We start from the raw sequence: 60,219 nt of genomic DNA, 5'->3' as shown, positions 1-60,219 counted from the left end.
TTATTGTCATCATGGCTTATGGTTTCAGAAATCCAATGTTTTAGTAAGGTAGCAATGTTAATAAAATAGTCATTCTTTTGAATTTGAAGTATTTTTAGCAGAATATTCCATAGTAGGTACTTGCTTTGAGTTATACCAAGTGCCAATAGCAAAAACTGCATTGCTTGTCAACTATTTCGAGGAGTGCCAGTTTCTCAAAACCTACACAAGAAAACTTTATTGTCTCCTGATCATTATGCCAGGACCTGTGTTATACAGGACCTGGGTTATACATATCAGTGAGAATGACACATCAAAAAAACTACATTGTAGGATTCCTCTGTAGTTTTTCAGCTTCAAGCAATGATGGATTTAAGGCCCATACCTTTTAACTTGACCTTTTAAAAATAGCCTGAACTAACTGCATTGCAAAAGCCACAAAGTAAAGGCATTTCTCAGACATTAAGAGATTAATTTCGAAGCAGAAGTTTAAACTTAACCCACTGTATCAAATATTTTAAATTCAGATTTTAATGAAATCAAGGATATACTTTAGCATTACCTAAGTAAGATAAGTGGTTTTGCCATTTAAACGGCGGCTTTGAGAAACATCTCAGCGCCCTAGGACTACTGCTGTGAATCCCAGCAGGATTAAAGAACATATCATAGGCCAATAAGTGACTCGGTATCAGTGCCCCCTTTATTTCGATCCTGAACAAGTCACCAATCAGGTAAAGCTCACCCAAAACGACATTTATAAAGCAAGACAATAACTTTCATGGTATTATTTTAGTATAAAATGGACCTTAACATATACTCAGTTATCACTCACTGCCCAGGCCTATTCTAAACCTGATTTATATAGACAAGTTTTATAATGTATCATGGATGGCAATAAGATCTGAATTGAATCTATTCTGCATCAGGATCAACCATGTTCCAACTAAACAGTCAAGTCTACCCCTGTGGGAATACAATCTGGAATCTAGCATATTTTAGGCCCCTCCCAAGTTTTCTAAAGGTTAAATCAGATTGCAGCAGAGGAATGAAGTAGCTCAGAACATTACCTTAAAAAGTCAGCTCAGAAAAGTTGGTTCAAATATAGTGATACACAGAGCTGTGGGGACAGAAAAACCCAGAATAGTACCAACACTACTAATCAACAAAGTCAAATACTGTGTCACAACCTCCCTTTCACATGGAAAAACAAAAGTCAAAAAGAAGCTTGAGAAGATCTACAGAATGAAGGGGTGGGAATGATTGTTATGGGCTCCCCCGCCCCGCCCCGTTCTAAATACGTACAACTGTCTCCTTTCACGGCCTGGAGTTACTGTTTCCAAAGCAGGGCATGACCCACAAACAGGTTCTCCTACCAATTTTAAAATTCTGTTACACTGCCGGGGTCGTTCCACAAGTAGCAATGCACTTTGCTGCAACGCTGTTGCTGCTCAGTCACTAAGTCATGTCTGGCTCTGCAACCCAATGGACTGCAGCATGCCGGGATTCCCTGTCCTTCAGGATCTCTAAGAGTTTGTTCAAACTCATGCCCATAGCATTAGTGATGTCATCCATCCATCTCATCCTCTGTCACCTTCTCCTCCTGCCCTCAATCTTCCCCAACACCAGAGCCGATTCCAGTGAATCGGCTTTTTGCATCAGGTGGCCAAAGTATTGGAGCTTCAGCATCAATCCTTCTAATGAATATTCAGGGTTGATTTCCTTTAGGATTGACTGGCTTTATCTCCTTGCTGTCCAAGGGGCTCTCAAGAATCCTCCAGCACCACAATTCGAAAGCATCAATACTTCAGGACTCAGCCTTCTTTATGGTCTAACTCTCACAACCATACATGACTACTGGAAAAAACATAGCTTTGACTACACAAACCTTTGTAGTCACAGTGATGTCTCTGCTTTTTAATATGCTATCTAGGTTTGTCATAGCTTTTCTTCCAAGGAGCAATGTCTTTTAAAATTTCATGGCTGCAGTCACCATCTGCAGTGATTTTGCAGCCCAAGAAAATAAAATCTGTCACTGTTTCCAATTTTTTTCCATCTGTTGGCCATGAAGTGATGGGACCCAATGCCAGAATGTTGAGTTTTAAGCCAGTTTTTCCACTCTCTTCTTTCATCAAGAGGCTCTTTAGTTCTTTGCTTTCTGCCATTAGAGTGGTATCATCTGCATATCTGAGGTTGTTGATATTTCTCGTGGCAATGTGATTCATCCAGCCTGGCATTTCACATGATGTACTCTGCATAGAAGTTAAATAAGCAGGGTGGCAATACACAGCTTTGAAGTACTCCTTTCCCAATTTTGAGCCAGTCCATTGTTCTGTGTCCAGTTCTAACTGTTGCTTCTTGACCTGCATACAGGTTTCTCAGGAGATAAGTAATCTGGTATTCTCATCCCTATAAGAATTTTCCACAATTTTTTTGTGATCCACACAGGCTTAGATGGTAAAGAATCTGCCTGCAAATGCAGGCGACCTGGGTTTGACCCGTGGGTTGAGAAGACCCCCTGGAGAAAGGAATGGTTACCCACTGTAGTATTCTTGCCCGGAGAATTCCATGGATACAGGAGCCTGGCAGGCTATAGTCCGTGCGGTCACAAAGAGTTGGACACAACTGAGTGACTAACACACTAAAGCAGAGTCAAAGGCTTTAGCATAGTCAATGAAGTAGAATTAGATGTTTTTCTGGAATTCTCTTGCTTTCTCTATGATCCGACGGATGTTGGCAATTTGACAACTGGTTCCTGTGTCTTCTAAATCCAGTTTATACATCTGGAAGTTCTTAGTTCATGTACTGTTGAAGCTGAACTTGAAGGATTTTGAGCATTACCTTGCTAGCATGTGAAATGAACGCAATTGTATTATAGTTTGAACATTCTTGGACATTGCCCTTCTTTGGGATTGGCATGAAAACACCTTTTCCAGCCTTGTAGCCTTGTTGCCTTGTTATGGTATTATAATAAACTCATCCTAAGAAGAGAATATTAAGGACTGACATTTGGTAAAGTTTTGGCTAATGGAAAGTCAAGGAAAAGTCAAGGAAACAGGATTTACTTGGTTACCAAACACTTCAGTGTGTAACAGTGAAAAATAATGTTAAGGGGCCTCCCTGGTGGCTCAGTGATAGAGAATCCACCTGCTAATGCAGAAGACATGGAGGATCCCACATGCCACGGAGAAACTAAGCCCGTGAGCCATGACTATTGAGCCTGTGCTCTAGAACTAGGGAACTGCCACTACCTCCTGGGCCCATGCCCAAGAGCCACCGCAGTGAGAACGCTGCACACCACAACTAGAGTAGCCCCCACTTGCTGCAACTGGGGAAAAGCCCACGCAGCAGTGAAGACCCAGCACAGTCAAAATAGTTTTTTAGAAAAGTTACAATCTTCTGAAAAGGCTTTCTTTATTTGGCTGCACTGGGTCTTAGCCGCAGCACATGGGATCTTTTTTTAGTTGAGGCATACAGGATCTTTAGCTGTAGCATGTGATATCTTGTTCCCTGACCAGGGATCAAACCTGAGCCCCCTGCACTGGGAGTGCAGAGTCTTAGCCACTGGACCACCAGGGAAGTCCAATCTGAAAGTCAGCTTGATTGAAAAGGTTTTAAAAAACATCTTTTATATGGAGAAATCAATTCTGAATCGTAAAGAGCTCAGGTTCATCCCTGTGAAGTGATATATACAGTACTGTTGCAAATGTAGTGTGATCTGAATATGTACCAAATGTAGAAATTACTTTTATTCAAATGCCTTAAACTTTGATGTGTCATGGTGATAAAAGTGCATTAGGTAAAATAAACCCACAACCTGTGTACTTCCTTTTCTTTGTTGCTTATATTCCAAATAACTGAGTTTAATGTTGTACAGTATACAACCATCTAATTACTATTCATTCTATAACACTCCAATAATTGAAAATATGCCAACTTCAATTTTTTTCCTACATCATATTTACTGATTTACATTTTTTCTTGTCTAAGCCAGTCCTATTATCACCAAAAGGCATGAAAAACGTCTTTTTGGGTTAGGTCAATCAATATATAAAGTTGGTCACTCAAATAAAGCTTTGCACGGGGTGAGAATAAAAACTAACCAGATGAACAGTGCTTCATGTCTCCATATTTGGGTACTATCAAGCTAAGCCATCAGATCAGATGTAGAGATGAGATAATACTCATTACTGCAGAGGCCTTAAAAATTCCATTTCTTGAATGGGAACTAGATGGAGTAGCAAACTAGCACAAAATGGCAGCCTATAAGCGCTCATGCTGTAAAAAGAAAACTCTAGTCCAAGCTGACTTTCAGATTTTCCTATCTGTAAGAATGAGTAGCACTCAAATTATCATTCATATGACCTATCTAATCTTAATCCAAATTACAGAACTGGAAACCTCAAAACCCTTCAAAAGAGCCCTTCTCAAGGTGACACTGATAATCTTTCCATTGTTTATCCCTTAGTCCTCTCTCCAACCACACAAATTCTGTCTCTGTTTATGTTCTAGTCCAAGTCCAACCCTTACTTAAAAATATACCTTCAAATCTATTTGCCTTACTTCTTCAGCTACTATAGCATTTATCAACTGTACTACCTGTTTAATTTGAAGCCCAGGACAACTTACCTTGTGAATAATCACACCTGGAGTTAGCACAGCATTTATAAATATCAACCACATACAAAAAGCACCACATCAGGTGTCAGGTTATATTCTGGGTCATCCCATCTTATTTCTTATGATTTAGCTGAGCACCAAGGCAAACTGGGCTAAGAAACATATGTTAGATTTTATCTGGACAAGTAAAATAGTTGATTATTTGAAAAATCTTCAAAGCTTCATTAGAGTTTTGTATTATTTGTATTTTCAGGCTTCCTTTAATGTAATACAGGTTACTTTGAAAATCTTTGGGAGAATAAAGATAACAAATTAAAGTCTTTTTTAACAAATTAAATTACTGCTGTGTTCAATCCTGTCAGGTATGCTATAAAGAAAAGTTGGGAATTCCTTGGTGGTCCAGTGGTTAGAACTTGGCGCTTTCACTGCTATGGCCTGGGTTTGATCCCTGGTCAGGAAACTAAGATACCACAAGCTGTATGGCATGGCCAAAAATAAATTTTAAAAAAAGTGAAAACCAAAAACCCCTTAGTAGTTCATGAAATTAAGTTCTTTTCAATTAAAACAATTTGAATCAGAATGGGCTTAGGAAAAGCAGCTTTTCTGGAATCAAGTGCAAGTGGTAAAAAATGAAATCAAAAGAGTATTTCTTGACATGCAAAAATTATATGAAATTCAAATTTCACTGTCCGTAAAGCTTTATTGGAACACAGCCTTATCTGTGTATGTACTGCCCATGGCTGTTTGTATATTACAACAGCATCGTGGCTGCAACAGACTGTATACCTTGGAAGTTAAATACTTACTGTCTTATCTGGCCCTATCAAATTCATCTTAATTTTATTAATTTCATTTCTTGCAGACAATTTAAAATGACAGAAAAAGAGTAGAATATCTAAATATGTAAATTAACATAATCATGAGACACTTTCTTGTCTATATTTACAAGAATATTTTTGAGGGACCACATTCATACAGTACAGTGAGAAAGGTTGTAACAACACTACATTGCTGTTAGGAATGTAAAGTGGTTCACCTGTTAGGCAACAGGAAAATCAAAAATCAATTCCACTGATGTAAAGAATTTGACCATAAGAACATATCACAGTTTACTTAAACATTTCCCCCTATTGATAGCTATGTATTTAATTTTCAACTTTTTACTACTAGAAATATTTTAATAACTATTGTAATATAAATCATCAAACTGATTCTAAATCTCTAGGAGTCAAATGTTACTAGAAACAGAATATTTTTTATACTCTCAGAGAGTTCCTTGGATATAAAGTTGGGCTTGCTGCATCACAGGTTGTGCACATTTCAATTTTATAAATATTGCTAATATGTCCTCTAAGAGCAATTTATCCTATGCCAACACTTTTCAGGCATGTTAACTGTTGCCAATATGATGGAAAAGAATGGGATCTCATTTATTTTCAACTACATTTCCTGAATTTCTAGTAAGACTCACAAAATGACTGACCATCTTCTTTGCCCACATTTCTATGATAACAGTCATCTTTGTTTTATTCAGTAATTTAAAGGTGAATCCTCATTCTATTTTTTTAATGGAAAACCAATATTTTCAGCCTATTACTCTTATATATACATACATACACACACACACACACTCAATGTACCAAATAAAGTAAGACTGTTTGCCACCCCTCTCAGATTTCTAATTCTGCCTTTACAGAATTTTGTTGTTTTCTGTCAAACTTCAACATGAGTCAGTCATAGGTATACACATACCCCTCCCTCTTTTTTTTTTTTTTAAATATAAAACCCCTCCCTCTTGAACTTCCCTCCCAATCCTACCCCTCTAGGTTGATACAGGGCCTCTGTTTGAGGCCTCTGCAAATAAATTCTTCAGTACCATCTTTCTAGATTCCGTATATAAGCGTTGCTAAGCTGCTAAGTCGCTTCAGTTGTGTCCAACTCTGTGCAGCCCCATAGATGGCAGCCCACCAGGCTCCGCCGTCCCTGGGATTTTCCAGGCAAGAATACTGGAGTGGGTTGCCATTTCCTTCTCCAATGCATGAAAGTCAAAGTGAAGTCATGTCCAACTCTTAGCGACCCCATGGACTGCAGTCTACCAGGCTCCTCTGTCCATGGACTTTCTAGGCAAGAGTAGTGGAGTGGGGTGCCATTGCCTTCTCTGATATAAGTGTTAATATATGATATTCATCCTTCTCCTTCTGGCTTACTTCACTCTGTATAATAGGCTCTAGGTTCATCCATCTCATTAGGACTGACTCAAATGCGTTCTTTTTTATGGCTGAGTAATAGTCCATTGTGAATATGAACCACAATTTCTTTACCCATTCATCTGTCACTGGACATCTAGGTTGCTTCCATGTTCTAGCTATTGTAAACTGTGCTGCAGTGAACAATGGGATACACGTGTCTTTTTCAATTTTGGTTTCCTCAGGGTATATGCCTAGGAGTGGGATTGCTGGGTCATATGGTGGTTTTAGTCCTAGTTTTTTAAGGAATCTCCATACTATCTTCCATAGTGGCTGTATCAATTTACATTCCCACCAACATGCAAGAGTGTTCCCTTTTCTCCACACTCTCTCAGCATTTGTTTGTAGACTTTTTGATGATGGCCATTCTGTCTGGTATGACGTGATATTTCATTGTAATTTTGCTTTTCATTTCTCTAATGATGAGCGATGTTGAGCATCTTTTCATGTGTTTGTTAGCCATCTGTATGTGTTCTTTAGAGAAATGTCTGTTCCTCTTTAAGAACAAATTTTTCCATAACCACAACCTTTCCTCCAAGGCTCTTTCCACCTTAACTAGATTCAAAATTCCTCTACTTCCCTCACAGTCCTCTCAGTAGAAATCTATTTTTCTTATCAATACCATTGTCACAATTACCTCAAAGATGTAATAATGTCATTCCCTGCCAATAAATTCATGTATAGTACCAAAGTGAAAGCTGCTCAGTCATGTCTGACTCTTTGCGACCCCTTGGACTGTAGTCCATGAAATACCCCAGGCCAGAACTGGAGTGGTAGCTGTTCCCTTTTCCAGGGGATCTTCCCAACCACGGATTGAACTCAGGTCTCCTGGACTGCAGGTGGATTCTTTACCAGCTGAGCCACCAGGGAAGCCCACATAGTACCAAGTAAGTCCAAATTCCATAACTTGGCTTCCAAAGCCTTCCATAGTCTGTCTTCAACCAATATTTTCAGCCTATTACTCTTATATATACATACATACACGCACACACACACTCAATGTACCAAATAAAGTAAGACTGTTTGCCACCCCTCTCAGATTTCTAATTCTGCCTTGATTTATGCTGTTTTTGGCTGATTTTTGTGTTTACTGGAAATTCTTACCTCAAGGAGAGTTCTTCCTTACAAAGTAATGCCATTAAATAAATACAGTTGACCCTTCAAGACCTCCGTGATCTGGGGTGCCCACCCTCCCTGCAGTTGAAAATCCTCTTATAACTTTACAGTCAGCCCTCCATATCAGTGGTTTCGCATCTTCAGATTCAGTGAACACATGTAGTATTCAATACTCTACTAGGTATTAATTGAAAAAAACAAAAAACAAAAAAAAACTTTGTGTATAACAGGTTCCCTGGTAGCTCAGCTGGTAAAGCAGCGACCTGCAATGCAGGAGACCCCAGTTCGATTCCTGGGTTGGAAAGATCCCCTGGAGGGCATGGCAACCCACTCTAATATTCTTGCCCGGAGAATCCCATGGGGTCCATGGGGCCACAAAGAGATGGACACGACTGAGCGACTAAGCACAGTGTATAACAGAACCCATGCATTTCAAACCCATGTTAAAAAAACACCATTTTGCAACCGTAAGAATACAACTGATTCAGGCAAGAATAATCAGCTGATAAATTCGGAGGGTTAATAATTTATGAGGAATAGGCTATTTCATATAAAGTATTCTTCCCACAAACTACTTTTTAAGAGTAACTAGACTGAAGAAATAAAAAAAACCACCCTATCCAATTAATCAAAATTAGGGAGAAGGCAACGGCACCCCACTCCAGTACTCTTGCCTGGAAACTCCCATGGACGGAGAAGCCTGCTAGGTTGCAGTCCATGGGGTCGCTTCGAGTCGGACATGACTGAGCGGCTTTACTTTCATTTTTCACTTTCATGTATTGGAGAAGGAAATGGCAACCCAATCCAGTGTTCTTGCCTGGAGAATCCCAGGGACGGGGGAGCCTGGTGGGCTGCCGTCTATGGGGTCACACAGAGTCAGACACGACTGAAGCAACTTAGCAGCAGCAGCAGCAGTATCACCAATAAGGGGCAAATATCATATTCCTCCAGATTTGATGCCTTGGCAAAAATACTGCATCACCTATGTAGTATTCCAGTAACAAATGCAAAAGCATGAGGAAACATCGAAATTCAAACTGAGGACATTCTATCGTATAAAATAACTAACCTGTTTTATTAAAAAAAGTCAAAATGTGATTCAAATATGTTAAATGTGAAAGACAAATACATGTAGGAAAGGACATGGAGAAAAGGGAACCCTCTTACAATGCTGGTGGGGATGTAAGCTGGCACAGCCATTATGGAAAACAGCATAGAGGTTCCTCAAAAATTAAAAATAGAACCTAAGACCTAGCAATTCCACTTCTGGGTATTTTCTGAAGAAAACAAAGACACTAATTCTAAAAGATATATGTATCCCTATGTTCACCGCAGCATGGTTTACAACAGCCAAGATATGGAAGCAACCTAAGTATCCATTGATGGATGAATGGATAAGAAGATGTGATACAAATATTTACAATGGAGTATTAGTCATAAAAAAAAAAAGACACCTTGCCATTTGCAGTAACGTGAATGGATCTGGAGGGTATTAAGCTAAATAAGTCAGAGACTGACAAATATTATACGATTTTACTTCTACGGGGAATCTGACAAAATAAAACAAACTAACAAAACAGAAGCAGTCATAGATAAAGGTGGTTAGCAGAGAAGGAGTAGGGGGATGAGTGAAATAGGTGACAGAGATCAAGAGGTTTGTTACCTTCAGGTTTGTTACCTTCACAGATAAAAAATAAATGAGTCTTGGGGATGAAATGTACAGCATGGGGGACAGAGTCAGTAATACTGTAGTATCTGTGTATGGTGGCAGATGGTAACGAGACTCTTTGTAATGATATGATCATTCTGTAACGTACAGAAATATCAGATCACTATGTTACATGCCTGGAAATAACAGGGTTACAGGTTAACTGTACTTCAGTTTATTTTCTCAATTATTTTTTAAACAGTAGTTGACATAATGTTTAAGTTATATATACATACACATAGACGTATTTTTAAATTTCTTTTCTATTATAAGATGTTATTATAAGATGTTGAGTACAGTTATTATAGGTTATTGTAAGGTACTGAATATAGTTCCCTGTGCTATACAGCATGTCCTTATTGTTCATCTCTTTTATATATAGTAGTGTGTATCTGTTAATCCCAAGTTCTCTACACTTCAATTTTTAAAAAGGTTAAATGTGAAAGACAAAGAAAAACAGAAGACACCTTTTCCACATTAAAGAATATTAAATACAATACATGATTCTTGACTGGATCCTGAACTAGGGGAAAATGCTATTAAGGACCTTACTGGAAAAACTGATGAAATTATAGATATAGACTATAGATTTAGAATGTGTGCTTAATAATAATTTACTGGAGTAAAAGAGCTTTCATTCCAAGAATCCACATACACCCCCCACCACATCAAGGGAAATACACTGATACGTATACCTGGGAAGAGAAAATGATAGGGCTAATATGCTGAAACAGTGTCTTGAGCACTGAAGATTCGAAACGACCAATTAACAGTGCTAAAAATGTTCCAAGAAACCATTCCCACTCACCTTACCTCAAAAACAAACATGGATTTGGGTCCTCATGTGATTTTTCAATAAAGGCTTCGTTTCTAATACTCAACAGAAGAATGCCAAAGGAAAGATCTGCAAAAGACTGTTATCTATAAAAATTTTAGATTCTTAAATTTTAGCGAAAAATAACTAAAAACACACATTATGATGTCTTTTGAATCTGAACAACACTAATAGCTTTATTTAACAGACACTGAATGACTACTATGTGCAAAGCACTGTGTTAGGTGCCGTGAAAGATACAAAGATGAAAAAGACACAGTCCCTGCCCACAAGGAGCGTATAATCTAGTGGGGGAGACAGACAAATACACAAATAACTAGAATACAAGGCAGTAAACGACGAGTGGACAAGTGCCGAGCGTGGCCTGAGTGTGATACTAACTAGCCTCAAGGTTCCAATTTGAAACACTGCTGATGTAGAGTTGGCTGCTTTGAAAATCCCATTTCAAGATCAGCATAATAAATGTTTAAATGGTCCTATCCAAGCAGCTGGAGGCAAGACAGTAGGCCAGGTGGAAGGCTGTTTGGAACACTGTCACATTTACATATGTGGTGCTGATACAAGTATGCAGGGACAGCTAAAAAAAGACCATATATGTATCATCTGTCCTTTGGTTAATGGCTATAGCTACTGTTTTAAACAATATATTTTTATATAAAAAGGAATTTGTATAATTCCAGAAAAGTCAACTTAAGGATTAATATTAATTCAACAAAGAATCTTGCCATAGGCAATTTTCTTATTTACTAATTGATTAAGTATTTTCTCTAAATATCTATAAAGCTCTGTAGCAATTAAACAGTTAGACGTATAAGTATTGCTGAGTAAAAACCTCTTATGTTTAGCCTTCTGAAGGAAATGGTCACAAACCTGATAACCTGATAAAATACTACTCTATCAGCAACAAGAAGGCCTTAAAGAGATTTAAGGAAAATAACTTTTAATGCTTCAATGCAAATGGAATACATACTGATTAAATACAATTCAATGTTCTTTGAAAATATCTCACTGACAGCATTTGATACCAGTCAAGGCCAGCAAAACTGAAGTGAGGAAAATGCCACATATATTGTCTTTCATTGGTTTCATGTATCATTGCCTATGACTATGGCAACTCAATTTTTTTCTTTGAAACTTCCATTTATTGGTACCGATGAGCTCTGATTTGCTTTTAACTATTATGCTTAAAAACAGCTGCTGACCACTTCCTCTTGGTAGTGCTGTCTGACATAAACGGCAAAGTAGAAACACATTTTCTGGCTGTTTTTCCTACTTCCTGAATTGGAGGGTTCACTGCTTAGCCGGTTTCCTTCAGTGTGTCGCTGTGATCCTGGGACCTCTGCTGCTTCCGCTCAAGGAAACGAGCACGTGCGTCTGATATGGATTTATCATCATTTCTTCTTTGCATTTTCTTTAGGACTTCTTTGGATATTCCATCTGAAAACATTACAAATTAATCCAGTAAAATTTTAATTTTGAGTTCGGTATTAGAAATGTTAAGAGAAAGAGATGCTCTTGTTTTTTAATGTTTAGGCGGGGGGGGGGGGGGGGAAGGAAATTAAACTTTGCCCTTTAAAAAGAAATGATATAAAGTGTGTGGTTAAAAATAAGAGTATAGAGGCCTGAGAACTCAGAAAAATTGACCCTAATTCAAACAAGTAGTGCAGTTATTACTGTTGCTGTTGTTTAGTCGCTAAGTCATGTCTGACTCTTTTGCAACCCCACCAGGCTCCTCTGTTCACGGGATTTCCCAGGCAAGAATACTGGAGTGAGTTGCCATTTCCTTTTCCAGGAGGATCTTCCTGACCCAGGATCAAACCCCCGTCTCCTGCATCGGCAGGCAGGTTCTTTACCACTGAGCCATGAGAAGCCCATAGTGCAGTTATACGCTGCAACAGAACACCCAGCAGTTAGCACTGCCAATGGCACTCCTATAATCCTGGGCAAAATTCCCACCCATTCTATTTCCCAGTGATGTTAAATAAGGATAATGCAATTTGTTCCATCAATCAGCCTCAAAAAGTTTTGCTGGAAAGCTTTTTTCACATGTGAGCTGAGAATTAAGCTTTCTCTCCTAGTTCACTACCACAACTGTTTATGCCTCCTGAAGGAAATGGTCCAAAAAAGCAAAAACTAATGAGACAACTTAGTCATTTCATAGTTAAGTACAAAACTTTCTGGTTGATAAGTAGTAATATTAACTACTGCAATTAGGGGGCTAACATTTCAAGAAAAAAAAAATCTCTTGGGAAAAAAAATGTTCTGAGGTAATATTTCACAAAATTTTTTAAATGAAATAAAAATAGTAAAGCACTACTGGCAAGCAGTATGGCGTAATGGTTGAGTAGAGGCCACAGAATCAAATTTCCTGGACTCAAAATCCAGATATACCAAATATTAGCTTTGAGATTTTCAGCAAATTATTGTATGCTACTAAGTATTTCCTTATCCATACAGTAGGGATATGTAGTTACTTCATATGGTTATTGTGGAAATTTATAAGTTGTTAGCACATGATAAAAGTTCAATAGATATGATTAATAATGCTGCTGGACAAAGGGGTTAAGAAAAACAGGATTAACTGAAAGGAAAGAAGGAAGTCAAAGTACGTCTGAGGCTCATGACAACTGTTTGCTTTTCTGAGGAGACACCCAGGACCTAAGCTCTGTAACAGCATTTCTGCAACAATATGAGAATGTGGACGCCTACGCTCTAGAACAAGTGATTCACTCACCCTTTCGGTGCTTTACATTTTCCTTATTGGTCCACCTCCTTCGCGCATCTTCTCTCACTTCACGGCGGGCCACACTGCTCAAATCATGTGCATTCAATTCATGCAACTTGGGTAGCAAGTCTCTCACCCATTCATAACGGATTGGACACACAATTCTTGCATAGACTTTGGTGGTAACTAATACCTCATGAAAAATGATCCATTCAAGTTTCGTTTCCTGTTCGTGAAGCTACACAAAAGAATTCGTTTAAGGATGACAACTCAATGACCTGCCTTATTCCAGATTAGACCAACCAAACATTAACAGCCTAAAGTTTTCTGAGTTAATTTTCATATTCTTCAATCAGATAGGAGGCACACATCGACCAATACCTTTATGTAATATAGACATATGCTAAACATATCCTCACATCTCTTTTTTCAGAGAAAAGTACAAGACATCTGTATATCACTTATTCCTACATCTTTACAAAAGGAAGAATTTTCTACAGCTTCCTTTACAAAAGGAAGAAACTTCCTTCTATTAGTAAAACTTAAGGTACTTACTGCTGAGGAAGGATGAATATGAACCGGGCTTCCGCGCCCATCCATTGTGCAAAATGTTCTCCCAACAGACCTAAGAATCGAAAAACCAAAGGATCAAAGACACTTACAGTAAAAACAATTAAATAAGTAGAGCACTAACAATGAAAAATTGTATGTCCTACTACAAGGAGTACTATATTTATTTAACTGTATTTATTTAACTGTCACTAGAACTTCTCAACCAATTCATCCTAAAACTAGTGATTCAGGGAATTCCCTGGTGGTCCAGTGGTAAAGACTCTGTGATCCCACTGCCGAGGGCCTGAATTTGATCCCTGGTCAAGGAACTAAAATCCCTGAAGCAATGCAGTGCAGCCAAAAAAAAAAAAAACTAATGAGACAACTTATACAGTCATTTTCAGTTCAGTTCAGTTCAGTTCAGTTCAGTTCAGTCGTGTCCGACTCTTTGCGACCCCATGAATCGCAGCACGCCAGGCCTCCCTGTCCATCACCAACTCCCAGAGTTCACTCAAACTCATGTCCCTCGAGTCGGTGATGCCATCCAGCCATCTCATCCTCTGTCATCCCCTTTTCTTCCTGCCCCCAATCCCTCCCAGCATCAGAGTCTTTTCCAATGAGTCAACTCTTCGCATGAGGTGGCCAAAGTACTGGAGTTTCAGCTTTAGCGTCGTATAAAACTTTCTGGTTGGTAAGTAGTAATATTAACAATAATATGGTATTTGTGCTTTAGAATTTCCAAAATGCTTTCATAATGAAGCATCAAATAAACCTACTAGTTTTGACAGCCAGGTACTTTATTAAAAGATCAAAACTGAGATTCAAATAAATCAGATAGTTTTCTCAAGGTCAAAGAGCTAATGTATGGTGAAAGCAAGTCCCAAACATAGGTCTTTGAACATAAATACAGTATTCTTTATATTGTATTATACTGGATCTCCTTTCAAAGGTATAAATAATTTTGACCATTCTAAAACAGACAATTAGAACAGTTCATCTATAATTTTTCTCTAATTCTTATTAACTTTATAAATTCTTATCCTCTTCTATACTTCCCTACATAAAGGTTATTCCAAAAACTTATCTTAATCACTTATCTTAATCCAAAACGTTAGCTTAATCACACAACTGATTTCCTATAAAACTTTACATATATTCCTATTATAACCCAGGTTAGACTGCATTATAATTATTTGTATATATATCTATACAGTCCATATTTGGACAGTACAAAAATCTTTTTTACTTGAATCATTTGAAAGTTAGTCACCAATCTTATGCTTTATCATCCCCAAATACCTGAGTGTTCATTTCCTATAATCAAGAATATTCTCCTACATAACCATCATAAAACCATCAAAACCAAGGAATTAACACTGATATATTACTAGCATCTAATTCTCAGAACCCAGTGAAGTTTTATCAAATGTCCTAACAATACCCTTTATAGCAAAAGGACCCAGTTCAGAAATCATGTATTGCCTTTACTTTTTATGGTCCTTTAGTCTCCTTCATTCTGGAAAACACCCCCAGTCTATCTTTGACCTTCACGATCTTGACACCTTTAAGGATTACAGGCTAGTTATTTTGCAGTATGCCCCTCACTTTGATTTCGTCTGTTTTAAGACAATTAGACTCAGGTCTTTGGCAAGAATATCACAGAAGAGATGCTCTGTTTTCATTACATCCTATCAGGTGGAATAAGATTTTGATTACTTCATTTCTGATGATGTTCACTTTGATTGTCTGATTTAGGTAACATCTGCCAGGCTTCTTCACTAAGAAGTTACTTTTTCCCTCTGTAATTAACAAGAATTTTGTGAAGAGGTGCTCAACTCTGTAAATAATTCCATTTGTCATTAACCTTTTAATTTACTCATTCATTAATTTATATGATCATAGACCCAGGATTTCACATTTTATTCAATCCATTACTATCAGTATTATGAATGTCAAAATATCCCATCTTCGATCAGCCTGGGCCTATTCAAGCTGGCTCCTTTGTACTTGGTCACATGGCCTCCACCTTCACTGATGACCATTTTGCTTACAGGTAAAATAAGATGTTTTGGCCTCACTGTGTACTTTCCCAGACCTATTTCTCCAAAGGTCCTTTATGTGGCAGATGGTTGTTCCAAGTCAAAATCAGCGCAGAGGGACTTTTCTGGTGGTCCAGTGGTTAAGAATCAGCCTTGCAATGAAGTGGACATGGATTTGATCCCTGACTGGGGAACTACGATACCACATCTCTCAAGATCAAAGAGCTAATATATGGTCAAAGCAAGGCCCAAACACAGGTCTTTGGACTTAGATACAGCATTCTTTACATTTATTATACTACATCTCCTTTCAAAGGTATAAATAATTTTCACTATTCTAAAATATGATAATTAGAACAGTTCATCTATAATTTTTCTAATTCCTGTTAATGTGAAATTCTTATCCTCTTCCGTACTTCCCTACATAAAGGTTATTGCAAAAACTTATCAGAGTAAAACCTTAACTTAATTGTCACAACTGATTTCCTATAAAACTTTGCACATACTCCTGTGGAGCAACTAAGCACACACGCTGCAAGCACTGAGCCTGAATGCCACAACGGGAGAGTCTGTCCATGGGCCACAAAAAAAGGTCCCGCATGACCCAGCAAAGATCACAAGTGACGAAACGAAGACCTGACACAGCCAAAAATTGAAAAAGGGTCTGGGCACAAAGTACACTCACTGCTATTATAGTTATTGCTCCTAGTCCATCTCATAGTGAGGCTACATAAATATTAGACATATAAATACATACACACACACACAGAGTAACACCTACTTTTTATTATAGTACCTATCTATCCATCCACTAAACTATATGAAAAACTGTAATATCTGAAATTTCAATCAATACCACAGGGCTCATTCATGTTTTTAGTATTTCTAACTCCCTTCACCATTTACTTTAATGTCTTCAATTACGTGATCGACTCCTCTGTATATAACGAATCTCCCATCACCACCACTCTTACCCCTTTCCCCACAAAGATGCCCTCCCTCCACTCAGACTCTGACATTCAAACAACCAAACAACTCCCATGTGAGTACCTTCCTCAATCCTGCTCAAGCCCTGACAGTCCACACCAAACCAGCCTTCATCAGGGATGCCACCCTCAACCTATTTGGCTTTCACACTCCACAAAGAGCCACTCCTCTGGCTTGGGCACTAACACCCCATGCTGGACAGCTGTCCTACAGACTCCCCTCCTCCCCACATGAGTTTCAATATCCCACTCTCAGCCACTGCAGTTCCCCCGGCACGAGGGACAATTATAAGAAGGTTCACTGTAATTGATGTCATCATAAACACAGAGCTTAAATCAAATAGTCTTTATTATTAAATCGTTCAATATGGCCATCAAATCCAGTTACATTTCTCTATCCGTCTCTGCAGCTCTTAGTGCTTACCTTCTCGCTACGTTTTTGAAATAACCCGCACAAAGACATCTTCGCAGGACTTCATGTTTAGGGCCTTCAAAGGTCTCTCTTGGGAAATCACTTTGCTATAGACAGAATACACATATAGTGGTAAGTCTCACAGAACAATTTGTAACAATCTTTTGGTTTGAAAACTCCATATTTCTAAAGACGTCTGTTTCTGGCCAATATGGAATATGAGGGACCAGATTTACCCTTCTGCTTGAAACAACCAAAAAAATGGACAAAACATATGAAATAATGATTTCCAAAGCACTATATGAAGGACAATGAGTCTGAGAATAAATAAAGGGGAAAAAAATGAATTAACTCCAACAACTGTTCCAGCTTACAGTCAACCTTGAGAGAGATTCTGGACCAAGGTGAAGGAAAGGAAAAACCCAAGTGAAACCTAGAGAACTCCCCAAGTTAGAGAGACAGAGCTCAGAATCCAGAGAGACCAAGATGGCTAGAATTCCCAGCCAAAGTTCAGGAGAGAAGCAATCTGCAGAGGACCCCAGAGATCTACTGGAGGGCTTCCAGAGTTCAACTGAGAACTGATAGGCACATCACTGTGAGGAAATTACCCAAGGCCAGGAAAAGAGCCTCCCAAAAGGATAAGGGACAACAGAGTTGTGTGCACAGGGTCAGGAACGGCGTTTGTTCCTACAAGTCATTCTTCAACACCTTATAATACACACGGTTTTGGGGAGAGAACTCAGAAGGTCTTGCCAAAACGCCACTCAAGGGGAAAAAAAGTCACAGCAATCACCTGTTTAAGCTTCCTGATCAGTTCTCTAAGTTGAGCTTCAACACGAAATGCAGAAAATAAGCACCTCCAGTGAATCCAATGTTTCTGGCACCATGAAGCTGGAGCTCCACTGCAACACAAAAATACTGGTGTCTCCAAAGTATCTTTCATAAGTGAAAGTCTAACATTCTCATTTCTATGACACAACTAGAAACAGATAAGCAACTGTCAGCTCTTTTATGAGACCTGTCCAATTAATAAGAAAGCACTTTAAGGAATATGAAAAAACAAATTAATACACCTCTAAGTGAATTAAAGTAACTTGTAAACAGATTTCTTTATATACATATATGCTTTAACAAATATCCAATCATTTTCTCATCTAAGCTAGTTATACAGAACCAAAATTCTATGAGGTCAGTTTTCAGGAAAGGTTAAGGAGAGAAGAAAGACAAGAGTTAATATTACACAATAAATGATGGTCACAGTCACCTCACAGAGAAATCTCACTAATGCTCACAAAAATACAATGAGGTCAGTATAATCCCCACTGAAACTTCCTGTCTGAAGTCATATTCTTACTGAAGCTATATTTCAAACTAAGGCTCTCCAGTTCAAGGAACTACCTCACATACCTTGATTTGCACTGTTCAAAGATGACGGCTAAAGTTGCAAAGTCATTAAATCCTCCAGCTTTAGCTGCCAACTCTCGGTGTCTCTGCTCTGCTTCCTTCTGGTACTCTGGATCAACTAAAATGACAGTTGGGAAGGCAGCTTAGTTCCACTCCACAGCAAGCCGCTTTCTTCACTTTGTTTATTCAAGCATACTGAAATCTGCCTCACCCTCTGAGGTGGAGTCAAGAACGACATTAACTCTCTCGTGGGGCAGTGTGGACCTCTAACCACTCCCACAATTCCTTTTCCTCTTCAACCACACTTTGGAGATTTTTGCTAGAATAGCAACATTACTTCTCTTAATTGATTTACCTTTAAAAGAGTATTGGAATTTACTATTTGTTTTTACCATAAGAGTAACCCATGTTCACATTAAAAAAAAAAAAAGTAAAAGTTCAGTGTTCCCCACTTTGTCACATTATCCACAAGTCAATCCTCAGGGCTAACCACTGTTAACTATTTACTATGTGTCCTTTAACATATTTTCTACATATATATATATATATATATATATATATATATACAAGCATTGTGTATGATGGTTTATTTTCTTCATAAGTTTCTTCTGATACTTATTTTATTTATTTAATAACAGTTTAACCTAAGTATGTATAGAACCATTCATTCGCAAACACACCTACATTGTTATTTCTCAGGGGTATAACGATATAACACAATTTAACCTGCCTCTATTTATCCAATTCCTAATTACAGACAATTAGACAGGACCATCACATATGTAAAACCAAAATACTACAAACTTTTCTCTTTTAATTTTATACTGAAGAATATCATGCATACAGAAAACTACATAGGTTCTGTATATTCACAAATCCAACATACCAATGTACTCTACAGCCAGATCAACAAACAGAATATTACCAGCATCCCAGAGCCTCTTCTTCACTCTCCTTTCATTAACTACTCAGCCCCCTCCACAAGGACAACCATATTCAGGCTTTTAACCCAATGAAAGGGCTTTACTTGTTTTTAAACTTTATATAAATGTACTTTATGCGTCTGGTTTCTTTTGCTCACCCTTATGTTCCTGAGATTTATCTATTAGTGTCTTTGACCCAATCCCACTCAGGAATTATATGTTCACTGATTGCCCAAGTTTCCCGCACAGCACTTTACCCAGGCTAATCTCTTTCAGAGTCCCCTAGCCACATTTTTTTTTCCTCAAAATTTTCTAGGGCTTCTTCCCTCATTGCACAACATCAAGCCACAGCTCCTATTATACCCACACAGCTAGATTGAGCAGAGGCCCCACGTTGCCTAATTGCAGGGAGCAGCGCTTACACAGACTACAGTGTGAATCTGCAAAGCATCAGTTCCTGGTATTAGGAAGATTGCAATCTGACTAAACAAAACACTCACGAAGATATAAAGTCTTCCATCCTAAGTTTTAAGTTGTTTCCACCTAAGTGACCTGGGTAACAACTGAAGGAAGTAGCCAGAGACAAAAGGGGAGCAAATATGATTTATCACAGACCACAAAAATGGTCCTGTCAAGGTAAAGACACAACACTCATGTCTTGAATCAGTCATGAGTATTGATTTTTTAAGCTGAAATACCTAATTTTGTCTAATTATCTAATAGTATTTATTTTATCTAATAGTATCTAAAGGTACTATGCCAAAAGACAAAATGCACTAAAATAAAGCACTAACCATGTGTTGGCTTCCAGCACTAACAGACAAGCTTACCTATTAACCAGGGGCTCCGACGTCCTTGAATGGATATAAACACAGAGTCCCTGTTGCCTCGGACCTTTGGGCTATGAAGCCTCAGAGAAGCCTCTTTATGGTTCAGTTCTTCCCTGCACCTGCCCCTAGAAACATTCAGTTTGGTTGCAACACCTACCACTATTCACTGTTCACACAAACGGCTTACCCTTTCTTATTAACATGTCAGAGTAACTACAATAAGGGCTTCCCTAATGGGTCAGATGACAAGGATTCTGCCTGCAATGCAGTAGACCCCGGTTTGATCCCTGGGTCAGGAAGATCCCCTGGAGAAGGGCATGGCTACCCACTCTAGCATTCTTCCCTGGAGAATCCCATCGACAGTGGGGGTTACAGTCCTCGGGGTCAAAAAGAGGTGGACAATAAAGTTTAGTGACTACAATTCTAAACTCAGTTTGTATTTTGTGATGATTGACCCTGCGCGGTCAGTGCTGGATCTCTGTGGTTCACGGTGGCTGCCTGCTCAGAGCCCACTGCTTTTCTGGCTGTCCTTCCCACGCAGCTATTATCGTCTCTCTGCCTCTCCCCTCAGTTATTCTCAAAGCCAAGAGAAAATATGGAGAGTATTTTTTTCTTTTCCTTAACTCTTCCTTCAGAAATAACCTAATTAATTAAAATTAAAACTGACAGAAGTCCCAAAGTGAATTCAGGAAATGTAGAAAAGTAAAAAAAACCATTATCACACACAGTTCCGACAATCTCAGCAAGTTTACCCTCTGACTGAACAATAGTTTGACTATCTATCTTTAATTACTTTCCCAGTAAAGTAATTGTCATTTTCTTTAATTTTTTATCTTTCCCCAGATGAAATTCTATTATGTTTTACCTCAGACAAATAATACTCTGAGGCAAAAACCATAAACAAGGAACTGAAGCAGCAAAACAAGACTGTAGACTGTATCAGCTTAACTTCTTCCTTTGGGAAGATAATTCAATACTTTTCTACATACAATCAACCAGAAAACAAAACTATCACATAGAAAGAGTTTCAATAACAACAATCCTCAGAGCAGAAGCAGGGCAGTAAGGCTATAATAAAGTACCACTTACCTCTAAATATATCACAGTTTAAATATTAAAAAAAAGTTTAAAACCAACACAATGTTATTTTAAATTTGGTCCATTTTAAGGCAATGCTGTTTACCATCTTAAAAACATTTAAGAGCCCTCACTCCATTGTTTGACTTCTAAAGCAATATCTATACTAGCAGACATCGTGTACACAGCTTACTACAGCAAGAGAGAGATTATTAACAATGTTGATGGCATCATCATTTTGATGTTTAAAAATCTTTATTCAATGATAGATCTGAAAATACTAGCCAGTTTTACCAATAAGTATAATAAACTGGGCCTCCCAGGTGGTACCAGTGGTAAAGAATCCGCCTGCCAATCCAGGAGACGGAAGAGACGTGGGTTTGATTCCTGGGTCAGAAGGAGGAAAGGGCACCCTACTCCAGTATTCTTGTGAGAAGAATCCCATGGACAAAGGAGCCTGGTGGGCTACAGTCCATGGGGTCGCAAGGAGTCGGACACAACTGAGCATCTAAGCAGAGCAGATGCAGTAAACTAAATTAGGTGATCTACAAAGACTAAGACCCAAGCCAGAAAAGAACTGCTTAACCTATAAAGACTATATATGCACTTGAAAGCAGCTGGACAACAAATACTTATTTTTGGATGTAACAAGATCTCAGCAAGTCACATGCTCAAAAACTGAAGCTGCATTTTGTAGCAGCTGAACTTCCTGATGAGCTAAGTTTAAAAATTAACCCTAAGTCACATAGGTACATATAAGAAGAGTGTCTCTCTAAGTATGAATAAGAAACCAATAGCAATTGTTGCTTCAAGCAATTAGATTTGGATGATGCCAAGGAATGCCCCTGCCAAGGTGTCTAATTTTACTTAAATCAGACTATGTAGCAATTTGTGCTCAAGGGCACTGTCAAAAACAACAGATCAATCAGCTAGCAATGCGTGGAGACTAACAGCTTGGTGTAATACCAATAGAGGCAGGCCAGCAAAAATTGAAACAGAGCAGCCAGACTTTAAAAATGGCTTTTATAGAAGTATAGTTGACTACAATATTATATCAGTTTCAGATGAACAATAATATAGTAATTCAATATTTTTACAGATTATACTTCACTTAAGTATAATCTTACTACTATACTTTATATTAATAATATAATGTTGGAGAAGACTATTCAGAGTCCCTTGGACTGCAAAGCGATCAGACCAGTAAATCCTCAAGGAAGTCAATCCTGAATATTCACTGGAAGGACTGATGCTGAAGCTGAAGCTCCAATAGTGTGGTCACCTGATGCGAAGAGCTGGCTCACTGGAAAAGACCCTGATGGTGAGAAAGACAGAAGGCAGGAGGAGAAGGGGACGACAGAGGATGCGATGGCTGGATGGCATCACTGACTCGATGAACATGAGCTTGAGTAAGCTCCAGGACCAGGAGATGGTGAAGGACAGGGAAGCCTGGTGTGCTACAGTCCGTGGGGTCAGAGTCGGACATGACTGAGTAACTGAACAACAAATACTTCATTTAAAGCTATTACAAAATAATGGCTATATTTCCCTGTGCAATAAAATATATCTTTTTTGCTTATTTATTTTAGACACAGTAGTCTTTATCTCTTAATCCTATACCCCAAATTTACCTGTCCCTGCTTCCCTCTCCTCACTGGTAATCATTATTTCTTTCTCTATATCTGTAAGTCTGTTTCTGTTATTTACATAAATGTATATGTGGTAACTCAGATGGTAAAGAATCTGCCTACAATGCAGGAGACCTGTGTTCAATCCCTGAGTCATGAAGAACCCCAGGAGAAGACAACGGCAACCCACTCCAGGATTCTTGCCTGGAGAATCCCATGGACAGAGGAGCCTGGCAGGCTATAGGGTCACAAAGAGTCAGACACAACTGAGCAAATAACATACTATTTTATTTTCTTAGGTTCCACATATAAGTGATAACAGAGCATCTGTCTCTCTGTCTGACTTCATCCACATTGTTGCAAATGGCAGAATTTCATTCTTTTCTTTGCCCAAGATAAATATATTCTATTGTATGGGTGTGTGTGTGTGTGTATTCTTTGCTGTAGCAGACAGAGCCGAAAAAATATCGCTACAGTTCAGTTCAGTTTAGCCGCTCAGTCATGTCTGACTCTTTGAGACTCCATGAATTGCAGCATGCCAGGCCTCCCTGTCCATCACCAACAACCGGAGTTCACCCAAACTCATGTCCATCAAGTCGGTGATGCCATCCAGCCATCTCATCCTCTGTCATCCCCTTCTCCTCCTGCCCCCAATTCCTCTCAGCATCAGAGTCTTTTCCAATGAGTCAACTCTTCACATGAGGTGGCCAAAGTACTGGAGTTTCAGCTTTAGCATCGGTCCTCCAAAGAACACCCAGGACTGATCTTTAGAATGGATTGGTTGGATCTCCTTGCAGTCCAAGGGACTCGCAACAGTCTTTTCCAACACCACAGTTCAAAAGCATCAATTCTTCAGTGCTCAGCTTTCTTCACAGTCCAACTCTCACATCCATACATGACTACTGGAAAAACCATAGCCTTGACTAGATGGACCTTTGTTGGCAAAGTAATATGTCTGCTTTTCAATATGCTATCTAGATTGGTCATAACTTTCCTTCCAAGGAGTAAGCATCTTTTAATTTCATGGCTGCAATCACTATCTGCAGTGATTTTGGAGCCCAGAAAAATAAAGTCTGACATTGTTTCCACTGTTTCCTCATCTCTTTCCCATGAAGTGATGGGACCAGATGCCATGATCTTCATTTTCTGAATGTTGAGCTTTAAGCCAACTTTTTCACTCTCCTCTTTCACTTTCATCAAGAGCCCTTCTAGTTCCTCTTCACTTTCTGCCACAAGGGTGGGATCGTCTGCATATCTGAGGTTATTGATTTCTCCCGGCAATCTTAATTCCAGCTTGTGCTTCTTCCAGCCCAGCGTTTCTCATGATATACTCTGCATATAAGTTAAATAACCAGGGTGACAATATACAGCCTTGAGGTACTCCTTTTCCTATTTGGAACCAGTCTGTTGTTCCATGTCCAGTACTAACTGTTGCTTTCTGACCTGCATATAGGTTTCTCAAGAGGCAGGTCAGGTGGTCTGGTATTCCCATCTCTTTCAGAATTTTCCACAGTTTCTTGTGATCCACACAGTCAAAAACTTTGGCATAGTCAATAAAGCAGAAATAGATGTTTTTCTGGAACTCTCTTGCTTTTGCCATGATCCAGCAGATGCTGGCAATTTGATCTCTTTCCTCTGCCTTTTCTAAAATCAGCTTGAACATCTGGAAGTTCATAGTTTATGTATTGCTGAAGCCTCGCTTGGAGAATTTTGAGCATTGCTTTACCAACATGTGAGATGAGTGCAACTGTGCAGTAGTTTGAGCATTCTTTGGCATTGCCTTTCTTTGGGCTTGGAATGAAAACTGATCTTTTCCAGTCCTGTGGCCACTGCTGAGTTTTCCAAATTTGCTGGCATACTGAGTGCAGCACTTTCACAGCATCATCTTTCAGGATTTGAAACAGCTCCACTGGAGTTCCATCACCTTCACTAGCTTTGTTCGTAGTGATGCTTTCTAAGAAGGCCCACTTGACTTCACATGCCAGGATGTCTGGCTCTAGGTGCATGATCACACCATCTGTTAAAGAGTGCTCTGCTTGCTTTCAGGTCTTTAATCCATTTTGGGTTTATTTTTATACATGGAGTGAGAAAACATTCTAATTTCATTCTTTTATGCATTCTTTTTCATACATTCCACAAGTATGTATGTAGCTGTCTAGTTTTCCCAGCACCATTTACTGAAGAGACTGTCTTTTCTCCATTGTATATCTTTGCCTCCTTTGTCACAGATGAATGAATCGTAAGTATATAGGTTTATTTCTGGGCTCTCTACTCTGTTTCATTGATGTAAGTGTCTGTGTGTGTGTGTGTGTGTGAATACCATGCTGTTTGATTACAGTAGCTTTGTAGTACACTCTGAAGTCAAGGAGTGTGACATCTTTAGCTCTGTTCTTTTTTCTGAAGACTGCTTTGGCAATACAGGGTCTTTCATGATTCCATATGAACTTTGGGATTATTTGTTTTAGTTCTGTGAAGTGTCACATGTATTTTAAAAGGGATTACATTAAATCCATCGATTGCTTTGAGTAGTGTGGACTTTTTAACAATACTAATTCTTCTAACCCAAGAACATGAGATATCATCCCTTTTCTTTATATCATCTTTAATTTCCTTCCTCAATAACTTAAAGTCTTCAGAGTATTTCTTTGATTAAATTTATTAACAATATTTTAGTCTTTTTGATGTAATTCCAAATAGATTACTTTCTTGCTTTCTCTGATAGTTCATATATTAGTGCATAGAAAATCAACAGATTTCTAAAGATTAATCATATATCCTGCAACTTTACTGAATTCACTATTAGTTCTAATAATTTTTTGGCAGAGATTTTAGAGTTTTCCATGTATGGAGTGAAGTGAAGTGAAGTCACTCAGTCGTGTCTGACTCTTTGCGACTCCATGGACTGTAGCACACCAGGCTCTTCGGTCCATGGGATTTTCCAGGCAAGAATACTGGAGTCGGTTGCCATTTCCTTCTCCAGGGGATCTTCCCACCCAGGGACCAAACCCAGGTCTCTGGCATTGTAGGGAGACGCTTTACTGTCTGAGCTACCAGGGAAGCCCCATTAGGATGGTAATAACAAGAATGGAAAGGCAGGACAAATACAAATGACACTAGGAGATAATAACTTAAAAATCATTGGTGTCAAGAGGTTTCAAGTTTGAGCTCTGGGTAGAAAAGAAGAAACAAAGAAAAAAGTTCAAAAGAGTCAACTTGAGATATGTATAGTATCATGTCATCTGCAAACAGTGATTAAGTTTTACTTCTTTTTTCCAATTTGGATACCCTTTATTTCTTTTTTGTGTCTGACTGCTGTGGCTCAGACTTTCAATACTATGCTAAACAGAAGTGGCTAGAGTGAGCATCCTTGTTTTGCCCGTTTTAAAGGAAAGGCTTTCAGCTTTTCACCACTGAATATGATATTACCTATGGAATTGTCATATATAAGACCACCCAAATGCTTGACAGAAAGATCAGAGAAAGCTACCAAAAAACTATAGGTTGTCCTGATGTTCTGGAAGACTATGCAGATGCCCCAGTAAACCTAATAAAACCTAATCCTGAGTCTGACAAGACAATACAAAAGGCCACTGCTTTACAGTTATATTTTCATTGTTTGGAATTTAAAAACACTGATAAATCTCTGTGTTATCTGACTACTTTCAAGGTAATTCATCCTTTATATCCATTAACATCACCAACATCAAGTGCTTCATACAGGTAAAACTTACTTAAGAATTTCCCATCAAAACACAGAATACAAGACATTCCTATCAGCTATTATCTCAATAGTCTAAAGAATTAGACTGTCCTACGTTTATAGATACCTAAAGCCAAATATTAGGCAAGCAAAGGGAAGTCCCTCCTTTCCTGATGTTGCTAAACTGTAATAAAGTTGTTGCTAAACACAACTAAAAGCCTTCAAGATACCGAAAACCACCTCAAGGACTTAATAAAAAAGAAAAACCAAAGAACATATAATCAAAACCTAAGACCTGAACAACCTGAAGGGCTACAAAACTAAGAATCAACAGTCTATCACAGATAGAGGTTCTAAATGAGAATTTAAAAACCTGGAATTTTAATTCTAGCTATGGAAACAACTTAATTTTTCTCTCCTTCTCTTGACTTCTTTCAAAGATATATGAAGCCTTAAGGGAAAAATTATACTACTGTAAATTGTGAGGTTTATAATGTATGTAAATATAATATATATGACAATAATAGCACAAATGATAGTGAAATAAGTGGAACTAAACAATTCCAAGGTTTCTTATATTTCACATGAAGCAATAAAATATTAACTTTGAGTAAGTTTTAATTAAAGATGTGTATTATAATCCCTAGAGCAAGGATATATTAAGAAATGGTGAAAAGCCAGCAAAGGGTTCAGCAAAATCCCTATCAAAATTCTTAGCAGGCTTATGTCGAAGAAATTAATATGCTGATTTTAAAAACTTCTATGGAAATGCAAAAAATATAGAATGACCAAAATAATACTGATTTCAAAATTTACCACAAGAGTTGGCAATTTCTTAGTTCACCTAAGATAAATAAAAAATACATATCTACAAAATACTTGCAGAAAAATTTTCAAAATAGCTGTATTCATAAATAGCACCAAACATGAAACAATTCAAACATCTATCAACAGGATAATGGATAAACCAATTGTAGTATGCAACAGGATACTAGTCAACAAAAAAAAAAAGAGCATTGATACATACAAAAATATGGATGAATCTCACATATAATATGTTGACCAAAAAAGTCAAACACAAAAATGCACATATTATATAATTTTATTTACATGAAGTTTCAGAAGAGGAAAACTAACCTGAAAAAACTCAGAAAAGGGGCTGGCTGTAAGAAGATGGGATGGAATCTGAGAAGGGGCACTGAGAGAATTTTCTGGAGTGATAAAACTAAATCTTAACAGGAGTATGGGTTACAGTAGTTGAAATTCACTGAATTACAGACACAGCACTTATACTTTTCACTACATGCAAATTTTACCTCAAAATAACAAAAAAAAGAAAGAGGAACACAGAGAAATAAAACCAAAAAAAGAAAAAGAAAAACAATAAACAATAAAAATTTAAAAAAGAAGAAAAAAACTATAAGCAAATATTGAACTCTAGTTATAAAGGACTGCCTTTCATAGTGGTATAGCTTAGTGATTCTAAAACCACTTCTGTATATTCTAGGGACAATGAACAATTTGAATATGAACTCTGGTCTAGATAATAGTACTGCATCAGGTATCAACGTTAATTTTCCTAATTTTGATAAATGTGCCATGGTTAAATAAGCGATTGCCTGTGTTCTTAGTAAATTACATGTAAATATTTTGTGGTAGGGGAGCACAATGTTTCCAATTTACTCTCAAATGATTCAGAAAAAGAAAATGCATATTTATAAACACTTATAAATATGTATATGTACACACGCAGGGCTTCCCTGGTGGCTCAGCTGGTAACGAATCCGCCTGCAATGCGGGAGACCTGGGTTCGATCCCTGGGTTGGGAAGATGCCCTGGAGAAGGGAACAGCTACCACTCTAGTACTCTTGGTCTGGAGAATTCCATGACTGTGTCGTCCATGGGGTTGCAAAGGGTTGTGACTGAGTAACTTTCACTTTTAAGGGCTTCCCTGATAGCTCAGTTGGTAAAGAATCTGCCTGCATTGCAGGAGACCCCGGTTCGATTCCTGGGTCAGGAAGATCCGCTGGAGAAGGGATAGGCTACCCACTCCAGTATTCTGGCCTGGAGAATTCCATGGGCATAGTCCATGGGGTCGCAAAGAGTCAGACACGACTGAACGACTTTCAATTCACACATGCACAGAGAAAGAGAATAATAAAGCAAATGCAGCAGAATGTTAAAAACTTGCTGAAACTAGATATAAAAGGTACGACTACATATAAAAAGGTATGACTCTTTCAACACTTCTGTTACAGCTGGATCACCTCAGTCCAACTCCCTGGTTTTCCAAATGAAAAATGAAATACAGAAAAACCAGACCAACAGTCTAGAATCCCGATCTTTTGACTCTCACTTCAATACTCTGTAATAGTTTTCAAAAAGAGTATTAGCAGCTTTGATACTATCTAATGAAAGCCAGCCAACCTTATTTACTGCAGATAGTATTTTATTAAGAAAAAGAAAAAAAACTGCAATTAGGATACTATTAGAATCAAAATTCTGATACTTAAAAAAACTACACTGCAGGGACTTTCCCAGTGGTCCAGTGACTAAAACCCCACACTCCCAATGCAGGGACCCAGGTTTGATCCCTGCTCAAGGAACTAGATCCCACATGCTGCAACTAAAAGATCCCATGTGCTATAACTAAGATCCAGGACAGCCAAATAAACAATATGTGTGTGTGTGTGCATATACGTACACACAAATAATATATATAAAATAAATACAGATGTGTGCACATATGTATACACAAATAAATAGTACATACAAAATAAACAGAGATGTGTGTGTCTGTGTGCATGCTCAGTTCAGTTCAGTCACTCAGTCATGTCCAATTCTTTGCAATCCCATGAATCGCAGCACACCAGGCCTCCCTGTCCATCACCAACTCCCAGAGTTCACCCAAACTCATGTCCATCCAGTCGGTGATGCCATCCAGCCATCTTATCCTCTGTCGTCCCCTACTCCTCCTGCCCCCAATCCCTCCCAGCATCAGGGTTTTTTCCAATGAGTCAATTCTTCGCATCAGGTGGCCAAAGTATTGGGGTTTCAGCTTTAGCATCAGTCCGACCAACGAACACCCAGGACTGATCTCCTTTAGGATGGACTGGTTGGATCTCCTTGCAGTCCAAGGGACTCTCAAGAGTCTTCTCCAACACCACAGTTCAAGAGCATCAATTCTTCGGCGCTCAGCTTTCTTCACGTCCAACTCCCACATCCATACATGACCACTGGAAAAACCATAGCCTTGACTAGATGGACCTTCGTTGGCAAAGTAACGTCTCTGCTTTTGAATGTGCTATCTAGGTTGGTCATAACTTTCCTTCCAAGGAGTAATGTATGTATACACAAATAAACATATATATAAAATATAGAGGTACATATATGTATATACAAATAAGTGCATATAAAATGTAAATAGTATAATATATGTGTGTACAATATGTATACACAAATAAATTACATATAAAATAAATGTTAATAGTATAATTAAATAATATATACACATATATGTGTGTGTACATATACGTATACACAATTATATAAATGTGAATAGTATAAATAATATATACACATATAAATATATACACACGCTGTTCAGTCGCTAAGTCATGTCTGACTCTTTGCAGCTCCATGGACTGCAGCACACCAGGCTTCCCTATCCTTCACACACACACACACACACACACACACACACACACACACACAAACCAATACTACACTGCAATCTATTTGGGTTAGGTAGAACACTGATTGGACTACAGAGTATTTTTATACAAAAATTTATCCTCCATTATAATCATCACAATAATAAACCAATCCAGAACCAACACTCATAGCCATAAAGTGATATGGCCAGTGAGATAGCACACTACTGTTAGTCTTGGTTGCAGGCAAGATACACTATCAATTCAGAAGCTCCTTGAAAAGAAAAGAAAGTTGTGCCTCCCCTCCCCACACACATAGTAGAAGAGAGCAAAGCTTACATATGATGAACTAAGTTGTGTCCCATATTGACACGCTAAGAAAGGAAAGAAGCAGAAGTCTAAAGAAATGAAAACCTCAAAATAATCCTTTCTCTAAGGGTACAAGGGCTGAACTACCATTTCTTTTGATCACAGAGGAAAAAAAGTTAATATATTACTAATGTACTATAACAAGGCAAAGGTTCACCATACTATCTTCCTTCACCAGTTAAAGGAAATTAACTCTCAGCCAGGATCGTTACCGCCTATACTTCAAAAAGCTAAGTTAAAGAATAACAAAATGAAAAAATTGTTTATCTTCAGTTTCATATCCTGTAAGGCTAGACATCAGAGAAGGCAATGGCACCCACTCCAGTACTCTTGCCTGGAAAATCCCATGGACAGAGGAGCCTGGTGGGCTGCAGTCCATGGGGTCGCCAAGAGTCAGACACGACTGAGCGACTTCACTTTCACTTTTCACTTTCATGCATTGGAGAAGGAAATGGCAACCCACTCCAGTGTTCTTGCCTGGAGAATCCAAGGGACGGGGAGCCTGGTGGGCTGCCGTCTACGGGGTCGCACAGAGTCAGACACGACTGAAGCGACGCAGCAGCAGCAGCAGCAGGGCTAGATATATGGTAATGAAAATATGTTCGGTAATTTCAAAAAAAATGTTCAGTGACTTACCAGAGATATAAATAAATAGATATTCCACATACATGGATAGGAAGACAATACTGTCAAGATGTCACTTCTTTCCAATTTGATCTATAGACTCAATGTAATCTCAATTACAGTCTTAGAAAGTTATTTTGTGGATAGCAACAAACCAGTTCTAAGGTTTATGTGAAAAGGGAAAGACCCAGTGGCTAAGACTAAAAGTTAACTAAAAGTTAAAACAATGTTGAAGGAGGGGAAAGAGGAAAGCTGGAGAAATAACCCTATCTAGGTTCAAGAGTTACTATAAAGCTTCAGCAATCAAGACAGTGAGCTACTGAGAGGCACAGAAAAACAAATCAGTGGAAGAGAATACATGGACCAGAAGCAGATGCATACAAATTCACTCAAATGGCCTCTAACAAAGGGGCCAAGGCATTACAATGCAGAAAGGAGTCTTTCGAACACATGGGGCTGGAACAGTAGGACATCAGTTTCTAGAAGATGACATAGGAGCAAATCTAGATGAACTTAGGTACAGCAATGATTTTTCAGATATAACACAAAGGCATGACTCATCAAAGAAACCACTGATAAACTGGACTTCATTAAAATTAAAAATTTTTGCTCTGGAAAGACAAAGTCAAGAGAATGAGAAAACAATCATAGACTGGGAAAAAATACGTGTCAAAGACACACCTGATAAAGAACTGTTATCCAAAACATACAATGAACTCCTAAAACCCAACAATAAGAAAACAAAGGGCTTCCCAAGTGGCGCAGTGGTAAAGAATCCGCCTGTCAATGCAGGAGATGCAAGAGACAAAGGTTCGATCCCTGGGTCGGGAAAATCCCCTAGAGTAGGAAATGGCAACCTGTTGCAGTAATTTTGCCTGGAAAATTCTCTGGACAGAGGAGCCTGTGGGCTACAGTCCACAGGGTCGCAAAGAGTGGGACATGATTGAGCAACTGAGCAGACACACAAGAAAACAAACAATTCAATTTAAAAATACCAGAACAGATATCTTACCAAAGAAGATACACAAATGGCAAATGAGCACATGAAAAGATGATTAACATCATACACCATCAGGAATCTACAAATTGAAACCACTGTGAAATACCACTACACACCTATTAGAATGGCCCCAATCCCAAAACAATGCCAACACAAAAAGCTGTTGAGAATGTAGAGCAACAGGAATTTCAGGCTCATTGCTGGTGGGAATGCAATATGGCGAACACTTTGGAAGATAGTTTGGCACTTACATATAAATATAAACATATTATCTTACAATTTGGCAATAAGTTGAAAATCAATGTTCACACAAAAACCTGCACACAAATGTTTATAGCAGCTTTATCTGTAATGGCCAAAACTTGAAAGCAACCAAGATGTCTTTCCATAGGAAAATGGATAAACAAACTCCACACAATGGAATGTTATTCAGCAAAGAGAAGAAATGAGCTGGGACGTCCCTGGAAGTCCAGTGGTTAAGAGTCCACCTTCTAACACTGGGGACATGGCTTCGACACCAGTCGAGGAACTAGCATCCCACATGCCACGAGGCAACCAAGGCCACACACTCCATGAGCTATGACTGGAGAGTCTATGTGCTCCCGCCAAAAAACAGAAATGAGCTATCATGCCACCAAAAGACATGGAGGAGCCATAAAAGCACACTGCTAAGGAAGTCAATCTGAAAAGGTACTGGAAGGAATACCTTCCAGTACAGGAATACAGGAATCTGTATAGTCGAAATATATAGTCGACGATATTGGAAAGGGCACACACAAAAAAGATCAGTGGTTGCCAGGGGTTTGGGGGAAGGGATGCAGGAATGACTGGGTGGAACTCAGTGTTCTGCACAATATTCTGATGGTGAATATGTGTCATTACAGATCTGTCGAAAAATAGAATTTACAACACAAACAGTGAACTCTTCAGTAGTAATAATGTATCAATATTGGTTCTTTAATTAGAACAAAGGTACCATGCTAGTGAAAAATGTTAATAATAGGGAAAACTCTGTACTTTCCCTCAATTTTTCTATAAACCTAAAATTGCTCTAAAAAATAAACTCTATTTATTAAAAAAAATTCATCAATGAATTTCTTACCAGGTCTAATGAAGACATTTTCCACAGACAACATTGCTGCTATTGGAAGCAGTAGATCTTCACAGTCGAGAGAAGCAGCCTTTATTACCGCACATGTCAGATGGGGAGGGAGAGGAAATTCTACCATAGACAAACCCAGTCTGGTCACATGGCCACTCCTTAATGGAAAGAAAAAGTTCTTAAGTCTTTCTGCCTTCATAGAGTACAAGTGAAATGTTTATCACTCAGAATAAGTCAGATATAGGTTAGATTACTTTAAATTACCTCTAGAAATTCAATATAAGGAATATGACACACTGTGGACACTGTTAAGAGAAACATAAGGATGATAAAATTCCTTGCTCTCAAGGGCCTATATATCCAACAATAAGGCAGAATAAAGTAACATAATAACAGACACACAATGCTACAGAAGCATGGAAAATGTCCTTAAGGAAATGAGACAATGATAATTACCAAATCTTTCCCCATCACAGTCATGAGAACAAGGACTCTGGCTTGCTTATTATTTTGATGTGCCCAGCACAATGCCTAGCAATGGAAATGGTGCTCAGAAATTACTTGTTAAATACTACCAATACTAAGCAAAACCAGTTTTATGGTATAAGTTCAGAATTGCGGTGAGGGAAGACTGAGAACAAATTCTAATTTCAGGGAAAACAATCCACTCAATTCAAACAAGTCACTTTCTAATGATAAAGGAAAGTATTAAGAACCCTTAGAAAGAGAGAGAGATTAACATCTATTGTGCTTGGTTTCATTTTGAGGGTTTTTCTTCTTTACCTGTCAATAGCATCACACTGGTAAAGTTGTTTAAGAGCTTCCAAAATAAGTCTTTCATTAGGTGGATCCAAATAGGGGAACCTGTGTGTTTAAGTGATACATAAAATGAGACTTCATTCCTTGAACATGGCAAGATTTTATACAGATTTGAAAATTTCTTTAAAAGGTTTTCCTTCTGTTTTTCAAGTCTTTCTTTTCTCTCTCTTTTCTTTTTAGCATTCTATGATGGTAATCAGCATTCGACAAAGGAGGACATTTTTTTCTGAATCACACTCTTCTATTTAATTCAAGAAGCCCCTTTTTTTATTCCCCCTTAGCTGCAATACTCTCATGATTCCTCTCTACTTATCTTAACAAAGGTTCTTCAGAGCCAATATCGTCTATTCTGTTCTGCAGTCTGTAATTTTTATTACAATTTTAAAAAACAGTGAAGAATTAACTGAAAGTGGCTAAAAAATTACAAATTATTTAACAATACCTTAAAATGTTTTTTGATACAATGATAAATATCTTCAATTAACTTTTACCAATTTGCTTTATTGTCTTATGGATATGTATGGACTTAGTTTCTCTTGAACTGTCTGCAAACAGATTGCAAATACAATGCCAATTTACCCCCAAATATTTCAGAGCATGTCCCCTGAAAGTAAAGACATTCTGTTACATACCACACTATCATTAAGCAACATAAGACAATTAACAGTATTCACAAAGGTCAGTATGACTTATTGAGAGATGCCTCTAGAGCATGGGATCTATTTCACTCTTGAAGATAATTATTTCTTCAAATATGGAAAAAAATAATATTCACAAAGAACAGCAGAGAGACATATAACCAAGGTGAATATACACCTGCCCACTGGGACAATAATTACTTAATACCATCTGCACTGGATTATTTTTTCCACCATTAGTTTTGAGATGATACATTATCCACTCCAATTTCTCACTTTGGAAAAGGTCCAAAAGGTCCAATATCTTACACAAAAAGAGTCCATTCCAGGATTGACAGCTCTATTTCAATATAAATAAACAAAAATCTGGTCAATTGTTCTATAGTCAGCTTTCCTACAATTTGTACCAACAAGTCCTGTTATCTGCTAGAGCAAGAGTTAGCAAGCACTTTCTAAAGGCCAACCGAGTTATAAGGGAAGCCACTTTTTAAAGGCAAGACAGTAAATATTTTAGGTTTTACAGGCCATATGGTATCTGTCACAACCACTCAACTCTACTGCTAAAGCAAAAGCAGCCATACATAAATGAAAGGGCATGGCTGTGATCCAATAAAATGTTATCTACAAAAACTATCAGTGAGCCTGGACCAGATTTTGTGACCCCAATGCTAGAGCAATGCCAAACTAGTCAGCTTCCTCATCTACATTAGAGCCATTTTAGATTTGTTAAAAGTACAATTATTTCTCCCCTTGATTATATCAAGTACCAATTCTGTCAAACTTTCCTTGTATTATCTGGTTTCTAAGAGATCCATCATACATAATTAGCATTTTTTTTTTTTTAGAAACAATCTAGTCTGTCAAACTCCTCATAAAACACAATGACATGCAAAACTGAATTCCAAATGTAGAGTGACCAACACTGAACAGGAATGCTGTAATTCCCAACCATCTGGACACTGCAGTCTATTCATAACCATAGTTTATGCAGTAGGGTTTTTTAAAATTTTTAAACAGAATAACTGCAAACTCATATTAAGTTTGTGGTGATCAGATAACTTCTGATCTTTTCCACAGTGAATTTCTTTAATGTGCAATCAAAACATAGGGTTTAAGATATACCCTTTCAGACTTTTACCTTGGTGATTTTTGCCCAAGGTTCTGGTTCTAAATCTTAGTTTTAATCATCTATCTGTTAGGTATGCAAATTTTTACCAAAACTCTGGAAATCATTATTTTAATACATTTATTTAATATTTTCATTAAAAGTGCTTATCAGGAAAAAGTGAAATTCAGCATACTACCAGTAAAACCCCCATCAAGGCTTGGTGAACAATTAATCAATACTTTCTGGGTTTGGCTATTTGGCAACTATACCCTAATTCAGCAGTACTGTCATATTCCTATTCACAAAGATTTCAGATGTAATCTTGTTAAACACTGTGGTGGAAAAAAAGAGACATCACGTTATCACTCAATCATTTCTATCACTCAATAATTTCATCCATTATGTGAACGGTCCTGTCTTCAAACTGAAAAGGGAATGGTTTGAGGACATATTCTTTGTGGTCCATTTTGATTCACATTGATGATTACAAATCAACATTATATTCTCTTAAACCATTTGCCAATAAACAATGGTAGAATTTGCTAAGAATCAATGTAAAGCTTACTAGGCAGCTATTTCTACAATCTGCCCTTTTCTTAAATGGAAAATTTATTTTTTTTAGTTTTTCACAATTTTCTGGTAACCTGTTCTGCACAGTTTCTCAGAGATGACCTACAGTACCTCTGACATTATATCAGCAAGTTATTTTATCGTTGTGGAAATAACGTCTAAAGCCTCAAGACGACCTCATCTATGGTTGTTAGGGTTTCTCTCAGTATTTTCTAACCCATACTAGTCGTCATCCCTTCTTGTCTAGACTTGTTCTTCTCTTTTCAGTTTTAAAATCATTCTTTATTAAAAATTTTTGTTTGTTTATGTCGGCTGTCCCGGGTCTTTGCTGCTGCACTTGGGCTCTCTTCAGTTGCCGCGAGCAGGGCCTACTCTTCGCTGTCGTGCGTGGGCTTCTCGTCGCAGGGGTTTCTCTTGTTGTGCAGCACAGGCTCTAGGCATACAAGCTTCCATAGCTGCAGCTCACAGGTTCAGTAGTTGAGGCTCGCAGGTCCTGGCGTGTGCCAGCCTCAGCAGCTGAGGCACGTGGGCTCAGTAGCTGTGGCGCATCGGCTTAGTTGCTCTATGACACGTGCAATCTTCCCAGCCCAGGGATTGAACCTGTGTCCCCTGCACTGGCAGGCGGATTCTTATCCACTGTGCTACCCACCAGGAAAGTCCCTAAAAATCAACCCTTGATGGAGGAGAATGGGGAAGCACAGTAACAACAAAAGCTCCATTTTCTTTTGTTACCTCTGAATACTATACCATCTATTTCAAATTCTGGTTCTCTGTTGCGGGGAGATAGAACATGGTAAATATACTTAGCACTGCTCTATGTTATATATGAAAGAATTTTCAACGTGAGGAAAAAATTTTTTTTCTATTTCTTTAATATTTTACCTGTATAAGATGATGGATGTTCACTAAACTTACTGTAGTAATCATTTCACAATGTGTATGTCATTATGCTGTATACCTTAAATTTACACAGTGCTGTATGTCAATTATATCTCAATAAAACTAGCGGTAAAAAGAAAGAGGGGTGGGGAAAGAAGTCTTTTTTTAATTTTTGGTCTCTAACAGTTTAAGAATTTTCAGTACTTTCTAAGTCTTAAAACTTAAGATGGAAAAATAATTCAGTGCAGATGATATTGAGTAATTATTGTTTCTATTTTTCTAATATATATTTATTCTTGGTTATATGCTACTCTGTTAGCCTTTATAAATACTTTCAATCTGAGTTCATCTATTTGGTCAATTAGATTTCTTTAAAATGGTCTTTCTCATAGGTATCATTTATGAAAACAATTTTATATACCTGCTTTCTTCTTTCTAGGATTTTTATTCTCATCTAGAAAATCTCTGATGTTATAATAACTATCAAAAAAAATCTTAGATGGCTTTCCAAGAGTATATAAAACATATCTGGATGTATCTAGTAACTATTCCCCTTATTATTAATTTAAAGAAAGTATGAAAAAAAGAAAAGAATGCACGGTCATCTTCTCCCTAGGTTCCTGACACTTCAATATCCCCAGGCAATTAAAAACAAAATTAAGATAAAGACAATACTCTTCTTTCACTATTTCTTCTACCATAAATTTTATAATGGTAAAATTTCAAGGCCCCACAATATTCTGTCCTATACTAATTATATAGTTCAACATTTAACTAAAATTTAACTGTTGTTCTATTCTTTGCTTCATGTCTGAATCTCATCTCCCCATTAGAATTTAAGCTTAGTGAAAGCAAAACCTACTGAGTATTCCCCTCTCGTGGTACTTGGTACCATGCTGGCTACATAAAAAATGCTAATCCCCCCAAAATAAAACACAACACTTTCTAAGTGGAATTAAGGTCATTGTATACCTTTCATTACAGATAAACAGTGGTCACTAAATGATCCAAATAAACATCAGCCTGAAACATTCCATTAAGTCAAGGTTAAAATATGAGCAAGGGATCAAATCCCAGTAAAGCAAGGGAAAGAAACCTTTTATTTGGGTTTAGTTAACCTTGAAATGGAGGGTCGTATCTGTCCAATACTTCAAAAAAATTTTCAGAGGAAAAAAATCTGACTCCCTAATAAATTTTTCTTTTTTTCCAAATTGTCTACATACCTTATTACATCATGTATGGCAAGGCACTTTAAGGTCAGAACTACAGATGTCAAACTAGTCCTCTTAATCTCAGGGATCACATGGTCAGGCATACACTGGTTCCAAAAATCTTTACTATAGATCCGAAAGCATTTTCCTGAGGAAGTCCTGCCAGCTCGGCCACTTCGCTGCAATGCCTCACTCCTTTAGGAAAAAAACAACAAAAAAGTCCCCAAAATGTTCTGTGATTTTTAAGTAATTCATTTTCTTTCTCAAAGCAATTAGAAATTATCTAATGAACTGCTCTTTGAACAAAAAGGCTTAACACAGAGACTTACTTTGAAATTGGAACCACCTCTAGGATGTCCAATCCTAACCTGGGGTTGTGATTTAACTGCTTCACAAAGCCACCGTCTACCACGTATCTAAGGAGCATGGAAAAAAGTTAAGTTTCTAGAAAATACAGAAAGACCTGCTAATTTTTAACCACTTTCGGTACTTCTTTTCTATCAAACTAACAACTACACAACAACTTTTCAGTTAAGGGTAAAACCTGAAAGTAAAGAAATTGGAACTCTGTTGGTTCCACTGCTATTGGAAATGTAAAATGGTTCAGCCAATGTGGGAAATGGTTCGGTGGGTCCTCAGAACATTAAACGTAGAATTACAACATGACTCAAACTCTCCACTCCTAGGTATACACTCAGAAGAACTGAAAACAAGTACTCAACATGTTGCACGTGTGTGCTCAGGCGTGTCCCACTCTTTGGGACCCTGTGGATTGTAGCCCGCCAGGCTCCTCTGTCCGTGGGATTTCCCAAGTAAGAACACTGGAGTGGGTTGCCATTTCCTCCTCTAGGAGATCTTCCCCACCCCGCGATCAAACCCATAACTCCTGCACTGGCAGGCAAATTCTTTACCACTGAGCCACCTGTGAAGCCCACTCAACAAATACTTGCAGACCTATATTCATAGTGCACTATAGGGGCATTATAAGAGCCAAAAGGTAGAAACAGCATAAATGTTCATTAACCATTAAGAGATGAGAGGGTGAACAAATTATGGTCTACACATAGAACAGATATACTCAGCTACAGAAAAGCATGAAGTACTGATACATGCTACATCACGGATGGACCTCAAAGAAACATGCTGAGTGGAAGAAGCCAGGCACAAAAGATCACAGGCTGTGACTCCATTTATATAAAATACCCAACATAGGATATTCATTAAGTCGTGGCTGCCAAGGGCTAGGGTGGAAGCATATATGGGCAACAACTCCTTAAAGCATATAGTTTTATTTGGGGGTGATGAAAAGTTTTAGGACGAGATAGAGGTGATGGTTGCACAACACTGTATATGGAATAAATACTACTTTATTATCCACTTTTCAATGTAAATCTTATGTTGTCCCATAGAAAATACGGGCTTCCCTAGTGGCTCAGTGGTAAAGAACCCACCAGCCAATGCAGGAGATGCAGGTTCAGCCCCTGGGTGGGGAAGATCCCCTGGAGAAGGAAACGGCAACTCACTCCAGTATTCTTACCTGGAAAATCCCACGGACAGAGGAGCCTGACGAACTATAGTCCATGAGGTCGCAAGAGTCAGACACGCATTTAATGACTAAACAACAACAAATGAAAAACTTGAAAATCAGCTCTAAATCATTCTAACAGGTTCAGAATTAACTCCATTTACTCTTTAACAACACCACTTTAAGCCAATTAAATGGAGAACAAGTCAGGTAAAAAACTAAGTTAGGAACAGTACTAAGTCTATCATTCACTAAGGGAACATTCTGAAAGACGCTATTTCATGATCATTGCCTTGGCTGGAAACAAAAAATTACAGAGATCAATTTACTCAAGAGAATTGCTCACCTAAGCCCTTAGTGAAACCATTATTTTTAAAGTTAAGGACAGAAGCAGAGGAAATTAAACTTCCTCTTAGATTTGGATGATCATTGTGCCCAAAAGAAACATACAGAACCTTTGGGGCAGGTCCAGTCATCCTGTGGCAGAGACAGACTTAGTTAAGGACATAAAATATACCGAGTAAAAGATAAGCATCCAGAAGGAATGAGGCTCAAAGGTCTGAAAGAACTTCCCCTTTAGCTATCAGTCTAGACTTAAAATTTCCAAGTGTTTCTCTATAAAATTTCTCAAAAATTTGATGGCATTATTGACTACACTGAAATATAAAGTCCATTTCACAAAAAGCTGAAAAGCAAGAAACAGTACCTCCAGATAAATACTTGGATTTACAAAGCTAACTATATGAAGTGGAGCTGACAGGTCAGAAAGGAATATCAGATCATCTTAGGTATCCGCTGGTAATGGGAACATAGAAAAACAGGCCTGGCCTCCGACTTACAGAAATCCTTGAAACATTACACATAATCTTACATTTGGGAAGAGAAAGCTACAAGTTGCCAAGTACAAGTATTTAAAAGTATCAACAGAAATACTATATGCACCTCCTACTCCATTTCCTATTCAGAGCAAACAATAATTACAAAAAAACGGTGGGTGATTACTAGTTAAGGAGGTGAAAGGGAAACTGGTGGCAGGCACAGAGACACAAACTGAATATTTTATGATTAGCTAAGTGGCTTCCTTGGCTTTAAAAGCAATTTTTAAAGTTATACCTGATCCCGTCTATTGTCAAAGATGTTGCAGAAATATTGGTGGATATGACGCATTTTCTAATTCCAGGTGGAGGTGGCAAAAATATTCTTCTCTGTTGATCTAAAATATATACGGAAAGAAAAGAATAATTCACAACATGCATGTGTCAAACTCAAGCTCTGAAAAACTCATTTCTTTCCATTAGGAGTTGTTTTCTTCACCTCTTTAATTATCTTGAATTAAAAATACAATAGCAAGAACTACTTTTTTTACTCATCTTTTACTATTAAGATATCTAGATCCATGGAACCAGATTATTATTGCTAACATAAACCCTACAGCAGTCCTTTATGTAGGTCATAGCTCCTTTCGAGACTTTAAAAACTGTGGGCCTCGTCTCCATTAAAAGTCACATATGTACACATACACAAAAATTTTCTAACAGTATCAGGATGCTCGGGGGCTCTCTAAAGCCCATCCACGCACTACAGATTAAGAACCTTTCTATGCTTTAAAGACTGATTAACTAAGGTTAATCAGATTTTACTTTTTCAGATGCTGCTGCTGCTGCTAAGTCGCTTTAGTCATGTCTGACTCTATGTGACCCCATAGACGGCAGCCCACCAGGCTCCCCCGTTCCTGGGATTCTCCAGGCAAGAATATTGGAGTGGGCTGCCATTTCCTTCTTTTCCAGATGACTTCATTTCTCAACAAGTAACACCATCCTGATTTTCACTACCCACGGATTCTGAACAGTGGGCCCCAGCAGCAATGCTTAGAGTAACTTTGCTCCTCTGGCCATAGTTTATGGTGCCAAGGGTAAACCTCTCTCCAACTGGACCAGTTCTCATTCTCCTTTGAATCTCTTGGAATAAGGTCCAAGTGGAGAAGGCAATGGCACCCCACTCCAGTACTCTTGCCTGGAAAATCCCATGGATGGAGGAGCCTGGTAGGCTGCAGTCCATGGGGTCGCTAAGAGTTGGACACGACTGAGTGACTTCACTTTCACGCACTGGAGAAGGAAGTGGCAACCCATTCCAGTGTTCTTGCCTGGAGAATCCCTGGGACGGTAGAGCCTGGTGAGCTGCCATCTATGGGGTTGCACAGAGTTGGACACGACTGAAGTGACTTAGCAGCAGTAGCAGCAGCAGCAGCAAGGTCCAAGAGATGCTCAATTTGACTAGGACAGTCTCTTGCAAAGAGGAAAAATTAACTTGTGAACCATAGGGAAGTAACTAAATATATATGGAGGAAAGCTAGTCTAAAGAGAGGAAAGAATGAATCATCTGTAACAGTTCACAACAGAGTATTTCTGGGTGCCTGGCAATCTCCGAGCCTTAAGAGACATGGAATAAAACAAGCAGAAAGATGGATTTGGCCAGACTTGCCCACCTGCCTGGTTAAGCAGAGAACAGAACAGGAGAGTTACTGTTTGCAAGGAAATGATAACAGCATAGGTAAAAGGAGATAAGTGAGAACTGTTAAAAGTCTTGATGCATTCTGAAAATTGTTAAATTCAAAGAGTGAACTGGCAGAAACAGGAAGTAATCATCAGAAAGATGTTTAAAACTGAGATCAGAAATGATGATACTGACAAAGTCTACAATGCTACGTTTTCAAATGAGTGGTCATGGTGGGATGAAGGAAAAGGTTACTAAAGCTCAAGGGGTCAACCAAGAGATTTGGGTAGATTGTCTATTTCAGTGATTTCCCAAAATTAGGAGTGGTCATTCCAGGCAGTACACAAGTCAATCTACTGGCATATGAAAAGAAATTATCAGCATATGTATTTATATTTGTATATATAAATTTGTATTTGTATCTGTATATATATATTTCAACATATATATTTATACTGAACAGTAAGTATATACATATACTGTAAAAAGAAAAAAAATTTAAATGCATGGTTGCATTTGATTTCCACAAGATATACCCACATTCATTTAGAAAAATTTTTCTACTTGAGCAACCTCAAGTTGTCCTCTCCTCAGCAGCCAAGGAAATCTTAACCAAACCTATTTTTAAATAAAGTACAAAATGTGTTTCCAAATAAAATCTTACAAAGATCCAGGTATTCCCAATATATAAAACAGACCAAAGTTGAACTCACAAACGAGAAAAGGAATGACACAGACAAGCACAGTTTTAAAATCATGTACTAGGCCAACCATCTCATTTTATAGATGAGAAAAGTAAAGCCCAGAGAGGTCAAGTGGCTTGCCCAAGATTCACATATAGACAGGCAAGCTTAAAACCAAGTCAACTATTACTGCTCTTCTTCATCATCCTGAAATTAACTTAAAGTAAGAAAAAGCGCTAGAGAGGCAACTCACACATAAGTGATCAAAATTATTTTTTAGGTGTTTCTTAGATTTAGGTAGCTCATTTCTTCCAGATAGTTCAAATGAGTCATACACTACCCGGTATTTCACATTATATGTTTACACATTTATCTGCTGTCTATCTATTCTACTACAATGTAGCTCTGTAAGAACAAGGACTTTTTCTTATTCAAGACATACCACTCCCCTCCCACCCCAGTACCTAAAATTCCTGGACCATAGAAAGTACTCAATAAAGTTCAATGAATTGATAAATTTTAAAATGCATGGTATAAATAATAGAGATCCTTCTACTTTTAAAATTCCACATTACCATAAAAGTTTACATAAATTAGAAACATCCATTCTGAACATATTTATGATCAACTCTGTTTTCCAATTAATTCATTTCTAAAAGTATCTAATTTTCATCTTCAATTCAAGCAAGATTTCAGTTTATCACTGTTCACTAGTCAGTTAAAAAGTCCTTAACCTGCTATTTTGACAAGACTCACATTTGTTCCACACTTACATTTCACCCATATACTTTAACACCATATTCCACAAGTATGAACATATGCCAATTTTATGTCTCTTTGTAAAGGTTCAGGGGAAAAGTTAAATACATATATCCTAAAGCACATTCTCAGTTTCCACAAAGAAAAGGGGAAACAATACTTTCACTGCGTGCAAGCTTAGTTCCTTAGTCGTGTCTGACTCTGTGTAACCCCATGGACTGTAGCCCACCAGACTCCTCTGTCCATGGAATTTTCCAGGCAAGAATACTGGAGTGGGTTGCCATGCCCTCCTCCAGAGGATCTTCCCAACCCAGGGATCAAACCTGCATTTCTTGCATCTCTTGCACTGGCTTTTTACCATGTCTCCTCCACCAGGCTATTCACCACTGAGCCACCAGGTAAGCCCACCTAATAAGGTACCAGGATGTAAATTAACAGGCGAGCAGCGAGGATTGGCAAAAAGGCAGAAAGATGTTCCAAAATCTACCAAGAAATAAAGACACTGAGGCTAGACCACTTAACAGTTTTAACATTCCTAAAATATATGTATGTTCCATATTATATGTTAAGGCCAACTGAAACATCCTCATAAAATTTGTTTCAAATTGTTCCTAAAGCAGAAACATGTTTGAAACAGAATGTGTGTGCGTGTGTGTGTGTGTGTGTGTGTGTGTGTGAGACATAAGAGGAAGAGAGAGAGAGAAAATGTTTAAGGGACACAGAGCTATAAACAGAAAATGTTAATCAAAGAGGGAAAATGATTCTGGAACAAAATAAAAGTAGTACAACACGGTTCAGCTCAAACTCTACCCCCACTGCAAGTCATTTTTGGGTGCATCAAAAATATCTTGAGAATCCTCACTAACACAGCTGAAAATCTTCTGACACAGAGAAAAGGCTTGAGATAATCAGTGAATGTAGTTGAAAAGATAAAGTAACTGGAAGGAAGCTAAAATATATGGAAGAGAGGCAATCCAACATAATAATTAAAATTGCAGATCAAAAGAGCAACCAATTTATCGTGTTTGTGGTGGCAGTCACACACATACGTGTGCGTGTATACTCCATTGCTAAGTCGTGTCTGACTCTTTGCAACCCCATCGGCTGCAGCCACCAGACTCCTCTGTCCATGGGGTTTTCCAGGCAGAAGTACTGGAGTGGGTTGCCATTTTCTCCTCCAGGGCATCTTCCCGACCCAGGGGTTGAACCCACGTCTCCTGCATGTTTTGCATTGGCAGGTGGATTCTTTACCACTGAGTCACCTAGGAAGCCCCTACACAGATATGTACATTTCTCAAAACTCATGAAACTGTACACTTAAAACAGGCATAGTTTATTGTATGAAAAGTATACCTCAATAAAGTTGACTTTTTTAAAAAGCACATAAAATTCCAGGAAGTTTTTACTATAAAACACTCAACATCAAAATATATTCTAAATGAAGCTATTGAACTTAAAGGATAAAAACAGGAAATTTCAAGCAATCAGACAGATAAAACAAATCACTTACAAGGAGGGGAAAAAAAATCAGGTTGGCCTCAGACTTCTCCGCAGCAACACTCAATGACAGAAGTCAACTGGACAACGTCTACCAAGTTCTAAGGAAAAGAAAGTGTAACCCAAGAACATAAAACCCAGCCAAGATGTAGCTCAAGTATAAAGGCAAAAGCCTGACTTTCTTAAACAAAAGAACTACAAAAAAACAAAAATACCCAGGATCCCTTCTATTAAAAAAAGAAAAAAAAAAGGTTAAAATCTACCCAATCTAAAATTAAACGAAAGTAGTTTAGGAATGGAAAAATTATGGTAAAAGGATTGATGATAAACACTGAACATCTGAACAATGTAAAAATAACTGACAAAAATCAGAAGGGGAGGATATAGAAGAATGTAAGTACTTAACTCTTCATCTTTCAAATCAGGCAATAGATAAGATCTCCAATCAAATATTGCCTAACTTTAGCATATGTGCTGCCAAAGTAAGCACCAAATATAGTCTAGAAGAAAGATATAAATGTCAACTTAATATTTTCATTTTTTTAAACTTAGAGCAATCTTTATTATAAAATATTATCTCATGGTAAAGACTTACTTGAAGTTAAAAGTTAACAATTCCTTCAAGTAAATTCAAGTAAAATTACTTTCTAAAAAAGCAACTAATAGTGTAATCTCACTCTTGAAAAAGTATTTCTTTCAGCCTACCTACTTACTTATCCTTCTATATGTACACACGTACACACACACACACACACACACACACAGAGATCTGAATAATGTTTTTTCTAATGTTAAAGATGGTTATTTCTGGATGGAGTTTGAGGTGATTTATTTAAGTTTACCTTTGTAATTTTGTACACTGCTTGAATTCGTTATAATGAAACTGTATCATTTTCCCTCAATTGAGTAATTTTTCTTTAAAGAGAGACACCATCTAGGTTAATTCTGCATAGTGGAAAAGGCATTTTTTGGTACTTTTCTGTACTTTTAAAACTTCTACAAAGGGCAGAAAAGAAAAACAAAGGAGCATATGTAAAATCAACCCATTTTTTTTTAAATCTAAACAATAAAACATATCTAAATGTATAAATAAAAAGGTCGGAACAATATACCTCAAAATATTAACAGTGATTATCACTTAATCATGTTGATGGTATCTAAGTTTAATTATTTCTCTTACTTTGATGATTTTACTGTTTTAAAAAAGTATGTATTTCTTTCTAAGATAAGATAAAATTTTTCATTTGGGGAGAAAACACATAGACTAAAAGCCTTTATGTGAAACTCACTAGCCTTACTCCCCCATATCTTTAATTTTAACATTTAAGGAAACTATCCTAGACACTCGGTACATGACATATTGAAAGTAGTATCTTTGTTTTGTAAGCAGAAGAGAAAAAACTATTTTGGGATGTATGCAATAATCTAAATGAGCAGTCTGTCCTCTTTTAAAACGCTGTACGCCACCCAAGGTAAAACTGCTCTCCTTTCCTTCATCTACTGTGGAAACACACGTACTGTTAGACCCTCCACTACTGAATAGGAACAAAGCGGAAGTGAAGTCGCTCACTCGTGCCCGACTCTTTGCGACCCCATGGATAGTAGCCTGCACCAAGCTCCTCCGTCCATGGGATTTTCAAGGCAAAAGTACTGGAGCGGGTTGCCATTTCCTTCTCCAGGGAATCTTCCCAACTCAGGGATCGAACCCAGGTCTCTCACACTGTAGACAGACGCTTTACCGTCTGAGCCACCAGGGAAGTCCCCACTACTGAATAAATAACCAGTAATCAAATGTAGATTCACCATGTGACCTCAGGAACATCACTTAGCCTCTATCTGTAAAATAAAGAAATCTGATTATGCATATATACTCTATATATATATATATATATGGGTATATATGCATTTTTCTAGAAAAACAGCCATGGCTTTTATTACTTAAAAAAAAATCTAAGATTCCCACCCTCCAAAAAAGGCTTCTGCACTGAATTAGAGAATTACTTCAGTGGTAAAAATGCCTAATTCAATGCAATTAATTGTCACTTATGAAGCAACAAGTATATTTCAGTTCATAAGTTTTTGTAGGGGTTTAGCTTTCCCTAAATGCACAGCACACATAAAGGAATGTAAGATCTGAACAAAAAGGAGGAAGTAAGAAGAGAGAAAAGGTTTGAGAGAAACAAGAATAAGATTCTTATTCTTGAGTTTGGTATAAGACATTAATATAACAATATCAAGCAGAAAGTGAAAAAACTGGAACTCAATTTAATACACATTTAGTTAGGACTTTTTCAACACACAGTACTTGTCCTCAGGAAGTTCACAGCCTCATAAAGGAGATGAAACAACCGTAACACAAGTTAAATGTGCTAAATGCCACAAGCGGTGCAGTAAAGCACACTGAGGCTCAAAGAAGAGATAAAAGCCAGTGACGGGGGAAGGCAGGAAGGGTTTTACTGAGTTGGTTACACTTGTGAAACAAAATAGCAGAATTTTGAACAGTGAGGGGGGAGAATAAAGGCAAAGGAGGCGTTCAAGTTCAGGGAGGAGCAAACACAGAACCACAAAAATGCTGCCAGAGAAGAAATCAAAAATAGCTCTTCCATTCTGAGCCTGAGTGAACATCACAAGGGGCAGGGGTCAGGGGGAGTTCAGCCCAGTAAGCAGGGTCCTATGACCTGGTAGTAGTAGGAACACCTCAGCACCTCTTCACAGTTGACAGATGAGAATTTTTTTTGTCAAGCAGGGATATATTTAAAGAGTGTGGCTCTTTAAAACAGCCACACTCACAGCTAGCTCAGAAGTTAAGAGCAAATATAAAATATCCACCTCATAATGTCTACCCCGTCACTAAACCTACCAAACCCCTCACTCCAGGCTATAGGCAGGAAACCCTTCTTCCCTCTCCTCACTCCCAAATGCAAGCTTCCTGTTCCTCAAGCTAATAGGAAATAAAAGAAACAACACTGTATTAAGGTCTCTCCCCACAACCCAAAGTAGCAATAACAAAGAAACTAAGTGCTATATTGTATTTACCAGGCTTATAAAGAAAGCCTTAGATCCCAGGAACCTGCTACTGTCTCTCTACTTCATCAAACTCCATCTTACCCATTACTCAGTACCTCATCGGCTCCATCTGAATGCCTCTTTGCACTGTCATAAACTGCTACAATAAATATGGTTATGATCATTATGGATCACCAGTAGCTCACCTTACAGTGCCCTTGGAACCAGAAGGGGAACTAAAATAATAAACAAAACGCTCAGTAATGGCTCTACTCAAACTTAATTTCACATCCTTACCATTTACCTATATACACCAACTGGAATCAAGATTGCCAGGAGAATATCAATAACCTCAGATACACAGATGACACCACCCTTATGGCAGAGAGCAAAGAAGAACTAAAGAGCCTCTTGATGAAAGTGGAGGAGGAGAGTGAAAAAGTTGGCTTAAAGCTCAACACTCAGAAAACTAAGATCATGGCATGTGGTCCCATCACTTCATGGCAAATAGACGGGGAAACAATGCAAACAGAGACTTTTCTGGGGGGGGGGGGCTAAAAAAAATCACTGCAGATGGTGACTGCAGCCATGAAATTAAAAGACGCTTGCTCCTTGGAAGAAAGGCTATGACCAACCTAGACAGCATATTAAAAAGCAGAGATATTACCAACAAAGGTCTGTCTAGTCAAAGCTATGGTTTTACCAGCAGTCATGTATGGATGTGAGAGCTGGACTATAAAGAAAGCTGAGCACCAAAGAATTGATGCTTCTGAACTGTGGTGTTGGAGAAGACTCTTGCGAGTCCCTTGGACTGCAAGGAGATCCAACCAGTCATTGATTTTCTAAAGGAAATCAGTCTTGAATGTTCATTGGAAGGACTGATGCTGAAGCTCCAATAATTTGGCCACCTGATGGGAAGAACTGACTCACTAGAAAAGATCCTGATGCTGGGAAGATTGAAGGCAGGAGGTGAAGGGGACAAGGGGGGATGAGATGGCTGGATGGCATCACCGACACGATGGACATGAGTTTGAGTAAACCCCGGGAGTTGGTGATGAAGCCAGGGAAGCCTGGCATGCTGCAGTCCATGGGGCCACAAAGCGTCAGACACGACTGAGCAACTGAAGTGAACTGATATACACCAACAAAGAAAATCACATACACTGGGATTTAAGGCTGAAAGCTGGCTAAAGTCATCTTGGAAGGAAAATGAATGCCAGGTTATGAAGCTGGCATTTTAACTCAGTTGACAATAGGAAATGACTGGAGGTACTGAATAAGAGACCGAAACAATCAGAGCTGTGCTTTTGGAAGATTATATTTACCACAGCAGGTAGGATGGCAAGTTAAATCAGGGAAAATCAGTTAGCAGGATATGTTAACAACCCAGGAAAGCAAACTGAGGATCCCAATTCTAATGACAACAAGGGAAAAAAGAAGAAAAACGAAGGCTCTGGAGAAGATAAAGGCAAAAGAAAACCTGTAGGAGTTGCCATGTGCTTGGGCTGTACGATCTGGGAGATGATGAACACACCAGAAAGCCCCATGAGACCCAGGAGGCCTAGAGTGCCAGGAGTCATCACAAAAAAGTGACAGGTGAACCCTAGAAGGCAACCTCTCCAAAACAGAGAATTCTAAGAAAATAGCAAGCTAAGGAAGAAACCTTAGAAAACAGTCATATTCAGAGGGGAACAAAGGCCAGGGAGAGTGGTAAGGCAACAGCCTTATGTAAATAGTGGTCAGAAGAACCAAATAACTACCCTACACAACAGCATTTAAGGAGACTTATTATTAACCCCAAATCAAAATACAAACTAATAGAAAAATGCCATGAGATTTGAGGAACAGGTCACTAGCAAGCTTTAATAGTATAAAAACTGAATTTCAGGAAGATAAACAAGAAGCAATGGCAGATAAAGAACAATTATTTTCAATGTGGCAGTAAGACGGAAAGAAGGAGCTTTATACACAAGTACGTATCTGTTAACAATTAACACAAAGCAACTACACCAGGTTTTGAATTACCTTATCAGTTACAAAGTAAATTATAAAACAATTAGTAGACAAAGTCTCCAAAATGAATGAGAACCTTAAATACCTAACAAAGACCCTACGAATTCCCTTGAAGATGTAACAATCTAAAATAGATGTCAATGTTGAGTGTGAGGGCCCAATACCATCCAATACCATCGTCACAGAAGGAATTTCTAAAATGGCATGTCTACGGTTGTTTACCAACACATACATTTCTGAACTGTTTTTGTTAATATACGGATAAGAACCACCTACTCTATGAAAACAAAACTACACATAAAATATAAAAACACTCCATTGCTTTTTTGCATTACATAAATGCTAATCCCAGTCAAAGTCCAAATAGGAGACTACAGGTTAACTTCCCTTTTGTATTATAAGTCAAATTCCATAATACGATAGTTACACAAAACAAATTCTAAACCTCACTCAGTAACATTTATTATGAACAAATAGAATGATCAGAGTTAGAATTTGCTCTCTGAACTTAAAAAAGAACTACATCATACTTGAAAAGTAGACTAGTATGCTTGGCTACATAAAAAGAAAACAATCCACTCTCTCTGATACGTCTGGATATGTAAGATTCCTAGAAATTCTGTGGCAGCGGCAAATTAGATTTGATTTATGGTACTACTATCAAGGAATTGTAGCCCTCATTTCAAAAAATTAATAACAATATTTTTGTATTGCTGGGAGAGGACACAGCCCTCTCTGAACAACTGTAAGGGGGATAGATGACCAAAGTCTTGAAAAAGTGAATATGAAAAGACTTCAATAAAAAAAAAAAAAAAAGTCGTGTCTCTCAAGGGATGAAGGATGGTTCTCCAAACACTATTTCTTGATCTGGGCTGTTGGTTACAAAGGCGAGTTCACTTTGTGAAATTCATTAACCTAAACACTTACTATCTGCACACTGTATCTGTAAACATGTGATTATCCAATAGATTATTCAGTATAAAGTTCTTTAAAAATCAAATTTTCTGTTCTAGTGAGGAATTACCTGTTGTCATAGATCCATAACAGGGCAATATTAACAAGCCATCTAGAGTGGTATCTTGGACATCATAATCATAATCAACAGACTCTGCCATCTGAAAAAGTAACTCACAACTTTTTTCGATTTCAAACTGACCTGAAATGAGGGGAGAAAATAATGTCAGCAACTGGAAAAGCAAAATTAATTTAAGAATGAAAAAGAAAAACCCTTCTAGATTATGTTAGTTTTGCATATTTTAAATATCTCATTTGATCTAAAGTAGATGAACACAAGTTGTACCCAATCCCAACATAAAATAAAAAATACAAGAAATACCAGTTTCCAAGGAATTTAAATCTCTAAAGGAATAAAAACATTTACAGTCATCAAGTCTTTCATCTTGCTAACATGGTATTTGAGGAAGATTCAATAAAGTTAATCATTACCATAGGAGATACTGCATTTGAAACTTAAGTTCCTTAAAAAGGCTAAGAGATTGTTACAATGTCTCACTTCTGACATTAGTACAGGCAGTGTAGGAGGTGAGCCATGAAATGACTCAGATCTGTTAGCAGAATGCTGCTACTTGAAGAATCACACCAGTCTGAGATTTAACTATTCTATTTTTGATCAAAAAAGCATGCCTATGAGACACGGATTCCACACCCTATGCACTGCTACCACACAGTACCATCCCACCACTCAAAGAAGAAAGCAGCCAGTAGGATGTCTTTTGAAATAATGAATTAGTCATCCAGATCCAGGACTGTTTAGTGGTTAACAGCTCTATGCTGCTGCTGCTGCTAAGTCGCTTTAGTCGTCTGCAACTCTGTGCGACCCCATAAACGGCAGCCCGCCAGGCTCCCCTGTCCCTGGGATTCTCCAGGCAAGAATTCTGGAGTGGATTGCCATTTCCTTCTCCAATGCATGAAAGTGAAAAGGGAAAGTGAAGTCACTCAGTCGTGTCCGACTCTTAGCGACCCCATGGACCGCAGCCTACCAGGCTCCTCCATCCATGGGATTTTCCAGGCAAGAGTACTGGAGTGGGGTGTCATTGCCTTCTCCATATATGGTAACAAAAATATTAATATTTCACCATTTAGTATCTTCCTACTAAAAGGTCAGTGTATTTTACATATGTTTACTAAGGAGACTTGTGGTTTTTAGGGCAGTGTAGAATTATCTTACATCTAAAACTGCTCAGATAACCATAAAAGGCTAGGATAAAATGAGTAGAGCCTAGATTTTCTAACAAAGGTACACAGTAGTGTGGTGCCACATTCCCCTCGTATAAAGGGCAAAATTTTTAAACCTGGTACTGAATGCTCACCAGTCAGAAAAACCAAGATGTCTCCAGCCATTTCATTCAAATGGATATCCATGGTCACTTTCACAATCTAAAGCAAGAAACACAAGCATAAAATGCTAGTGGAGATAAGGTCCCCACCACCATTACTGCCACCTCCCTTGGTTCCACAGAAAAATTTAATTCTCAAAAGTCCTAGGACCTATGAAGGCTACCATTAAAATACTAGAGAAAAAATGAATTACCAAACTACTCAGTCAACTAGAATCACAGATACAGAAAAGACATAATAAGGATGTCAAGTAATACCGCTTGAATGTATGCAGTATTTTCTCTATCTCGTGGACCAATCAAATTGCAGAATTTTTCTCTGACTGGATAAAGCCTTCCAGGTATATCAAATATTGGACAATTTCCAAAGAACGCAGAGAGCTTGGCTAATTCCATTGTTGCTGACATCACTACGACCTTTAAATGCTCCTTCCTGTTAGGAGACTTCTCCTGAAATAGCTTCTTCAATAAACCAAATAAGATGTCCTGAAAGAAAAGTAAATTTCTAATAAGTCACAAGTGTACATAACAACCAACTTATTTTAAATAGTTTGCTCTCCTTAACCAAAGGATTCATATTTTAATCAATTAAAATGCACGGAAGGAAAGGCAATTCACTGTACAGGACAAAGCTACCCTCAAAGAAATAAAACTAATAAATAAGCAATAAAGTTAAATACTCACTGTAGTTAGAGTTCTCTCATGGGCTTCATCCAAAATAATGACACTGAACTTGGTAAGATTCGGATCTCCCAAAATATGTTTCAGTAAACATCCATCAGTCATGTATTTGATTGCTGTTTCCTAATGTTCGAACAGCAGAGTATATTAACATACACATAAAAATAAAAATCACAGAGATGCACTCCTGTTTCGCAAATTAAATTTTTCCCCTCAAATGTACAGACATCAAGGGATCAAACTAATCTGACTAAATAAGAGAGTACATAAAATAGTCTAATAATATTTTTTAATAACATGGACGGTAAATTATGAAACTTGTAATCTACATAGGCAGGAAAACCAAGGGGAATGTTCTGGGATAAAGCAACAACAAGGAAATACAATGAAGTCTGTGGAAAGTGGTTAAGACAACGCAGTGACCTCTGGTGAGCAAGCTGTGGGAAACAATAATGAACCGGGACCCGTCATAGCTGCTATCATAGAGAACTTAGGAAAAAAAAGGAAGGCGGCACCATTCTTCTCATGCTATTCCTCCCTGACCGTTTTCCTATTGCAAAAATAGGATCAGCCCACTAGCATTAAAAGAAGGTGAGAACGGGAGTTAACAACAGAGCTATCCATAAAACAAGGCAAGGAGAAAAGAAAAACCCCAGCAGTGACCACCAGGAACGCAAAGACAGTATTTGGGGGAGTTATTCTGTGCCGCTATTGCTAGCCATTCCTATTAGGGACCATAAGCAAATCAGGGATTATTTTGCATCTGGTTCAGGATTCAGAAACCCTGAGGGGATATAAATTGTGGCTATGAACTATTACCATGAATACAGAAAATGCTCGACAAATATCTGCTCACTAAGTTTGTTAACTATCAGTTTTCCACGGACTTCAAGAATTCAACCATATAATATGGATGAAGCTTGAAAACATTAGCTAAATGAAATAAGCCACACAAAGGACACAATATTGCATGATTCCACGTTTTAAGTATATAGGAATGCATAGAGATGTAAAGCAGAATAGAAGGTACCAAGGACTACTGGAGGTGGGGGGATGGGAATGTGGAGATACAGCACTGTTGTTTGGGATGGTGAAAATGTTCAGAAAATATAGAGAGTGGTAATGGTTACAGAACACTATGAATGTACTTAATGCCACTGCACTGTTTACCTAAATGTGATCTGAAAATACTAAAAATGGTAATCTTATTTTATGTATATTTTACTACAATAAAATTTATTTTCAAAGAACACAAACGTAAGCTACACATCAAGAACTGTTACAGCTAAAATACACAAGGGAATCCTATGAAAAAAATTGACATAACTGTCACAAAACTAATTGAGAAGGAGAAAAGGAGAAAAGGGAAGGCACCCAGGATAAGACATTAATAATGGGCAATACAAATTAATTCTAATTTGAGGCTTTGTTTCTTTAAAATGCAAATGGAATTTTTGAAGTCAAAATCTTCCATAACTTTTCCCACTCTTTCTATAACTTTACACTACTTAACTAAATACAAACAGAACTTTGGTACCTTGGAGCTGCAATCATCAAAACGAACTTGGTATCCTACTTTGGATCCCAATGTGCATTTCATTTCTTCAGCAACCCTCTGAGCAACAGATATGGCAGCTACTTTTCGTGGTTGGGTCACACCAATCATACCATGTTGTGAAAACCCTACCAAATGAAGAGGTAAACAACACAAAAATGTTAACCATTGCTTCCCATTAAACTGTTTCTGGTCAATCGATACAAACTGTTCAAGAGTTTCTAAAAGAAAACTCTGCAAAATTAACAACACATAGTCTTATATTTGCACCATGGAAATTTTAAGTATTAATTAAAAATAAGTATATATGAATAACCATACATATATACATAATAACCATTCTCACATACATAAGAATACATATTAACAACCATTTAAATGCACATATTTTAATTAGATTTTTTTCCAATTTCAGTCTTAAGATTTAATCTAAAGAGTAAGCCAAGAATTTTTAACCCCTAGGAAGACATAAAATTACACACACTTCCTAAAATAGATTTACTTTTTCCACAGAAGTTTAAACATACCACTTTTCATAGGTTCTACCATCTTAATACCTCAGAAAGCGAAATGGATCTTATAACTGATGGTATTTTTTTCTTTACTGCTGCTGCTGCTGCTAAGTCACTTCAGTCACGTCTGACTCCGTGCGACCCCATAGACGGCAGCCCACCAGGCTCCCCCGTCCCTGGGATTCTCCAGGCAAGAACACTCGAGTGGGTCACCATTTCCTTCTCCAATGCGACCCCAGGGACTGCAGCCCACCAGGCTCCGCCATCCTTAGTTTTTCTTTACTAATAGTATGTAAAATAGTGGTATGTCTTAACAGAATCTTTCTTTAAAAATTATTTATTTATTTTTGGTTGTGCTGAGTCTTCATTGCTGCGTGGGCTTTTCTCTAGTTTCAGCAACAGGGACTCCTCTCCGGTTGTGGTATATGGGCTTCTCGTTTCAAGCTCTAGGCCAAGAGGGCTCCAGGAGTTGCAGCTCTTGGGCTCTAGAGCAAGGGTTCAATAGCTGTGGCGCATGGGCTTAGTTGCTCCACTGCATGTGGGGTCTTCCCAGACCAGGGATCCAACCCATGCCTCTTGTATTGGCAGGCAGATTCTTATCTTATCTGCAGGCAGATTCTTTACCATTGAGCCACCAGGGAAGCCCAACAGGTAGCATCTTAAAAGACCTGATTTATCAGAGTAAGTTAATATATAAGCTAAGAAATTTTTATAATATCCTACATAATTTTGCTGTATACCAACCTTATGATATAAAGTTTTACCATATTGAAAGGAAAGACACTGTAAGGGTAATTTGTTGGCAGGCTTGGTGTTACGAAAATCAAGGAATAAACAGTTACCTGATATCACTCTGGAAAAAGAATCCAGAAATAGTAATGGCAGCAACAGATATCAATATATCCCTTCCCCTGAAAATCATTTCAATACCCAACGTTCAACAGTCTACTGCAAGACAACCTACTCTACAGCAGAGAATCAATATCTACCTATAATTCTATTTGGAATTTTTATGGTAACTGAAAATGCCATGCAACTAATTCCGGAATCTGAAATAAGACTGCAAAAAAGAGCGAAATATACAAGGACAGTGTGCCAAGAGAAGAATCAGACTGTAAAACAAATGATAGGCATTTATGTAATACAGAAGTCCTATTAGCTTTTAAGAGGATATTTTTTAAATGCTCCGAATATTATCCCAGAATAAAATTACCTGCTTCATATAGATATTTTGGGAGTTGAGTTGTTTTACCACTTCCTGTATTTCCAGTAACAATAAGGAATGAATTGTCCCTCACAGCTTGAATAAGCTTTTTTCTTTGTTTCTGAATGGGAAAAGTTGGAGTAGTTCCTCCCTCCTGTGAAGTGCATCCTTTCTCTTCTGTAACGACAGGGCGGGGGTAGGGGGGAATGTGCAATTAAAAGGCCTGTAAAGATATCTCAATTTCCCAAAACTGAAAAAGAGAGTGACAATAGAATTTTAGGGCTGGAAAGAATCAACCCATGACTTCTCGGTGAAATCCCTTACATCCCATTTGCGAGCGAGCGTTTCTAAGCTCAGAGCAACTTTTTAGTGAGATCAACTTGAGCATTTCTTAATGCATGACTCAAAGTATCTGACAAAGTAAGCCTAGCACAAGGCAATGTATTTGCAGGTACACCTATCCAGAAGCACAAAACCCAATTTTATTAAATAATAGACCTCAAAACTGGAACAGGGCAGAAAAACTCTCAGCTGAATGAAAAGCCACCTGTATTTGCTTCTGATTCACGGTTCAAGTTAGGTCCCCGTTCAGAGTGACTGATATCCCAGAAGGCCAAGTGGTGGGTAACCATGGAAACTGGCTCCTGGAAACTGGCTCCCTTCATACCGTACCCAAAGGCAGGCTGGCGGCCCGGCGGAGGGGCGGAGGGGTGGGGGGGGGAACGGGTGGGTAGAGAACAAAGGCTTTCTGAGCCTATTTAAGAGCAGGACGCGTCCCGGCGCTGGGGTGCACTTTTTTTGCCCCTCAACAGGGTTCTCGCCCAACTTAGGTCTGGGACCGCCCCTCTCCAGTCCAAAGTGGTTCACTGGACGCAAAGTTCGCCTCCGGCTTGGAGGGCGACAGGAAGGCTGCAGCCTGCAGCCTCCTCTTCTCCGCCTGTCTCAGGCGGACTTTCATCACCCCGCCATCCTCCCAAAGCCCCGTGCTACCACTCCCGCTGGCCTCCGCGGGGTCCCGCGGACCGCACCTCTATCCGCGACGGAACCTGCCGAAGGCCGCTCTTCCTGGAGGTCTCGCGATCTCTCACCTTCCTCCTGCCGCCTTGGCGCCCTGCCCGCGACGGCGGGAAACCGGGACATAGACCTGGCCCCGAGCGGAGGTGAGCACGTCCACCGGTCCTGGGGAGATGGGCGGGGAGAGGCGAAGACGCGCCCTGATGACGTCGCGGTGTTTACTTCCGCGCGTGCGACTCGGATGAGGGGCGGGGGAGCCGCCCGATGACGTGGCGCTACGAGCCCGCCCGCCCGGGCGGATATTTCCCGCCCGCCGTCCGCGTGCGCTGCAGCTCCGCGCGCGAAGCCAGCCGTGACGTCCGGGAGGGCCCGGTCCAGGGTCTCCGCTTGTGCCCAAAAGGGCCGGGAGACGCCTTTTTTAAAATCAGTGGTCGCTGCAGACGTATCCAACCTTCACACACCTAACGTGATGTGACCCTTCGTCAGGAGCTGAAATCTTTGCTAGCGTTTGGCGTTCCACAACATTCTCACCGTCAGTGAAAGTCGGTCAGTGGTGTCCAACTCTTTGCCACCCCAGGGACTATACAGGCCATGGAATTCTCCAGGCCAGGATACTGGACTGGGTAGCCGTTCCCTTCTCCGGGGGAATCTTCCTAACCCAGGGATTGAACCGAGGTCTCCCGCATTGCAGGCGGATTCTTTACCAGCTGAGCCACAATTGCTCGTCCTGAAATGTCCTGCAAAGGCACACGGGTTATGAGTGGCACACCCGAACTTCTTGCGTAGTGTCAAAAATTAGGCTCCCCACGCTGTTCATCGGGGACGCTGTGAACATGCATGGACCCTGCATGTTAAATTATATTTAGATGCGTATTTTCTTCTCCTTTCCCCCAGCTAGACGCAGGGCAGCAACTTTAGAAAACTGTGATACACTCGGCCCAGCATCAAATTGGGCTGTTAATATTTTTTGAATTTGCTGGATGGTTGGATGAACGATTTGATTTCCAGAGAAGTTAATCGCATTTATTTATTTATTTTGCTGCACCACGGGCATCTTGTGTGATCTTAGTTCAGGAACCAGGGATGAAACCGGTGACCCCTGCCCTGGAATCAAGGAGTCTTAACCACTGGACTGACAGGGAAGTCCGCTAAGCTCATTTTAATGGTTGTTGATTCCTTGGAAACCACAAGAATTGAAAAGTTAAACACATATACAACAATTGAGGTGGGGTGAATTTTTCAGCATAGGTACTTTGTGAAGCAGGTCTTTCTGTTGTAGAAACTTGCAATTTTGTAAGTAGTGTCAATCATAACAAAAGCCGTGCAAGATTATTTCTTGGACTTTCCAACTCTTCCTGCTGTTAGTACTTCCTGTTCAGTACTTCCTGCCAAAGACAACTCAAATTATCACTTTACATTAACTAGAAGTCCCTACTCTCCTATCTGACTAGGCTTCAAAAGATGTCATTGGACCTTAAGATTTTGTTGTACTCATTAAGAATATATGTATACCAACTCCTTGTAAATAGGACTGATAAACATCTCCTAAAATGCAAGTTTATCAGATTTTGAGTGAGAGCAACTTTCTAATAACTTTGTATCTTCTGCATTCCACAGGAATAAATCTGTAGAAGGACATCCCAGATTTCTCTCATCCATTAAAGGAATCTCCTAACATCCTGTATTCTGCTAGAAATTTAAGCTATCACAAATCAGAGAAACCACAAAAAAGCAAAAATACATTTGTAGTATTGGCAAGGTATTGGTGAGTATAGGGCATGATAAGTCACTTTTGGGGCTTCCCTGGTGATGGTGTTGTTCAGTCGCTCAGTTGTGTCTGACTTTGAGACCCCCTTGGACTGCAGGAGTCCAGGCTTCCCTGTCCTTCACCATCTCCCAGAGCTTGCTCAAACTCATGTCTATCAAGTCAGTGATGCCATCCAACCATCTCATCCTCTGTTGTCCCCTTCTCCTGCCTTCCAATCTTTCCCAGCATCAGGGTCTTTTCTATTGAGTCGGCTCTTCACATCAGGTGGCCAAAGTATTGGAACTTCAGCTTCAGCATCAATCCTTCCAATGAATATTCAGGATTGATTTCCTTGAGGATTGACTGGTTTGATCTCCTTGCTATCCAAGGGACTCTCAGGAGTCTTCTGTAGAACCATAGTTC

The 60,219-nt window shown here is 38.6% G+C and overlaps 1 protein-coding gene across 2 annotated transcripts; it reads right to left on the bottom strand.

Moving 5' to 3' along the window:
• Positions 1-10,646: 10,646 nt before the first annotated feature.
• DHX40 (DEAH-box helicase 40) lies at positions 10,647-58,306 on the bottom strand. 2 transcript variants are annotated; one of them, XM_069602668.1, is made up of 18 exons: positions 58,124-58,306; positions 57,045-57,212; positions 55,302-55,447; positions 53,768-53,887; positions 53,342-53,569; positions 53,057-53,123; positions 51,751-51,882; positions 41,389-41,488; positions 39,080-39,166; positions 38,763-38,945; positions 34,309-34,389; positions 33,526-33,683; positions 18,623-18,737; positions 18,009-18,117; positions 17,228-17,322; positions 13,782-13,851; positions 13,236-13,464; positions 10,647-11,938 (listed from the first exon to the last, which is right to left on the bottom strand). In XM_069602668.1, exons 1-18 carry the CDS (start codon positions 58,173-58,175, stop codon positions 11,799-11,801), a joined length of 2,280 nt encoding a protein of 759 aa, XP_069458769.1. In that variant the 5' UTR covers positions 58,176-58,306; the 3' UTR covers positions 10,647-11,798. The 2 variants fall into 2 exon arrangements, with proteins under 2 accessions (XP_069458769.1, XP_069458768.1); XM_069602667.1 differs by having other exon boundaries at positions 58,064-58,271.
• Positions 58,307-60,219: the final 1,913 nt, after the last annotated feature.

The sequence above is a fragment of the Ovis canadensis genome, chromosome 11, assembly GCF_042477335.2.
Source record: "Ovis canadensis isolate MfBH-ARS-UI-01 breed Bighorn chromosome 11, ARS-UI_OviCan_v2, whole genome shotgun sequence".
Classification (NCBI taxonomy): Eukaryota; Metazoa; Chordata; class Mammalia; order Artiodactyla; family Bovidae; genus Ovis; species Ovis canadensis.
The sequence above is the reverse complement of the archived record's forward strand: the minus strand, read 5'-3'. Positions and strand labels throughout refer to the sequence as shown.

Bases quoted from the DNA above. Each gene is read 5' to 3' on its own strand.
- DHX40 (XM_069602667.1), bottom strand. From the start codon at position 58,175: ATGTCCCGGTTTCCCGCCGTCGCGGGCAGGGCGCCAAGGCGGCAGGAG. The intron at 33,684-34,308 runs GTAAAGAAGAAA...CTTTCCATTAAG, and splicing joins CAGTGTGATGCTATTGACAG to GAGTGGCCATGTGACCAGAC. The intron at 13,852-17,227 runs GTAAGCACTAAG...TTCGATTCTTAG, and splicing joins TTCAAAAACGTAGCGAGAAG to GTCTGTTGGGAGAACATTTT.